General features: G+C 41.4%; 2 protein-coding genes across 3 annotated transcripts; one reads left to right on the forward strand and one right to left on the reverse strand.

Moving 5' to 3' along the window:
• Positions 1–25,124: 25,124 nt before the first annotated feature.
• LOC134530801 (small ribosomal subunit protein mS23) lies at positions 25,125–34,258 on the reverse strand. Of its 2 annotated transcripts, none has more exons than XM_063366011.1 (3): positions 34,097–34,258; positions 27,549–27,710; positions 25,125–25,506 (listed from the first exon to the last, which is right to left on the reverse strand). In XM_063366011.1, exons 1-3 carry the CDS (start codon positions 34,138–34,140, stop codon positions 25,212–25,214), a joined length of 501 nt encoding a protein of 166 aa, XP_063222081.1. In that variant the 5' UTR covers positions 34,141–34,258; the 3' UTR covers positions 25,125–25,211. The 2 variants fall into 2 exon arrangements, with proteins under 2 accessions (XP_063222081.1, XP_063222082.1); XM_063366012.1 differs by having other exon boundaries at positions 25,354–25,506; positions 27,520–27,710; positions 34,097–34,239.
• An 18,433-nt stretch (positions 34,259–52,691) lies between these two features.
• Positions 52,692–66,577, forward strand: LOC134530803 (deoxyhypusine hydroxylase). Its single transcript, XM_063366013.1, has 3 exons — positions 52,692–53,103; positions 60,297–60,620; positions 66,219–66,577. The coding sequence occupies exons 1-3, from the start codon at positions 52,824–52,826 to the stop codon at positions 66,527–66,529; spliced, it is 915 nt and encodes a 304-aa protein (XP_063222083.1). The 5' UTR covers positions 52,692–52,823; the 3' UTR covers positions 66,530–66,577.
• Positions 66,578–72,089: the final 5,512 nt, after the last annotated feature.

A 72,089-nucleotide genomic window follows, 5' to 3' on the forward strand; every position in this document is an offset into this window, starting at 1 on the left:
ATTACACAGTATTGTTCACAGTGTAACAAGCTAACAAAGTATGTTCAGAAATGTATCCGACTACTTCCACGCACTTGGTCACGTGTGTTGTTCTACGTGTCTGCACACGGCTGTCTCTGATCTCTGTAGCGGCATGCGTGGTACGTATTTGTGCAGTATTTTGGCAAACAGTGTTCTTCGTCTAGCCCCATAGCAATACTTTGCTCATTCCAAGGCATTTCCAACTTGTCAATTACTCCATAAATATCAGGAATAGAACCTACATTTATGTTACATATGTATTTTTCTCCAAATGCTGTAAGAAATAAGCCACGTGAGTGACGGTAACTCGTGAATCATCCTGATTCGTGCACATATCTTCATTGTCAACAAGATGGATAAAAAAATGTAAGGGTGTCTTTCAGTACTCGCCAATGATTTGTAAACATCTAACCGCGTTAACGAACAAAAATGTGTTCTCAAGTGGCAAATAAACTTATAATACGAAACTAGGACATTATTTTAACGTGGAATTCTTTAAATATATGCCGAGCGTGATTAATACAAGAAAAGTATTCATTTGAGGAAAAAAATGTAAAAAAAAAAATTTCATTTTTAAAACCTAACTATAATTCTGTTAAAATATATGGCGTTAGTTTGGCACACAAATACGCTTAGTACATCCCTCGATATCTGCGAAAGTTGTTAATTATAAACGGATGAATTACGTGGGCTACCATCTTTTCGAGATTTCTTAGACTTCCGCAGATGGCAACACCGTGTTTAGGGACACATTTCCGTTCCATCCACAACATTACTCCTACCAAATGTAGTATACCGAGAGCTAAGATGTTATCCCATTAAAACAAAATTGACAACACTGCAGCTACTTTTTATTGTAAACAGTAATGCACTAGACACCGAAGGCTAAGACCTACCGTCAAAGAAAATTAAGTTCATATCGATTGGTGCATATTTTTTTAAAAGTATTTTTCTCACCTCGTGAAACATGCTGTATATCCATGGCTTCAGCGCGAAGCACTTGACGGGAAGAGCCCCTGCCACGTGCGGCAACCCCTCGCACACGCCGAGACAGCGGGAGGCATAACACGCAGGGGGAAGACGACCACCTCTCCAGCTTCATGCGCGCCTGGTCGTTACGGGCAGAGATGAGGTCCCGGGAAGCGACCCCGAGGGTTGAAAGGTGCGGAGCGTCGTTTCGCCGGGTTGGCAGGGTCGGGCCGGGGTGGGGAGGGGGTAGAAGCTGCTGGTTTAAATCCCCCGTCGGCCCGGGAGAGCGAAGGAGCAATTCCCGGGGAAGGGACGGGCGCGACGGGCGCAGAGGGAGCCGGGAACACTGCGCAGAGGCTGGAGCTCGTCTGGAGGAGCCCGGGATGATTTGGTTTCGCTGGAGATTTAAGGGGGTGCTCTACATTCGAAATAATTCAGCATTCTTTTCATGTTTATTAATGAATTCGTAATATAACTATCGTGAATGTTTACGAAGAGTTTACATTTGTTTCTAAATTTGTTTGTTATACAAATCTACAGTTTTACTCTGATTTTCATGATATTGTTAACACTTTACCTTAAACAAGAGGAGGATCACTTTTCAACGTGAGTTTTCTAGAAAATTACCCCTTTAAGCTGAATTTTGATACAAATTGAAATAATTTCGCTATTGCATTGTATTTGCTTTCTTCGTTCCCATTTGCAAAGGCTTTAGCATTTAACGATTTTTTTTTTCATTTGAGACGCGTCAGTGGCGTGCCTACGAGGAGGGGCATGTATAATGAGCTGTGTGAGAGTGTTCTGTCTGCAGACTGCCGTAGCGAAGCAAGGGCGCATCAGCTAGTGGTTGGTAGAAAAGTTATCAATTTAATTTTGTTTGTTTAATGGGTTTTAGAATTTTTAAAATGCCAATTTAGTTTCAACCCTGGTATGAACTAGGGGCATGTAGAAGTGTGTGTGTGTTCCCCTTGGAGAAGTTTCAAAAATACCTGTCCCTCAAACTGAGTGAAGTTGGGGTCTGTTGTTCCAACACTGCTGCTGAGGCGTGCCACACACAGGGGGGACACATTTCCGCGAAGACAAGGTCCTATCATGAACATGCGTGAGCTCTGTGAAGACAAGGTCCTATCATGAACATGCGTGAGCTCTGTGAAGATGCTGGGAGCGAGCTCGAGCTGAAGGTGCACTCTGCCGACGACGTGCTGTTGCCCTGTTGGAGCGCATGCCGTCCCTCGCTTGTGCGCGTCACACCGCCCTCTGGTCGCTGTCGGGGAAGCCCCGCTGGACCGCGACCTCTCCCGGACGTCATCACTGCCCGAGCAGGCAAATTATTCCACTTCCCACTGTCAGTTCCATTGCCCGATACGACCCTACACTTCCTTGACTTCACCCTCCATAGTATCCCGACTACTCAAACGACCACCAAACCAGTGGAAAGACCATTTACAACAGCAAGCTACAACGAACATCTTCTTGTAAATTACCTAAACATCTTCACCGTGATCGCTCTCAATTATCATCAAATGGGAATTTTTCAACATAACTGACTACAAAAAACAGACTTTACATAAACCAAGAGAGGTTTTTTTTTACTATTTTTTCCTCTCAAACAATGGCCTGTTATTGTATTAGATTTATTGTATCAGAAAAGACACATAATATCAATATCAAGCACATTGAAGAAGCAAAAAAAAATACCTGGTACTTTGTAATCACATGTATCATTTTCACTGTATGTAAATTGTTTGTATGTATTCTGAAAAGAAAAATGTGAGCGAATCTTTCAGTACTCGCCAGAGATGTGTAACATTTAAACTTGGTAATAAGCACATTCATGTGTTCTCAAGATGAAAATTCACTTATAATACGAAACTCGGGCCTCGGACACGATGTTTAACGTGTAATTCTTTTTTTAAAAAGGCTGAATGTAATAAAAAATACAAAAATTGTGTTTTCAATTACATTTCTTGATTTGAATCCCACGTAGTTCCCGCACCCACCGCTAGAATTCGCTGCCGGAGCAGCTACGTCAACTATCGAATCATTCTATTCTCAGAGCGAAAGGTTGTATAGTGAAATGGTTCCGATAAAGCGAAAAAGACTTCATAAAACACTAAACCCCTGCTTTGGATCCTATTTTCGACAAGGAATTTTATTAAAATACTGCCCAACTTTTTAAAATTCATTTAAAAGTTATTACTATAGTGCTTCCCTTTGGCTTTGTAATCTTTGGTTTACGCATCCACCACAGATTGCAGCATTGTAGTTACAGATTTCCGTTCCATGCGACTTCCCTTCCATTCACGAAAATACTACTTCCCAAATTCGGATACTGATTGCTAAGATGTTTACACATATGCTTTGGTTTTGGCACGACACTGCATTTTTGGGGGGTTTTACCGTTCGCCCTTGGTGTTACGCGAGAGTATTTAAATTTTAAAACACAAGGCTATGCGAGTTTAAAATTCACTGTCCGTGAGGCAAGCCCTGTACGCCACCACGCATACAACGTATTACAGATTTTATTTTTATTTTTAGAAATGGGTAGAGTGGGGGATTATATTTGTATGGGGAAAATTTTATATAAAGATAATATTAATTCGAAACTTCGTAAAGTACACTAAAAAAACATTAGTAATAGGCCATAAGGAGCAAAATGTTAAATCGAGTAATATTCTAAAACTGTTCCACGTATGTTAAAAATATTGGCAAGAAAAAATGAATCCTAAGAATTAAATAATTAATTTAAAAAGGTATAATTAATTAAGTAGACTACCTACTCTTATATAACACAAAATTAGGGCAATATTGGTTTTCTGTTTCTAATATATAATAATAATTTTTTTATATACTGTGACGGAACCATGAATGTACGCGAACCATGCCGCGGGTGAAAGCTAGTTCTGTCGCACGCGTGTGAGCGCTGGAGCGGCGAGCGCCAGGCCACGTGGGCGGACGTGCAGTCTCTCCGTTGCTTGGGATTGCATACTTAGTTATTTTGTTTCAATTGAGGTTTTCTGTAACATTAGTGCTGTTGTCCTGATCACGTGTTAGACGTTCGAGCAATATTTTTTAAATATGTATTTCCCTCGCTGCAAGCTCTCTTTATTTTAAGAACAAATAAAATAAACAGAAACCACTCTGTTAATCCATATAAATTGGGTATATATATATATATATATATATATATATATATATATATAATTGAGTTAGGAATAGCTTTAGTTAAAATAGTTTATTAATGAATTATTTTTTGTTGAATGTATATATTATTATGAATATTTGTATGTTTGTTTTTTGTCGAGTATCGCGCAAAAACTACAAGACCGATTTTGAGGATTTTTTTTGTATATTAAAGCTTATGAATATAATTAAAAGCTTGTGTATATATGATCACGCTACGATGACGGGAGCCGGAGATAAAACAATAAAACAACATATTTTTCACGACCAAGTGCAACCAATATAAGGTGAACTTCCATTTCTACCAACATCCACTTCTACCAATTCAATAATTTATTTATTCGATTACAATCAATAACTGTTTCACGACTGATAATATACTTTTATTACATGATAATTAAAGAAAAAAATTCACCTTGCTATTATTCGCACGGGGACGCGCGCGCGCACACACACACACATTATATATATATATATATATATATATATATATATATATATATATATAACTATAGGCCAGTTGCTGTTCGCACCAAGTCATCCGAATAGCTATAAAAACGGTAAACACAAGTCGTTAAAAGAATTTATGAAAAGTCGATATGCGGAAGGCAAAAAAAAATTCCCCATTAAACCATTGTGCGTAAAATCGTTCATCATGGTTTGCTTTTATGCTTTCGCGGAAGGAATCTCAAACGTTATTCGTGCCGAAACGGGCGCAGAAAGTTTCGGAAGACAAAACAAAAGGAGTGGCTGGTGCGTGCGCTATGCGCTGCGGAATTATTATTGAAACTTTCTCGATAAATCTCGCTGGCTCTCGGAAGGAAAAAAGAAAAAAAAGAAGTAAGCGGTGGAGACAGAGCAGTGTTGCGGACACGAGCACTCCTGCACTAAGTGGCCGGCGATGGCACAGACAGTATTTATTGTCCCGCAAACGCGAAGGAGAAAAAAAAAAGGGGGGGGGGGATTTTTGGAAATACTAGGACGTAAGGTCCATAGGGAGGACTGCCCTTGGTGGAGCGGTCTGGCTGCAGGCTTCAACAACACGTCTTCTAGACAACGGTCATCGGTTACTTCTTTGTACCTTCTACACTATTAATAATGTTCACCTTAAATTCACCTGGTTACCAATTATCCGGGGATCTTCGTAAATTTATAGAAAATCTTTGTAAATTTAGGTACGGGTACTGAGTTCACTTACTTTTAGAGGCACGAAAATTTCGCGGATTCTTTTGCTCGCAAGGTAAACTGCAAACACATGTATACCTCTATAGGCTACATGGTTGGATTACACTTGTTTGGACAGTCCCATCTGCGACTGTGGACCAGTCAGCTACCAGCTAGAAGTAGAGTGACCAAACCACAGCGACACATTAAAAAAAAATAGAAGGTTCTACAGCAAGGAATCAGCCAATATGAACGCACACTGTGGATAGAATATACATAGAACTGTGATTTTTAAACTACGTTAAATGAATACGCGACATTTCCGGGTTAATACTTACTTAATTTGTACATGAATCCACAAGAATTATCTTAGTTTATTAAAAAAATCATCTTTAAAAACTGGTTAAGAGTACTGCAAAAAAACACACATTTCTTCCGTGTGCTTTATCTTTTATATATAGAGCTAATAATTTTTTTGTGAAAAGATGCCAAGACTAGCAGAAAGTTTAAAAACATTGTAGCATCGTCTGTGTTTCGTGATTGGGTAAGATTCTTTCAGGTACACGTCTAATGTTGGTACACCAATCACAATAAATCAGTGCGGAAGCAAACGCGTTCTGAATGGCTCGGTCAAATAAGGTACCGGCTTCTCTCGCAGACGGCCGCCAATCACAAGGAAGAAACAGCTGGTGCGGGTATACCTTAATGCAGTCTAATGGGTGTTCATATACAGAAGTGGCAGAAACTGCATTTCTAAGTAGTCTATATTTAATGCCGGTTCGCACACGTAAGCATGTCTTTCACACGAAATTGAACTGTGTGTTTCATGACTTGTTTTTAACGAAATCGTCAAACAGTTGACTTAAGAACAAACTATTAAAAATAATTAAATAAAAGTTTTAAATAAAATGTTCAGATATTTTTTCTCAAGCAAAATCATTACTTAAAAAAATCTGTGTTAACACTGGAGTTCTAGAAGTCTACTATTCCCTGAGATTTTAGTGTGACATTTTTAATTTTTATAATCAGCTATAAAGAAAACTTACTCATAAAAATGATATAATCGTTGTCTGGACCTTCTCCTTCACAAATCCTGGTTGCGACTCTGCCCTGTCTGTAAAGCCATGTTCCCACGGCGGGTTTGTTTGTCACCTCGCGCCGTTGTTACATTTTTACCGTACAGTCAGAGGAGGGCCCAATTATATTTTCTAATACGTTAGTACATTTACAATTGAAATATTTAGTTCATTTTATTTGTGGTTCAAAAAGGTATTATATATAGAACTGCAGTAAAATAATACTTTAAATTTGCTAACTATGATAAGGAATTTGGAGAAAATCTGACAATTATTCACGTTTCAGGGAGGGACCATTCCGATATGGCCCACTCTCTGGATCCGCCAGTACGTAAAATTTCCGTACATATCCCTCATCCCCTAAAAATGTGCCATGAGTCATCAATAATCAAGAAACCAATTCCTTCAAAATAGATTACCGTTTTGAACACTAGGGGCACACTACAACTTTATTCTGATTGGAAATAATTTCCAACTACGAAATCTTTCACAATAATTCGAACACGATCGATTATAAAAACTTCCATGAAAACGGCCAGCGCTCTGCTAATTCTTCCACAGAACCATTCATACCTGCTGCCATTCATACCAACCAAGAAACTTGTTTTCTTCCAAAAGTAAAACAACTTAGTCAGCATGAGAACTATTTTTCAAACAACATCAGTAATTGAATTAAAGATACCAATAAAATAGAGTAAATATACAATGCTAAACATTAAAGTAACATTATAACTCAAGCTTAAAATTAGTGATAAAACACAAAATCATCAGACACAATTTGAAGTTGCCGCTCTTTTGAGAGGATATATGCTACAATTAAATCTTCATGATATTTCTTAGAATTCAAACAATACAAACATGGGTAAAATGGTTTAAATTCTAATACAAATGTTATGACTGCATATGACTAACAAACTAAATCTATAATGATTTATTTAAATATGTTTTGTACCAACTCATAAACGTAAGATACTAATTTTTCTGCTTGTGCATTGCCATCCTGGGAATTCCGTTATCTCTGCGATGGTACACAACCTCTAAAAACTAAGACAACTTCGAAGTTTAGAACAGTAACGAATGTCAATTGAGTTATAGCTAGAGACCGGAAAAATTCGCGATTTCATTTCGCGATAGGCTAAAATACAAATCGTTATATCTCAGTGCTGCCTGTGCTATTGGTTCACAACTCACATGGATGACTCTGGGCCAATGAGAAACACCCAACCAAAGCTTTATCGAATCACAGGCTGCTACGCTGGAACGTCTCACAATACAGCAGCCAATGAGTGGGTGGCATTTGACCGAGTGTACGTAGAACTATGGAGTTCATCCTAGAGGTCATTGAACCCGCGAATTTTTCCGGTCCCTAGTTATAGCTTATTAAATTTTGAATTTAAAAATGCAATAGCAAATATAAGGTGTTATGCACAACAATGTATACATCTAATGTCATGATTTCCGTATTTGTTTAGCGATTACCGTGCAAGTCTTACCGTACACAACACACATATCTGTATTAAGCCCATATCAAACGATGGAAGTTCCCTTGCAAGGTCTTCCATAGCAGCAGGTATGAATGGTTCTGTGGAAGAATTAGCAGAGCGCTGGCCGTTTTCATGGAAGTTTATGTAATTGGTCGTAGGTGGAAATTTTATCCAATCATAATGAAGTGGTAGTGTACCCCTAGTATTAAATTTGGTAATATATTTTGGAGGGGTGGAGGTTTTCTTTATTATTGATTTGAAATGCGGTGAACATGTGATCTGTTGAAGCAGTTCTAGTATTATGTGATCATTATGAAATACATTCGTGTGTATACAGTACAAAGGTATTAATTATCATAACAAAACCATTCGCACAAGCTAGGCCTACAACAGTTAATATTCCACGTGTGATAATTTCTTCCACAGAAACAACCATACCTGCTGCCACGGAGGCTTGACTAGCAGTTTTGCTGGAAGCTTCTAGCTGAGCCTATATGAAACCTTACATCGTGTGATACAGGCCTTACCGTATACCCCCACAATTACCACACGGGTTGGCAGCACTGGTAGGAATGCGAAATCACGTTATTGTTCGAAGTGGCTCGACCTTCCCCGTGAACAGTTCCATTACCAGGGGCACGTGTGTGTCTTGTTACAATAAATCCTGAAAAAATCAGAAATATATTATTTATTATCATATTATAATGTTATAAAAAAGTTTAAAAAAAACTTTTTCCAGCGACGAAGTTTGAACCACATAAAAAAATCGCCAATACGCTTTACAAGCGCGCGCTCTACCACTGTGCTAAGGAGCCTATAGAGAATGTGTAAAGAGAATATGTACTCTATCATTTTTTTGAAATGCCAGTTTTCTTACTTACTGTATTTTAAAAATTGTGATTAGTTTTCACTATAACTATTTTAGTTCATCAAATGTTTTCCGGGGTAATTTCACTATCATAACGTTTTATTTGGTACACCAATAACTTTGGTATGTCTCCTAATGTTTACGAAAGTGACTATAAAACGGGTTTATGTTACTACACGTGGGTCCGCCATCTTGACAACTTCGGCGTTACCCCAGCTTATGTATGTATCTATGTACGTATGTCTGTATGTATACATACACACACCCAAGTTACCCCAGCCCCCGCATGGTAGACTCTTTTCTGCCCCGACCATCTCTTCACCCACACCATCCTCTGTCTCCTGTGTTCTCCTACACTATTGCGCCCCGCATGTTTGTGCCCAGGGTTTTCCCTGTGTCTATGCCGGTTTTCACCTGGACCCGTCTTAACATAGTTTTAAGATAGCGGCGTTAGTCGTGGTATTAATCGCTGCCATGGCTGGCCAATCCCCGAACGAGCACTCGATGCAAGCGACCCTTTCCCTGCATGGCTAATCCCCAACCCGACTAGGTGTATAAGTATCTCCCTAACCAGGACACCTACTACAAAATGCACTTAGCTTTGGTTAAGTTAAAAAAAAAAAACGCTTGTTGATCGACGGACGACAAGCCTCAGTACGGCCGCTGCACGGACTCGCCCGACCACGCGCCTTTGGAACGATACTTCAAGGCATGTGTTCAGTGACTTCGCCTCATGAGAGCGGCATTTTACTCGCGCACTGCGTTCTTTGCATTTCGTCCTGCAGCTTGGGCCAGCAATGTAAAATGTCTCCATCTTCCTTTGTAGCTCCACCGTTCCTTATTCATTCTGTTCAATTCTTCTCCTCTCTCCTGCACTCCTTTAACTATCTGCTCTTCCCACCTCATCCTTGGTCTTCCTTGGGGCCGTCTTCCTGTTCACTTCAACTCCATCATAAACGATTGCAGGGCTAGATTTTATTTAAAGTGCATCAGCACTCCTTTTGAAACCAGAAATTTTTTTTATCGGGGAAATACTTTAGTTTGGAACTGTGTTCGTGGGTATTGAGGAATGTTTTAACATCCGCTGAAGAAACGAGTGCGCGTTTTGCAGACTCGGGTTGCCTCATACCAGTGGCTTATTCAGAGATGTTACTGCGATGGGGTGTGCCGCAATTGCGGGTCTCGTGGTCTGACTGCCAGATACGGACATCGAACCTCTGGGCCAGCCGAGAATCTCAGGCTACGTATTGTTGCTCAGTACGTCTATATATAACATGCAGGAGTATTATGGGCTAGTTGAGGTGACTCTCACTGTGAGTTTAATTGAATCACTAGGCGTCATTAGCGCAGTAGGGGTTGGGGGTAGGGTGGGAGGGAAATATATTCCCGCCTTAAGTTGTGACATAATATGTTAGTTCTCGATGGAGGCAGTATGATATTATGGGTGATGCAAGGTGAGCTGTTACGAACACAAAGCATAATAATAATAACAATAATTTAACTGTCCAAAAACCTTGATGATAACTTAAGTATCAGTTTTTTTTCCTTTTCAAATACGCTTCCGAATCAATTCCTATGTTCGCCACTGATAGGCGGGGTTGCAGTCAGTGTCAGTGTTCAACCTTGCGCTAAGTTGAGTGCAATTCAAAAAAAAAAACAATTAGGGGAGGGGGGCTGTTTTAGTTATTTTCCAAATACTTACGCCCGACAAAGATAAATGAGCGTGCGATCAGCACGCTCTTTACGAGATCTGAGCTCTTTTCAGCGGGAGAGAAAAATATATTTCTCAACCTTCCACCGAAAGCTCAACTCTCGTCACACGCCAAAAACGTTTCGCTGCGCGTTATCTTCCGGGAGGGTGCGCGAAGCTGTGGAAAGACTTCCGCCCGGCGCTGGTGACGTCACTTCCGCCCCACGAAAATCTGAAAACAAAAACCCTCACTACTTTCACCTATCTCGCGAGGGAAGAGGAAAAAAAAAATATATATATATATTCTTTACTCTTGTTCTTCACTTCCGTCCTTAGGGTAAACTACGTCCCCTTCCTGCCTTGGAGATACGTGACGCGGTGGCTGCATTTAACCCTCCCTCGCTGCGACACGGTGCAATTTGACTTGCCATCTCTCCGCGCGCGGGGATGGGGGGGGGGGGGGGAAAGCAACCTTCGCGCCGTCTGCTTCCCTTATTGCCGACTAGGGAGCGCACGTTTCTTTCCTCCCCCCTCCCCCCCGGCCCGGTGACACCTCCTCACGATAACAACGCTCCGCTCCGCCGACGGACGCCCCCGCCTTGTTCTGATGAGCGCGGAAGTGTTCTCTCCGCCCGCCTCGTGTCTGCTCGGGCGCGGCGAGTTTCTCTCCTACCCTGCTTTGCATAATGAAATTTCCCAGTGCAGCCGTGGGTCGTTTGATTAATAACACCTTCCCCCCCCCCCCCCCCACACACAAAAAAAATATATCTCCCGTATCTTTCTGTCCATCCCGTGTTTCTCCCTCAGGAAGATATAATGCATACGTGTGTAATAAAATGTTTTGTTTGTAAAATACGACGGCACTCGGAGAATTTCCCTCAAAAAAAATTTCGAGCCAAGTTACTTACACTGAACCTAACATGTACTCCATCATTTACGTAAATTCTGTCGAGTTTATTTTGCCGTATCAGATTTTAAGCTTCCAATTACATATGTTAAAGGCTTTAAACAATGCCAAGTCCTTTTTTTTCGGCAAATTTTGCGTGTATCGATGTGATTTATTCAAATCGTGGTTACAAATTTGGTTTAGAAGAAAAATATTCACAAAAATGTCACTTTAGTCGTTCCACAAATCTCGTCTTTAAGCTTACCAAGCTGTTTCTTTGCTCGCTTACTGTGTTTGGACCACTGTCAAATAAGCTCTCTTTTTCAATACAAAAGAAGATATTCAGTCATCGATTTAAATTACGACGTGCTGTCATCTTGTATTGGGGTGCCAGCAGTAAGGAGTTCTCCCTAGGGAGACCAGGAGGTGGGGCGGGAGGCGGCAAAGAGGAGGGGGGAGGGGTGGTAAGGTCGCCGCAATATGCGCAGTGTCGGCTGCAGACATTGGCGGGCGCCGTCACTCGCCTGTCACGTGGTACGACACACCCTCTCGCAGTTTTCTTCCGCCACGTCAGAGCCAGTCCGAGAGAGGGGCGTAGCGAGACTTCACTGCCTCTTGCAGTCGCGCTACCCTTCTTAACCTCCCCTCCCTGCCCCCCCCCCCCCCAAATAAAAATAAAAAAAACCCTGCACCCCAATGTTTACCATTTTCCGGGGGACAGCCGCCTGCAGAGTCCGTGCTTACGTCCGGCGCAGCGTTGCGTTTATGCGTCGTATTGAGCGATCCATAGAACTGGGGCGATTATTCACGAATTCATCAGAGTCGAATATAGATACCCTTCAGTACCAAATGGCTGCTAGGACGCGCGATCGCAGCGCCGTGACGTTCAAATACTCCGTGGGAAACAGGCGAAAAGCGCGAGGTTTAACAACGAGTTGTTTGGTGTGCAATCCCCTTCGTGGTATGAAACTCCCAGTTTCAGGTAGTCGATGGTTAAGACGTATGATGGTCTTCCTACTCAGTACATTTCTGTTGTGAAAGTGCTTTTGGTAAATTCCTCTCGCCTCTCCGTAAACCATGTTCACATCGGACATCTATGCGAATGTTGAGCTGTCAAGCTGTTGTTGGTCGTAAAATCTCTAAATCGCAGCACCGCAAACCGTCAACACTGCGCTAATCGCCAAAGCCAAACGTGAAAACGTACCGAAACTACCCATCCACTGTGTTGTCCACCAGACTGCTGGTTGCTAATGCACCCCGCTCGCCACCTATTTCCGCACGTCCCCTCAGCCAATCAAGTGACGCGTTATGCGCGGGAAATTCAAATTTGTGTGCAACTGTTCCAGCCTCTAGGTATGCGGGGTTTCTTTGCAGCAAATATTTTCATTTTTTTTTTTGCATTTACTTCCACACATTCAATGTTTGCCCCGTTGTACGCGAACATTCTGTATAGTTGCTCTATACGGATCGGATTTAATAATTCTCTACACTGCATTAAATGAGACCGCGCTCACTTATCCTCATCGCACGTATCGGATGTCGGCAATGCCCATGCGAATCGGCAAGCGGGCAAAACATCGATATGGTCCATGCGATTCCGACTAATAAAAGGTACAGGAATTCCGATGCTCCGAATGCAGTGTGCGAACTAGGGTAAATCCAATTCATGCAATTCGTGCCGTGGATGTTTTGGTGACCAGCGTGCGTCTACCTTCAGTCGGAATCACAACAGCCAGCAACCAGTCCGTCACGCTTTCATCAGTCAACACCACACAGCCAGCCAAGCATTTACAACACGACTTCATCCGTACGTCAAAACATTTTCCACAATCAGTACAGCCAACCATACATGTTTTCTTTCTCAGCGGTTTATCGCAAATTTTTTTTAAGCTATTTATGTCATGCAAGAACTCGAATTGTGGGCTGTTAGCAAATCTCGAAAAAATTCACAGTCATAATTGAAATTATTGGACGTGAGTTTCAGGAGACGGAATGCAATGACTTAGTTGAAGTCACTTTTTTCTTTACCTCGCCATCGCCATAATGTCAAGCCCAAAACATTGCGGAAATGGTGCTCCACCGCAGCTGACGATGGTTAGTAAGTATGAATCAGAATCTCCGTCGCTAAACACAGTCGCTACCGTGAAATACCTACATTTGCAGAACTGGGAAAGGAACTAGCGTTGTCCCTCGCAATGCCCGAGACCACGGACGTTTCAGATGTAAACTTCCCATGGTCTTTCCCGGAACCCAAGCGCCTTAAAGAGCGCGCCTTCAGATTAATCCCACCTGAGTAATAACCGCACCGAAATGGACGCCCATTCAGAATAACAGCTCGGCAGGAAAAGTTCCTTTAAAAAAGTTAAGGGAAAGGGATTGCGGGTCGCAGGCGCGATCTCGCTGAGAACCCTGAATAACGAACCTAATCAAGGCGCCACGCAGGTAATTGGACCATTTTAATTCGCGAAGTGTAGGAAGGGGGGGAAGAGAAATGGGAGGGGAGAAGGCCATAAAAAGTGGAACGGCGTGAGCTCGGCACGCCCTGGTACTTGCACGAGACGAGTTGCCCGAAGAATCGGCAACTGCCGCTATTAAAGCCTCCTCGCGGAACAACGTAAACGTAAGGTGATAGCCACGAGAGATTGTTTACACCGCGCTAACACTCTGCGTCCTGCCAGAACGCCAACAATTACTCTCGTGTGGTTCTTCACTACAGAACACGGTTAACGAGGAATTACCGCCACATCAGAAAAATTACGAATGCAATTTGCACGGTTAACATTTCACTACAACTTTAACACTTAACCAATACTTCAGTCTGAACAGAAAGCTAATATGAGTTTTATTTGATCAAAATTTAAAACGAATATTCTTTTTTTTTTTACTAGGATCAGGCAAAAGAACTAAAGACATTCCAACGTTCTTCGAATTATTAATACACAGTTGTTTGTATCCCTTACGTTTAATGAAGGTTAGCAAAATTCAGATACGGATTATTAATAGAACTCGAGTTTATTATTAAGATAATACATAATATTAAAAAATAATTATACTGTTATGTTACTAGGATATTGTCAAAATAAGAATTTTTGCATTCATAAAAACTTACGTCAACAACAATGGGTTTGGACAGTTACATATTCATTCTCAATGTGTATCACTGGCTTTGTGGTTTGTGATTCTAGGTGTTTTAATCACTCTTCTCCCATTGCCCAAATAACACACTGCATTCACAAAATCTAGCCTTTGTTGTTATGTGTAATGTCTTAGCTCTCGGTATACGGCATTTGGTATATTCCTACTAAATTTCGTGAAAAGAACGGAAGTCGCATGGAACGGAAATGTGAAACTACGTTGCTGATATCTGTGACAGAGGGAAACTTTTTATATTATTAACTGTTTAGTGAATTTTTAAAAGAAGGTAATTTTTTAACAAATTTTAATAAAATTCTGTGTCAAAAATCAGGTCCAAAGCCGGAGTGTAGTATTTTTCCACGTCTTTTTCAATATTATCACTTTTTTTAATTTTTTTTAATCATACCGTTTAACCTTTCACTCTGCAAATTGAATAATTCGATAGTCAACGTAACTGCTCCGGCAGCGAATTCTAACGACGGGTTCGAAAACTACGTGTGATTCGCATCAAGAAATGTAGCAGAAAACAACATTTTTCGTGTATTTATCAAGCTCGGCATTATGTTAAAGAATTCTACAATACATTCCGTGTCAAAGATTCGCATTAAAAGTGTATTTGCAACATGCGTGAGAACACGTGAACTTGCTCGTTACCGAGGTTGGATGTTTCCACATCACAAGTGAGTAATGAAAGACTCGCTCACGAAATTTTATTCTTCTTCTTAATTTCAGGAAGGGATATTTCACCTCCCCCTTCACCGCTGAATGTCCTCGTGTTTCCACAGGTTCTGAAGACGCGCATCTCCCCTGGCTTCCCCGGCGACCGAGGCGGTGCAGCGGTCGGACCAGCCGCCGCGGCGAGAAGCACGGCCAGGCGGGGGACACCTCCGCCAGGAATGCGGCCTCGCGGTGCTCCATAAAAGGGGCGCCGCCTGTCGCACGACCTCGGCTGGTTAGGGGGCCGGGGGGGCTGGGGGGGGGGGGGGCCGGAGGTCCATTTCGCATCCGCGTGCGATGACCCGCGGACCAGCAGGGAGCTCTAGCCCGGGGAAATCTCCGCGCCGGTGCAGCGAAGATAACTAACCATCAATGTAGGTACTCGGATTAAATAATCTTAACACATATAATTCATAGTCACCCAAAACTTCTACACTTCAAAGCAACAGTAAATTTAAAAAAAAAAAAAAAAAATCCACAAAAATTGGTTGTCTGTAAAGTCGGTTTACGGACGATAGTTTAACGTGACGTCATAACAAAACATTGATGAAATTATTGCATACTTTATGAATAAAATTGAATCATTTTTATTTTAATAATAAAAGAATACATTCTTGAAATTATACTAGTTATCAGATTTTTAAAATGAAAGAATAATTAACATTTATTGCCGAAATTGTTGTTGTAATAACCAATCAAAACCACATTAACTTTTCACTTCACTTTATAAACAGTCGAGTGGAAGAGAGATAGATGCGGCGCAAGTGTACAATGAGCGTAACGGGACACTTTTTCGTGCGTGCAGCCGGCGTTCATCGATTTATTAGACGTTGTCACGTCAAAACTAACAAATTGTAGAATCGTGCAACGGCCGAGACTTCAAAAATAAATTTACATCTGCACCTCGGAGGCATAAACTTGACCACCGTTTGACATTCTTTTCAGTGGCATACAACACTAAGATCCACGAATTGTCAAAAACGTTAGTTAAGTAAGTAAGTGATGCACTATTTAAAATTCTTCAAATCGTTCTCACGAAAAATATGGTTCTTGTGACATGGTGTGTTATGCCTCCGAGGTGCAGAAATATGCTACGTAGCAGCCCTACATATAAAAGTATCAAAACCTAGCTTTAACAAACGCAGCACTGGAGGTTAGGGACGACATGCCGGCGGACTCTGTGGTCCGATGCCCCGGTCTGGCTTCAGCCTCGGGATCCGCGGTGGGTGTGAGGAGGCCCCGTGGCTGTCCGGGACCGCTTCATGCTGCAACCGTTCTGAGTCAGTGCAGCGACCGGGCTGTTGGAGACAGACGTTGCTTGTTCGGACAACCAAGCTAGTTTGGTCAGCGTGCTTATTGTCACTGTGCACGGCGACGCACGGTGGAGTATTTCGTATGTAAACCTGGCCAAAAGTGGAAAATAAAAATGTTCTCAGAAACGCATTATGAACCATTTTTATCTAAGAGCTCAGCTACCATGACGTCATGTGCGTGCTATTTTATAAACCTTCAACCGTAATACTTTTCGTGCTATCATTTCGAACGGAGATGTTGAGTGCTGCGGCATGTTCCATGCTCGCTCGCTTTCAGGAGGCATATGTCATCAGGATTTTGAGTTAGTTTTTCTTTAACTTTAAGACATGAGGTATGATAAAAGCTAGTACTTTGCTTAAAAATATTTCAATTTTAGTTTGTAATAAAATAATATATTTTTAAGCTATTTTCAAAAAAGCATGTATTAAGTTGTTTTCAAACAAAACTGTTTACGTACATGTGTCGGGTCTTGTCGGGCATGGATTATTTTACTAACATTAAATATAACTTTTCCTCAAAAGGTTCCGGAAGAATATCTTACACCTTTTCGCGCCATTTTCCTTACCATTATTTTAACTTTTACGTTATATATAGTGTTTTTCTCATAAGTTTACGTGTTTTTTCCTTCCCAAAAATATCGTAAAACTATGAAAGCACTAAGCAGATCTTTATATAAACTAATTCGAGAATTTCAACAAGCTTGGCGCCCTCCAGGACCAATTTCATATTTAAATTACTGCAAATTACTTCCGCGTCACTAATTTTAACCCGGTTCTCAGTCACATGACAGCTGGCAAACAAACACCTCCCGGCTGATCTTCCATGCCACAAAACGCTTAGGATAAAAAATTGGTTGTCTGTAAAGTCGGTTTACGGACGATAGTTTGACGTGACGTCATAACAAAATATTGATGAAATGATTGCATACTTTTATGAATAAAAGTGAATCATTTTTATTTTAATAATAAAAGAATAAATACTTGAAATTATACTAGTAATCAGATTATTAAATTCCAAGAATAATTAACATATTTATTGCCGAAATTCTTGTTGTAATAAGCAATGAAAACCACATGTTTTCACTTTACTTTATAAACAGTCGACGAAACAGTTCACGTGTAGATGACTTGTAATTAATTTTAAAAACTGGCGTTTAGCTATACAGTTTAAATATAATTATGAACAAGTTTTCATATGAATAAACTAAAATCAAATATCTAACATAACCTATTATTACTGCACTCGCAGACAGATGCTACTTTATTTAATAATAAAAGAATAAATACTTGAAATTATACTAGTAATCAGATTTTTAAAATGCAAGAATAATTAACCTTTATTGCCAAAATTGTTGTTGTAATAAGCAATGAAAACCACATTAACTTTTCACTTCACTTTATAAACAGTCGACGAAACAGTTCACCTCTATATGACTTGTAATTAATTTTAAAAACTGGTGTTTAGCTATAAAGTTTAAATATAATTATGAACAAGTTTTCATATAAATAAACTGTAATTAAATATCTATCATAAATTATATGAATCACCATAATTCTTTAGTCAGTTGTAACATAACCTATTATTACTGCACTCGCCGTGCCTGGTTCCAGCGACAGCAGATAGATATCGTGTTTCATTCGGTTCGCATCCGTCACCGTAGATAGCTACACAGTAGGGGAATAATATTATTTCATTTTTATAACACGGTTTAATAACAAATACGCATCCAAAATACACCAAACTTATTTATAATGTGTTACAATAATATTTAAAACATTGTGCAAAAGATCCCGGGTGTAATTTGAATTATTATGTGCAACTGTAAAACACCATTGTTCGTTATAAATATGTTCTTTGAGTAAGTATTTTTTTTTTTAATTTTTCTATCTTTTGTATGATAAAATCTACCTATGCATACTTTAAAGAATAAAATTGAATCATTTTTATTGAATCATCACTATTTTGTATTGATACAAGGAGTGAAATGAAATCTACAATTTAATTGAATGATTTACTTTTATTTGCACTCATTAATTCAAATATGTTTATTACTTTTGTAGTGTTGCATGCGCCGTATTTATTTTTACAAGTACAAAAATGAAAGTATAGCGGCGGCGGGGATTCGATCTGTCAACCTTTGGATTGGTAGTCAGCGATGCTAACCGCATGGCCACGAGGCCATATTTGAAATAATAGTTTCAGATGTTATAAATACATATATTTATAAAAATTTTGTTCACGGTAGGGGAATAATATTATTTCGTTTTCATAACACGATTTTACAACTAATACGCATTCCAAATACACCAAACTTATTTATAATGTGTTACAATATTTTTTAAAAAATTGTGCAAGAGATCCCGGGTGTAATTAGAATTATGTGTAACTGTAAAACACCATTGTTTGTTAAAAACGTATTTGAATATTCAACATTACTTTTAAATAACCGTACCAATTGTGCTGAAAATCGGTGGACGATCGTTAAATTACATAATATTAATAATTCAAACGACGAAAATATGAATGAAAAGTCAAATCTATGGTTGTTCCAATCGAGTGGAAGAGATGCCACGCATGTGTACAATAAGCGTAACAGGACGCATCCGTAGTGGGACATCCGTAGTGAGACAATGTGCGTTACGGGACACTTTTTCATGCGTGCAGCCGGCGTTCATCGATTTATTAGACGTTGTCACATCGAAAAATAAAGGTTTACGATTTAGTTTATAATTATGTAAGGGGATGGAGCACTGAAGCTACTGCGCCCTCTCGCGGGAGTCTGTGACGAGCCATTCACACACAACGCAGCATACGTGTCGGCGGTGCAAATGCCAGGAAGAAGTGGTTAGAGATGCCATGACACCGCAAAGGAAGCGGAGTCTGACCAGGCTTAAAGGGGCAAAGCCCCGGTCAACGTCTATGTATTGAGAATAAAGAACTAGAAATTTGATTCAAAAAATCTTATTAGGTTCATCATGAAATTAATAATTTAAATAATGTGTAAATTTCATCTATAACTGTTTTATTTGCAATAATTTAATGTTTTTGAAAATGTACTGTATTACCATCTGTAATAGAGTTAATTTACTTTTACCATAATATTTTTGTTTTAAAACAAACTACGAATTTTAATTTTCAATTGTACATCAGCAGTAAAATTTTAGCACCAAGAAGTACATTAATAAAATGGTTATTTATTGAGAATAAAGAGCAAAAAATTTATTATATCTATTTAAAATAAATTTTCTTTAAATAGCAGTAGGTACTGTTTTATTGAAGTAATTGTATTTGCATTTGTAAATGTGTAGTGTTGGCATATGAAAATATTTTTTGACGTGACGTCTAATAAATCAATGAATGCTGGCTGCACGCACGAAAAAGTGTCCCGTAACGCACATTATCCCACTACGGATGTGTCCTGTTATGCTCATTGTACGCATGTGTGGCATCTCTCTTCCACTCGATTGGAACAACCATTGATTTGACTTTTCAAACATATTTTCGTTGTTTGAATTATTATAATGTAATTTAACGATTGTCCACCGATTTTCAGCACAATCGGTACGGTTATTAATTTCCCGCCTACCACTATAAGAAATAAACATGGCGGACTACAAACGTTTTTCAAACTTCCACAAAACAAATTTTATATATATATACATATACATGTATATACACACATATATATATAAAATCTGAAACAATTGTTTCCAATATGGCCTTGTGGCCGTGCGGTTAGCATCGCTGACTGGTTGACGGATCGAATCCTGGCCACTGCAATACTTTCATTTTTGTACTTGTAAAAATAAATACGTTGCGCGCGACACTACAAAAGTAATAAATATATTTGAATTAATCAATCCAAATAAAAGTAAATTTATCACTTAAATTGTATATTTAATTTCACTCCTTCTTTGTATCCATACAAAATCGTGATAATTCAATAAAAATGATTCAATTTTTTTCATAAAAGTATGCAGAGGTAGATTTTATCATACAAAAGATGGAAAAATTTTAAAAAAATTTCTTCCTAAAAGAATATAATATTTTTAATGCCTAAATGGTTTGGTTGCAAAAACCTATTACGGCTCAGTCTCAGGCCAAATATGATATTTCATTTTCTTCTGGATCAATCATATCATCACTGTTTTGTTATGACGTCACGTTAAACTATCGTCCGTAAACCGACTTAACAGACAACCAATTTTTTAAATTTTTTTGTATCCATCTATAATGGTATTATTTTTAAATATTTTCCCAACTTGTATGTCAGCAAACATACATAGCATTAATAATATGCTAATAACTATATATTTTATTAAGTAGTGTATACAAAATACTAAACACAAACTATTTACTCTTATTTTAGTTTATTTCTGAACAAATCAAACTAAGAACTAATTTTGGCCAGCTTTTTGAGTCAAATACTCCACTGTGCAACTTTTGATAAGGGGTTAACGGGAAGGGGGGGGGGGGGGGGGTTATTCAAAGTAACCCCTTGTAGACTATGCTTGGTTACTATGAGTAGAAGTGCACAATAATCAGCTTCACATCTTTGATTGCACCAGTTCTTTTCTTGACATGTCTTGGACCACCCTGATTTATTTTTTGTTAACGGCTCTTGCCAACAACCAGAACCATATTTGAATCGCTTATTTATGAAAGGGCATAAGTCAACTTTTTTGAAGAAATGAGTTACATACAGGATGCCAATCTGTGGGTGTATACGCATCGTTTAGTTACTAAAAGGCACTAGTCTGATGCATGGAAGTGGGTTTACCGACCGCCAGAAAATTTAGTTTAGTTATGAAAAGGAATTAGTCAGTGGACTTATGTCCTTTCATAACCAAATGATTACAGCTATTAATCAGTGGACTTATGTCCTTTCATAACCATATAATTGCAGCTAGTTACAAAGAGAAAACAAATAGCAGTATACTCTTCCGACCTCTTTGGCAGTATCATGCAGTGTTGCATGCTGGTATATTCTGCTATCATTTGTTTTGTTGTGTACTTTCAGTTACTTTTGGTTTGTTTACTAGTAGAAAATGAGTGAAATGGAGTCTAATAAGACTTGTGTGGAAAATGATTGTAACCATTCCATGAAACGTAAAAAAGGTGTGCGAAATGTGGAAGAATACAAATGTCAAAGAATTAAACGAGCTCGTCTGCAAGGAAAGGAGTATGCAAACTACAGAGGGAATGTTGTGAAAACTAAAAGTACTACCGAGTCGTGCAGGTAACCTAATTCTTCATATTATTTTCTTTTAAGATTTATATTCATTCATCTTTCAGATTTCACTCACGTAAACATAATTCAGTTTGTAGAAATGTATTAGTTAACTACCTATTATTGATAATTTGGAAATATTTAAAATAGCTCGCACGACTCATAAAAAAATTATTTTTATTGTTTTAGATGTGCAAGAAAATGCTATGACAAGATTGACATTGCACAGAGAGGGAAATTACTTGATGCTATACATTCCTTTTCATGCAAGAATGAGCAAGACATCTATCTTCAAGGTTTGCTTGACGCTGTGCCAATTAAACATCGCCGACCAAGGAATAGTGACAAGTCTGGAAAAAGGTCATCCTCCTTCACTTTCCATGTAGTTATTCAAGAACGAAGAGTGAAAGTGTGCAAGAAAGCATTCATTCAGTTATATGGAGTATCTGCCAAGAGGGTAAGGAGACTACAAACATTGTTACTATGTGGACAAACTCCAAAAGACATGCGAGGCCAACAAAACAATAGGAAGTCGGTGCCTGTTGGTGATGTTCAGGCCATCAAAGACCACATATCTTCATTTCCTGTCAAGATAAGCCACCATGCATCCAAAGAATATAAATATCTTGATGCGCAGTTGGATATAAAGAAGATGGATACACTGTTCAAAGAGAAATTTCCTGATTGTAAAGTTAAGTATTCTTTCTATTACAAGATTTTCAGGGAAAATTTCAATCTCCACTTTGGGAGACCACAGATAGACACCTGTGGAGAATGTGAACAACTGAAGGTCAAGATAAAAAATCCTAATCTTAATGAATGTGCTAAGCGAGTTGCCATGGCCGAGCTGGCCATTCATGAAAGAAGGAGTAACAAGTTTTACACAAGCATGAAAGACACGAAACACATTTGCAAAAACAATGATAGTGTGTTAGGGTTAACGTTTGATTATATGCAGAACATTTCACTGCCCTGCATTCCAGTACAAGAGCTTTTTTACTATCGCCAGCTTTCGGTGTTTCCCTTTGCCATACATAACCTGAAAACAGATGAGGCGAGTTTATTTTTATATCACGAAGGGCAGGCAAATAAAGGGCCAAATGAAACATGCTCTTTTCTCCACAAATACATAAGTGACAACGTGCCTCCATGTGTTAAAGAACTGCACCTTTACAGTGATGCTTGCGGAGGGCAGAATAAGAACAATTGCATGGTAAGATTCTTGTTATCACTTACTGACACCAACAGATTTGACATTATTATCCATCGGTTTCCGATACGTGGTCATTCATATCTTGCTTGCGATCGTGATTTTGCACTGGTGAAACGTGTTCTTAAAAAGACTGATAGATACTATGTACCCATGGAGGTCTGCCAACTTATTACATCTGCAGGAGTTCCTGGAAAATTCACAGTCAACATGGTAACATCTGATGACGTGTTGGACTTCAAGAATTGGTGGCCCAGCCATTACAAAAAGACATGCTTATCATTGGAAAGCCAGAGTAAAGCAGTTCCGCGAAGCCAGAAGCAAGACTTTGCTGTATCAAGGTTTGTAGAGTTCCAGTACAACAGTCGCCATAAAGGTACTGTAGTTGCTTCCGAATTCATTGGCGGCCTTGTGTCACATACTTTTGTGCTTCGCCAATCATCCGACAAAAGTTTGAATCCTACTATTCCTGTTCAAAAGGCGTATCCTGCGAAAAATGTGCCAATTAATGCAAAGAAGATTATTGACTTAAAGAAGGTTCTCCGTTTCCAGGTGAACACAGAGACTTCTACGATGAGATTATCCAGTGGCCTACCAAGCAAACAGACTGAGCTACCATGCCATTGTAACAGGCATTGTTACATAATAACATACAAAGTGTGAAGTTATATTAACACCTTTTGTACATGTTTTCAAAACAATGTGTAGTCTTACATCACTGTTGTTTAAAGTGAAATGATGCTTTAGTACATAACTTTTGTGGTGTTGTTTAAAGAGGGTATGCCTGTGATGTTATGCATTATAAGGTCAGTGAAAATGGCGTAAAGTGTTCAATAATATGGTGTACACGTTTACTGAACTATATCTAGGTTGAATTACATCATTGTATTTCGATTGGAATATTTTATTACATAAGTTTTGTTGACTTGCAAGGTTAAGTTATAAAAGGGCCTAAGTCTGTGATATTTAACAATTTTTTTCTCGCAGGTAATGAAACACTTGCAAAGCATGCACTTGTCAATGTAGTGACATTTAGGTACAGAGTAGTAAAAAAATATTAATTTTGATGTATGAAACTTATAACAGATATGATATAGTTTTTTGCATATTCCCACAACTTTTAGTGAATTGACTTATGCCTTTCCATAAATAAGCGATTCATTTACAGTTATCGTATATTAAATTTGATATTCAATATAGTTCTCTTCGAGCATATTTCTATCATATGCTTATTAACTTAGGTAGGTAGTGAGAGGAGTATGCGTATTTATGAAAACAGGATTAAGAGTACTTAACAGGTTTCTAAAACTCTAAACCCTAATCTAGCTCTTGGTTGAGGCCTTTCAAACCATAGGATGACTAAGGCCATAGATTATTGTCTTTTAGTTAATATAACCAATCACCAAGAATAGGGTTTCCCAAGGAATACAGACTTAATAAATATGAGTAAATGACAAAGTTGGATATGATAAAGGGAACTGAAATTCTAGTTTCTGAAAATTTTGATATAATTTATTACAGCTTTTAAAATTAGGATCTAGTACACAAAACAAACTAAGGCAAATAAGTGTAAACACATATACACGTGCAATCCTGACCAAAGGATGACAAGCATCTGTCCATTGACCACACTCAACTGCTTTGAGCATGCACGGGGCAGAGAGTCACACCCTGGTATGAAAAGCATATACAAAATCACACTCTACTTATGAGATCATGAACTTTTTTGCCCGCTGTTTGCTTTCAAATTTTCTTTTGTTGGTGGGAAAGATAATTTTTTTAGGACTTTGCGAGTAGGGGGGAAGATATACCATCCTCCCCCAATTTCACCCCCTGTGTACAACCCTTGCTTGTAAGTGATCAATTCTTGTGAAATTAACTGAGTTGGCCAAGTGAAATGAATTACACTAAAATCAAAATTTATAAAAATGATAAAATTAATCATTTCAAGACGTACAGCTCCAAGACAGGAAGTTGGACTGAGGTGGCACATTCCAAAAGACCCTGGCTCGAATCCTTTTTGGTAATCCTGATTCCAGGATTCCATCGATTTTCAAAATCACTCCACGCATATGCTGGGTTGATTCCATACTATAGGCCAATTCTCGCCAGTTTGAACTGCAATGTTGAGTGTGTGTGTCTCAATATGACCAGAATAAAGTTATAAAAAACAAAAATTGAAAAGTAAAACTGTAATCTTCAACAAACATAATACAAACAAAACTGCATAATTATTTACACAACACAATGTATTAAAAGTTTAGTTACTTGAAAATATCTTTGATATCTACGGACAGTTTCCCTTGAACGTCAGTCTTGTCGTGTTCCTGCGTGACTTCAGTGAGTTTCTCTTGACTGACTGTTGAAACCCTGCTCCTCACAAACGTCTGACTCTCAGTTTGAAACACTGCAAGAGACTCTTCAAAAAGGTTTTCTTCAGGAATCTTCCCTTCCTCCTTGAGCCTATTGTAGACACTGATGAACCTCTGTGTGGTTGTTTGTGAAACATGATCCGCTAGGTTGACTGCCTTCAAATTCTTCTGCGTTTTGTGAAATTTCCTGAAGAAAGAAAAGCAAACTTTCTTTTAACAATAATTGCACATATCAGTCTAGAGAAAATTAAGAACTTTAATAACAGTAATACAGTAGTACAATGCTTAAAACTACTTGCCCCTCACCATCAAGTTTCATTAACTTAAAATCATAGTATTGCAGTGATGAAAACTAATAAAATTATACAATAGTCATACCCAATGTCAACATGTTGTATTTCGGTTTCATGACAAAATTCTCAAGCTTTCGGTCATGTTTGTTGTGATTTTTTTGGTATCTATATAACAACGAACAATATTTGATATTCAAAAGTATAAAATATTTACAGTAATATTATTATTAATATAGACAAAACTAAAATTTTTAAACTGATCATGCCTTGCTTGTTTAGCTACAAGAGAATCACGAAAAAAATTTATGTTTTACATTTCTTTACTCACATAAATATCTACAAACAGCTTTCAATATTTTCTATTGTTATTAAGTTATAATCTTAAAGCCCAGAGTCAATGTTATTTTTTTATATACTTCACTTAATAAATCTACCTCATGGTTGTAATGAAGTGTTTTGTATCGCAACCAGTTCAATCCATATTCAGAAATTTCACAAAAGTGAAAAACATCTCAGCTAGGCATTTTTATTTAAATACAGTATTAGTTAGGAGTTGTTTGAAAGAACTGAGGTCCAATATAATTTTTTTTATTTTTTTTGCTTGTATAGTCCTTATTTTATTAATTCAATATATTGTTTGGATTAAACTGGTTTGAATGTAAATTTTAAATTTTTTTCTTCAGAAAAATGTATTATATTTTTTAATTTTTAGTTTCCAGTTTGCTAACATTAAAAAATTATTTTCTAATTGAAATATGTAACCCGATTATTCTATAGTATGTTCATAAAAGTGTAATAAATGAAATAAAAATGTAGCATGTATAATATTATTTTAATTATAATATTTTTAAAAAAATATTGTATCATAATAAACAGTTTCAAATCATTATAAGTAACTTTTCTTATTCACCACCGAGATTAAATAAAAAAAAAGTTATATTAAAACTTGGATTAAGCTGCATTTGATGTAAAATGCACTTTTGAATCCATTTTTCAACAGGATTGAGCTGGGTTGGTTCAAAGCCAACATAGGATTGTTTTTTTTAAACACATTTGACTGAGATGGTTTTCATACTTAACACCTCTAATACTCCAAAACCAAATAGATTTATTTTTCAAATGACTTAAGGTATTATACTGTGGAATTTACAGTAGACTTCACAACATAATAATAGAAAACGGTTTCTTTTAATTATCTGCAGTAGCTTTTTTTATTATTAGTTATTAGATAATAAATATTTCAGACAGAAATACAAATACTGATTTGTTGCTTTTTGTTTTTAAGAGCTATACTATTTTGGATGAAACCTAAAACTACAGAAAAAAATTTCAATAGCAATCTTATTGGTAGCAGACACTTCCATTCATCCCATCACTAGAAAAGAATGAAGTAATTTTTCATGATCTATGATTTTATAAATCTAAGTACTATACAAGTAAACTCAAAGAACAAACTAGATAAACCATTGCAGTTATGTCCAAGTATTAAACAGATTTATTCTAAGACTGCACAAAATTTGTTTGTTTGTTTGGTCAGGTGGTTAGGGTTCCTGTCTGATGATCTAAAGGTCACAGGTTCAATTACCGGCCAAAATATAGTTATTATTCACAATTAGCTATAAAAATCTGATTGTTCAATAAAACATCAGTCGTAACATCTAACTTGAACAGCGTACTGACCTATATTGAAGAAAGAGAGATCGCTTGCACAGTCATCACTTAAGGCAAAGGAAAGTATTACTCTAATTCATAAACTTACAATGATTTTGCTTACTTTTTTTTTACCTGACTGCAAAGTCACATAAATTGTTGTTGAAATGAATATTAAGTAAACTAAATAAAAATTATTCCTACACTTAATGGTACTTAAGGGACTCGTAAGTTAGAGCATAGTACTTAGGCCAAACCAATGTTGTGAGATGATGTAAGATCGTACACTCTTATCTCATCCTCGGGGTACAAAATGTTCCTGATGGGTATGTTTGGGGCTGGCCTGTCGAATCTTGGCTCATATGTGGGTGGAAATGCTTTGTAGAGGTTGTACCACAAGGGCTTATCCACCTCCTTCATTGCCCCAGACCGCAAGAGTCCCGTCACCCTGAAACAGAACAGTGAAGTGCCCAATCTGCACTATCAACATGAGTAGGTACACAAATTCTTCACTTAGCACGACTAATGCGTTCTTAAATATTTTCGTGTTATTTGAAACTGCATATTCTGAAGCATTAGTTTCCATAAATAGCAAGGCTAATTTATTTAATGAGTTCCAAAATGTGTACGGAAATATTCTTTACGTAACATAAATGTGTAGAATAACACTCAACGATAACCGATATTACTATCCGGATATTTATATTTTAATTTTTTAAAAATTCAAGTGCCTATTCACATATTACAGCTTGTTTCACACCAATCCTGCAGGCCCGTGATTTTTTTTCACTGCACCATCCATTTAACAACTTTTCCATGTGAATCATCTGTTCATTTCTGTTCTGATATCTAATGTCAAATATATTCCTGCTTATATAACTAACAAAATCAGGCTTATATAAATGTTTAATAGAGTCCTTATTTAGTATGATTGTGGGCACAGTTGACTTGTTTAAAACTTAAGTGCAGCCAACAAAAGTGTGGCCTTATGACATCCTGCACGCCATAATACTTATAGTTTTGTCTCAAATAGGTACTTGAATATGATGCATTACGCACTCACTTGGAAGCCATGATTCCAATATGATTCCAACTGCAGGTGCTTGCACAAATACAATTACCGGCAGACGAATGGGCAGAAGTTGCTTTGTGTTTGTACGTGCAAGTTCCCTGCCACTGGCCAGACTGAAGTTCATCACAGCCCGGTCTGTGGCCGGGCAACACGGTACGACTCAGCGGCATATGCACGGATGTAAAAACATTTTGTCCTTTACATTCTATAATCATAACTGAACTTCCAGTAGCTGATTTTTGTAGACCTGCGCGTGCATCTTCCCCCTCGTATAACTAACTGTATGCCATGGTACATCTGTTGTTTACTAAGCTGAAGCACACTTCGTGGCATCATGCCCAACCTTTTTTTTTGCCTGTGATGATTTTGTGCTAACTGAAATCACACAATTTGAAGAAGTGCTAAGTGAGGGATTGGTGTACTGAAAAAACAAAAATTCAGTATTCTGAGCATGGCCAACAAAAACATGTTGGAACAAACAACTCAATGTATGCATCCAAACAAAAATTAATTGATGAAAATGACAAATTTAATCTGAATGAGAAGCTTATCTAACAGAGGCTCTTGAGAAATAAAGCAAATTATAGCCAAAGTGAAAGGTTTGTTAATGTAAGGTCAGCTGCAACAATAATAGTAAATACATATTTAATTTTTAAAAATTACGTATTATTTATGTAACTGACTTGATATTGATATAACAAACTTACACTTTGGTTAAAAAATTTGCCTTATTTCCCAGAAGCAGAAACTCATATAAGACAGCATTACTGTATACAGGATCATTATTTAGTACAGAGTTTTGATGATCCACAGGGAATTTCAAAGCACAATTTTTGGGGCTGATCAAGGGGCATCGGAAGTGAAAACAAGATTTTTTTATACAGAAAAGCAGTAACACTGCTCTTTCCCCAGTTTCTTTCAAGTCAGTTAGAAATTTAAAAAAATTAATACTCAAAAATCCCATTTTCATAATTTACTTTCTCAAAAAGAGGCCCAAACTCTACTTTAATTATTTTTATTTATGGTTATTACAGTATGATCCTATAATGTGAATGTAACTTATAACATTTAAGGGGCCCGCTTACCTTGGCACATATACAGTATGCAGAGCTTCAGAAGAAACCACACAACTGGAAAACTGCTGTGTAAAATTCATGCAGCGCTGCTTTCCCCGGAAAATAAAAAATAAAATTCAGAAAATACTTTTTTTGAAAATAGATGTGACCCTGTATTTACCCTGAAAAGAACCTTGATAAACTCCTACTTGTTTCTGAGAGATCAAAGTTAATAGCTTACATTACAATAACTGTGCATTGTCGTGGCCACCGCCATTTTTTGCTTTCCCATATGGGTCTGTGTGTTTGTTTTGGAGAACTTAGTCAAATCATGAGAATGGTTGATTAGGTTAGGATAGCTACCTTAAAAATACTTTAAAACATTGTCTATGGTTGATTAGGTTAGTATAGCTGCATTAAAAAGTGTAAAATATTTTTAATGGTTGCTTATGAATTAATAATTTAAGATGCAGCTATCCTGACCTAATCAACCTTTCACACGATTTCACAGTACTTTCAATGTAGCTTAACTATTCTCTAATTTCCTGGTCACTTAAATACATGAAAGACAATACGAACATCTTTTATGCACGTTTTTACCCGCTGCTAAAATTACTCGTGCGAGCTGCGAACTTCCGTAACCTTTAGTGAACTTCAAAACAGTTTAGACCTCGGAATGGAATTGTGTAAACTGGTTGCTATACTAGGTTGAAATTCTTAAACAACCATTAAAAATATTTTACAGTATTATTAATGTAGCTCTTCTAATCTAACCAACTGTCCAGAATATTTTAAAATATTTTTAATGGAGCTAACCTAGTCTAAACGACCAATCACATGATGTAATAAATTTTCAATATTATACTGAACATGCACAAATGTGGCCTGTTGTGAATATTAGGTTTGCAGATCCTGTGATTCACTATATATATGTAATTACATTTTAAAAATGGCAACGGCTGCGTCAATGCATAGGTGTTGTAACGTAAGCTATAAACTGTGATTTCTCAGAAACCAGTAGCAATTTACAGACGCTGTTTTCAGGGTAGATTGAGTAACTAACGCCTTTTGGGTTTGAAAAAAGTAATTTCGGAATTTTACTAATAATTTCCAGGAGAGAAACGACGTAAGAATATTAACAATTGGGGGGGGGGGGGGGAGGTCTTTTTACTAAAAACATTTAAGAATAAAGAAAGTGGATAGGTAGTTTTGTTTCCGTGTTTAGTTTTAAATAGATTTCAAAGAAATTGAAAACGTTAGCGACTTTCAGAAATTTTCTATATAGTTTTTCATTTAATAGATAGACCCCAAAACGATTGTAATCTCAAAAGTTAAAATACACACACACACACACACACACACATATATATATCACCATTTTGTGGCTGCAATAACTCACAATTTTTCACATCACTTCCAAACTGTTACATAAACTCTAGAAGTGGAAAAACTCAGTAGAGTTCGTTAATGGGCAATATCCAACCAAGGAGATAGAGATGGGGAAGGTTTAAAAAAAAAACAACATAAAAATTGCTGTAACTCTTATAATATGGAAAATATCACATAAATTTGAACGTATTATAACTCGTAGGAGTAATACCAACATATTTTGTCTGAATATGTTTTTGATACAACCAACCATAACTGCAAGGGGTAAAAAATAAGGGTTGGAGGACAAAAAAAATCATAACTCCCTTTGTAGGCACATCAAATTTGTACCAATTGTGTATTAATCTTACAATTTTTATCTAAAACTTTTGTCTGAACCATTTTTTGGTTAGACGAACCATTGTTGCAGAGGGTTGAAAAAATAAGGGGTATAATTTAAAAAAATTAACTACTTCCTTAGTAGGTACACTATCAAATCCTTTCAAATTGTTTGTAAATCTTATAATTTTTATCTAAAACTTTTGTCTGAAATTTTTTTTTGATAAGCAATAAGATGCGCGATTGCTGCAAAGAGTTGAAAAAAATATAGGAGTAAAACTTTTCAAAAATTCATAATTTACATAACAATGTACACTGTTAAATCTGTTCTGTTTTATTGTAAAATCTTAATTTATTGTCTACACCTTTTGTCTGAAATAATTTTTTATACGACGAACCATTACTGCATGAGGTAAAATAAACAAGGGTTGGCGGAGAAAAAAAATTATAACTCCCTTTGTAGGCACAACATCGAACTTGTTAGGATATTTTGTAAAACTTATAATGTTTATCTAAAACTTTTGTATGAAACAATTTTTGATTTGAGAACCATTGCTGCAAGGGAATAAAAAAATTAAGAGTAGTGTTTTTAAAATTCATACCTACCTTAGTACGTAATATATCAAGTCTGTTAAAATTGTTGGTAAATATTATAATTTTTATCTAAAACTATTGTCTGAAACAAATTTTAATAAGACAAACCATTGCTGCAAAAGGTTTAAAAAAAAATTCATAAAATCTATTCCTTTTACACTATTAATTCATTCCTTTTTATTGTAAAATCTAAATATATTACCTACAACTTATGTACAAAATTATTTTTATATGACCAACTATTACTGCAAGGGATGGAAAATAACAGGGGTCGAAAAACAAAAAAATTCATACTCCTTTAAAAAAATACTATTAAATCTGTTTGAATAGTTTTTAAACCGTAAAAATATTATTTAAAACTTTCTTCAGAAATAATTTTTTATCCCAACAACCATAACTGCAAGGGGTGGAAAAAATAAGGGTTGGAAGTAAAAGTAACATTTATAACTCCCTTAGTAAGTACAAAATCATATCCGTTCATCTTGTTTGTAAATCTTATATTTTTTATCTAAATCTTTTGTAAAACAATTTTTGATAATACAAACAATTATTGCAAGGGGTTGAAAAATCCTGGGGTTGAAATGTGAAAATAAATTAAACTTAGCTACCGGTATACTATTGAATCCATTCTTATTTTTGTTTAACTGTCTAAATAGTGACTATTATTGTTAAAATAAATTATTGTTTACCCAACCTTTACTGCAAGGGGTGGAAATAACAAGGTTTGAAAGTAAAAAAAATAATCATTACTTTTTTAAATACATAGATATACTATCAAATCCATTATAATTTATTGTATGAATACTAAACTTCATCTAAAAATTTGTCTAAAACAATTTTTTATAAAACAAATTATTACCATAAAATGATGGGTTGAAATTTTAAAAAATTCAAAACCTTCTTAGTATAAAATTTTTTTGAAATTATCTTAAAACTTGGTGCAAATCAATTTTTATACTACCACGTTATTAGTGCAAGGGATGAAAAATAGTGTTTGTAAGACCAAACAATAAATAATATACCTTAATTGGCATATCATATGACATTTCTTTAAGTTATTCAATGCTGGATACATTGAGTTAAAAATATTCGTAATATTTTTCCTGCATGGAAAATGAGAAAATATTTAATCGATCATTTTGTAATATGAAGAACATAAGTAAATATAATATGTTCATTGTGTTTTAAAATGTTCCAGAAGTTTAAAGAAGTTTCCAACATATTTCCAGAATAAATAGGTCCTACTACAAAATCTACCTACATCTGTAGGGTGTACCGAAAGGGATTATTTTTAAAACTGTTTTTTAGGAGTGAAAACAGCGTAATAATTTTCAGAATAATTTTTAAAAATTTAACACCAAGTAAATATTCTTAAAACCACCCAAGGGGCTTGATCTACACCAATACCTTCATTTCTCTGTCATCCAATGTTATGGATCCCACTCAAATTTCATAACTGTCCTATGCACAAGAGGATTGTGCGCGAGTTCAGAGCCTCACGCTTAGAAGCGATACCGTGCTATAAGCACCAGCCAGCATCATACTCATCATCCCATCTCACTAATAACCCTCCTGAATAGGCAGGGCCCCTTAAACTGCAAGACATACACACAAATCCAATTTCTTTCTATGAAATAAATAAAACTTTCAAAGGTACAGACTACTTAGGTAATTTTATTTTACAGTGCCATTTTGCACAATAAACATTTTCCAACAAGGTCCAGAAATGTTGAAAAGTAATGTGTTAAAAACTAAAAGAAAAACATTTCAATTATATAAAGTAATAATCTAGAAGGGCACACCCGAAAAACTGCACATTAAATTCGAAAAGGCATTTGTTATTACTTACAAATATTTTAAACATTCGCTCTGTAAAACAACAGAGCTGTACTTGTATTATTTAATTACTCAAACTGAATATTCAACTTGTGAAAAGTTTTTGCATGTGGTTTGAAATGTAAGTAGTCGTAAGTATTTTGTAAATAAGAGTTGTATAAATATTATTTTTATATATAGCAGTAATGATAGTTGTTTGATTTTATTAATGTTTTTCTGCACTAAACATTTTCACACGTGGTGTTGATTCTTGCAACAAAAAAAGAGGTTATTAGGTTAGGGCAGCTACATTAATTACACGAATTCAGAACATAATAAATATAATTAATGTTTCTAACTTAACCAAAAATTCACACTTTTTAAGGTATTTAAAAATTGTAACGACCGTAACCAAATATTAGGACGAATTAACATAATTTTAAGTAAGGCTAACCTAACCATAGCATTAAAATAGTAAACTACCGATACATTTCTTAAAATTGCGATGATGATACGTTTGAAACTATAACTATGAACATAATACAATAATATAAGTCGGACTGCCCAAATCATAATGCATATATAATTTACCTGGAGAAAATTGTTCCAATTTTCTCCAACCTGCTCGACGCCATTATACTATATTTTTATTAGATTATTCGCCTTTTTATGTAAATAAAAATAACACACACTGAAATAAACAAATTACAGGTTGGGAACAACAGTGTTGTACAAGAACAATATAGCAAACTCAGGCCATTTAACATGGCGAGTGCTGACGACACATGACTGCAGCGAACCTAGTGGCTTGTCCTGCAGAACGCCCGCGAAATTCAGATTTCCGTGTATTATAATGGGCGATTTCGGGACATTATTTCACTCGTCTTTTGAAAACTTGTTGTCATCGCGAAATGAATTTACCATCCTTGTATTTGTATTAAAACAGTGTTTCATAACCAGAACACAATTTTTACAATCTACAAAGATTTGACACCGACCGCCAATGCTCCTCTATGTCATATAGACCGCTATGCCTCATCAACGTCTCGCGAAGGCGTGTGCACCGAACACGCTCGTGTGCGCACCGGAGTGTAGAAAGTGCAATGGGGTGAACGCCAGGTAACAAGTGCTATGTCGGCGGAAGGATCCGGCCGGGTGTGGCATATCCCTCCGCCGAACTACAATGTCGTCGGCTGGTCGACTAGTTCCTGAAATGATACTATTTTGCCGGCTACTCAGGGTTCGGTAGAGGGGGGTTCAGGCCGCGTGGCCAAGCGACTTAATCTCCAGAATTAAAATTAACACAACTCGAATAAAGTTTCCTTGTTCTTTATGCACAGTAAGATAAACCCTTTACATGGGGCTGCCGCGTTTCCGCCTGTGACTATTTCTATAGGGCGATGCCTGGTTCCGCGCACTTATATTGTACTGCAAAATACGGGACGTCCCGCCCGTGACGAGTATTACCCACGCAGCAAAGACTTGAATTCGCTATGACTCGTGCAATAAGATGACTGTCTGACTGGACAACACAATGTCCGGGAGGAAACGTAAAGCACAGTACACGCGATGGTGAATATCCAGTTTACAAAAATATTCTGTGACTCGCAAAACTTCAGAAAAGCACACACATGAGAAAAATGACAAGATGAAACACGCGACTGAATGACAAGGTGACAAACTCGACTGAATGACAAGGCGACTGCAAAAACTGAAATCCCTTCTGCTCGGCAAAGTCTGGGACTACAGCAAGACACCGCGCCCGTTCCAATCTCACCATCCCGGAGCGACGTCGCAGACACGTCCGCTGTCGCTCGCGTCCAGCTGCCGACTGACTTCCCACTAGCGCGGGGCGGCTCACTTCCGTGACCGCTGCCTCTCGTGTCTGACTGACGACCGCTCTCCTCTCCCGCCTGGCACGCCCGAGCGCCCGCGTCTCTCCCCTCTCCGAGAGCCCGCGGAACACGCTCGAGGTCACAGGCCGATGCCACGGCCTTGGCGCCCGGTGAACAAATAAAAACTTATAATACATAAAACTTCAAATAATAAAATAAACTATTTACAATAAAAGAATGTTAATGAATATTTACAATAATTAGTCACGTCCGGTCCTTATGTATTTTACAGTTGATTTCCCCTGGCGCGCGAATCTGTCTCCCCCCCCCCCCCTGGTCTAGACACACAGTACAATCGGCGCACACGCAACACAGGGCAGGAAAAGGCGTTGGCGTGGCATAACGGGCTGTGAGAGCTGGGTTGACACTTGCGTCGATGTCAACAACAAATGTTTATGTATTTTTTCCACAGGAACATATTAGATTTTATTTTCATTTTTTAATATTTCATTTTATTCAAAATTATGTTTCACCATGCGCATTGTCCCGAACCTGGCCGGTTCAGTTTCCCGCGAAAATCACACGTTTCCGTAGGAGGCCTGGCAGGGGAGGGGGGTCGCGCGCGGTGAGAGCGGCAGTATCCTTCCGGAGCTCACAGAGGCCGGCAGCCTCTGCGCAACACGGGACCAGCATTTCTTATTCTTTCACTGATATATAGTTTTCAATAGTTGTATAATTCCGCAAACCTTTTATTTCAGTCCCGTGGTCGGCCTCGACTTACCGAGTGGTATGTAACCTAATTATTCAGTGCTCCAGGACGAGCGTTCGATGTACAACGTAAGTATTATGTGCGAACTACGAGATGGTACATCGGCGATTTACGCGATATCCTAGCCAATCGGCTAATTAGTTTCAGCCCGCACGGGGCAGCCAGTAGGCAACACGTAACAATCAATCTTACTAACACGTCAATTTCTGGGACAGTCCTAAGATTCATGTAGCATTGCCGGAGTTACGGGCCTACGTGTTTTTAGCCCAGTGTATTACGTAATTATAGTTGTGAAGTGTAATCTTGTTCAGGATTCTAGTGTGTTATGTTAGGGTTTGTTTTTGTAATCACCGCATTGTGTCCAAAGTGAATGACTTTACCGGGTAGTAAAATCGTGAGCCGCCACTGTGTGAGTGGCCGCGCATGTGACGATTCGATTCGGGACAACCGTTACGGCCAGGACGGGCAGTACTATGTATAGGGCTGTGCCGGAATAAATTAATCAGAAATCAGCCGGTATTTTCTTGTTCTTTTCAGGCGTCCCGAGTGGCCAAAACTGCTCGGGGGGCCCTACTGTGTCGAACCACTGCCTCTAGCCACAAGGCCGAACCTACCCTGAGATTCCGAACAATACTTCAGTCATTTAAATTCACATAGAGTTAGTGGGGTTCGCGTCAGATTTATTAACAACAAGATCTGAAAAACGATGTCATTTCAAACATAAAAGACAAACTAAAGGACACAGATGAGACAGCATTTAACAATTAAATTTACACTATATCGTTTACTTCGTAAATATTCCGCAAAAAAATTAAAAACCGGTAATTTCCTAAGGAAGAGTTCATCTGAAAAAAAAAATTAAAAATATACAATAAAATTGGTTGTCTGTAAAGTTGGTTTACGGACGATAGTTTAACATGACAACGTCATAACAAAACATTGATGAAATGATTGCATACTTTTATGAATAAAACTGAATCATTTTTATTGAATTATCACTATTTTGTATGGATATAAAGGAGTGAAATGAAATCTACAATTTAATTGATAAATTTACTTTTATTTTCATTCATTAATTCAAATCTGTTTATTACTTTAACGAAGAGATTATTTTAACTATAACTTGACGCCGACCGCCAATGCTCCTCTATGTCGCATAGACCGCTATGCCTCATCAACGTCTCACGAAAGCGTGTGCACCGAACGCGCTTGGGTGCGCACCGGAGTGTAGAAAGTGCAACGGGGCGAACGCCATTTAACAAGTGCCACGTCGGCGGAAGGATCTGGCTGGGTGTGGCATATCCCTCCGCCGAACTACAACAAAGGTTTATGTATTTTTTCTACAGGAACTTATTAGACTTTGTTTACATTATTTAACACTTTATTTTCTTCAAAAGTATGTTTCACCGTGCGCGTTGTCTCGAACCTGGCCGATTCAGTTTCCCGCGAAAATCACACGTTTTCCGCGGGAGGGTGGCGGGGATGGGGGTCGCGCGCGGGAGAGCGGCAGTATCCTTCCGGAGCTCACCGAGGATTGCAGCCTCCGCACGACACGGGAACAGCATTTATTTTCACTGATATGTAGTTTTCAATAGTTGTATGGTTCCGTAAAACTTTTCTTTCAGTTCCGTGGTCGGCCTCGACTTACCGAGTGGTATGTAACCTAATTATTCAGTGCTCCAGGACGAGCGTTCGATGTGATACGTTAGTAATCTTGCTCAGGATTCTAGTGTGTTATGTTAGGGTTTGTTTTTGTAATCACCGTATCGTGTCCAAAGTGAATGTCCTTACCGGGTAGTAAAATCGTGAGCCGTCACTGAATGAGTGGTAGCGCGTGTAACGATTCGTTTCGGGACAACAGTTACGGCCAGGACGGGCAGCACTATGTATAGGGCTGTGCCGTAATAAATTAATAAGAAATTAACTGGTATTTTCTTGTTCTTTTAAGGTGTCCCGAGTGGCCAAAACAGCTCGGGGGGCCCTACCGTGTCGAACCACTACCTCTAGCCACTGGATTGGTTTGGGCAAGATGGCAGTGAGGTTGGATGTGTGGTGCTTTCGGCTGTGTTAAATAGGACGTTTATAGTTAAAATTTTCTGTGAAAGCGTATGATGGAGTTTTAAACTGAGTTCGGTGTTTTTCTAGTCAACACAAGTTCGGGAAAGGGGGGGGGGGGGTTGGATAGGGAGAGCTTGAAATTCGGAGTGAAGCTCGGTAGCAAGGACACGTGGCTGAGAGGTTGTTGTAAGGATGGGAGGGAAGGTTAGATGTAAGGGATGTCAAAAGGTGTGGAAAAGGGGGATGAGGGGGTGCAGTGTGATGGGTGCCACGGGTGGTTTCACGGAAAGTGCGGCAGGGTTATGGCAGGTCTGGAGAGCCTGGTGGACATAGTGTGGTGGTGTAAAAAATGTAATGGGGAGAGGGGGAAAGCCGACAAGGGAATGTTGGTTGAAAAGGGGGAAGACCTGTGCACGGGTTTGTGGGGGTCGGAGGAGAAAGGGGATTCTATTCAGAGACAGGAGATAATGAGGTTAGGAGGAGCAGTGAAGCCTGGATGGAGGGAGATGCAGGAGTGGATAATAGAAATGCTAAATGGAAGGATTGTGGAAGGAGGAGGTAATAAATCTTGTCAAGAGTGTGACAGATCGAAAAGGGAATTGGAAAGGGACCTAGCTGGGAGGGAGAGGAAAATGGAGGGACTTGTAAATGAAAACAGGAGGGAAGTGGAGGGCTCGATGAGGACAGGTTGGGAAAAGTATGAGAATAAATTGGGCCAGCTAGGCCAACTGGTAAATTCGCTGAGGGTGGAAGTAAGGAATTTGAAGGAGGTGGTAGAAGAAGGAAAACTGAAAAGACTGAATGCGGAAAGAGATAGAGACAGGGAAAGAGAGTGGCGTTGGGATCTAGAGGAAAAACTGAGGTCCCTTGAGGAGCAGAGGAAAACACAAGGGGGGGGGGGTACAGGACCTGGGACAGGAAGAGGGTGTGGCAGGGGACAAATGATGGGAAACCAGAAGTGTTGATGAGGGACAGGGAGGAGGGAGTGGTGGGTAGAAATACTGGTGGGAAAGACAAATGGGTGAGAGGAGACAACTGGGCTGATGTGGTGAGAATTTGGGGCCTAGAAGCAGGTGGGAATGCTTCTGAGGGGCTGGAAGAGGGCGGGAAAGGATTTGTTACATTAGAGATGGAAAGGAAAAGGGGTGAAGAGGTGGACCTAGTGAGGAGGAAGAAATTGTTGAGGAGAAGCGAGATTGCAGGAGTAAAGGAGGAAAAAGGAGAGCGGAAGAAAATTTTCATGATTGGGGACTCAATAATGAAGGGGGGTTAGGGGGAATGGGGAGGAGGTGTACAGAACATTTAGGGGTGGAAGGAGATTGGGAGACTTGATAGAGGTGGTAAGGAGCATGAAGAGGGAAGTAAATGTGAGGTCAGTGATAATACAGGGTGGAACTGATGATGCAATTTATGAGGATGGAGTAGAGCATGTGAAGGAGGGATTGGAAAACCTTGTGAGGGAAATAAGAAGGAAATGGGGCCAGGAGACGTACCTGGTAGTACATGGGGTTCTCCCAAGAAAAGGAGTCCTGGAAGGACGGATAGAGACAGCCAACAGGGTGATGAAGGGAGTTTGTGACAAGATGGGAGCAAGATATGTAAACGTGAGAACTCACCTAGGGGTGGGAGATGTCAGCGAGGATGGCATCCATCTTAGTCAGAGAGGGCAAGGAAAGCTAGCCAGGTACCTGGAGGTGGAGGTCGTAAAAATGTGTAGGGTAGTGGTAGGAGGGGGGGACCATTCGGGAAACGGAGAAATGGGAGGAAGGAAAGGGAGCGGATAGGGTAAGGGGAGAGATTAGGACTGCCAATGGAAGGGGTGGAAAGGGTGGAGGGAGAGAGGTGGAGTGGAGGTATCAGAAGAGAGGAAGTGAAAGAAGGAAGGAAACAGGTGAGACTGGCAGTGATAAACTGTAGAAGTGTCTTTAGAAAGTTGGATGGGTTCTGGAGTGTCGTGGAAGCATATGGGGTGGACATTGCCATAGCAGGAAAAAAAAAGGCTGGACGAGGAAATAGTGGATGGAGAACTGCAGGGGGAAAACTACGAAATATTTAGAAGGGACAGAAACAGGGCAGGAGGAGGGATTATTATATGTGTACGTGAGGGACTATTAGGAAAGATTGAATGGGTTGGGGAAAGTGTGGAAATAATGGAATTGAAGATAAAAGGGAAAGGGAAAGACTTCATGCTGCTGGCAGTGTACAGACCCCCAGAGCAAGGGGAGGCAGTTATACAAGGGTTAAAGGACAGGCTGACATTGTTGAGGGAGGATAGGTGGCTGATAGTGGCGGGGGACATAAACATGCCAGGGGTGGTGTGGGAGCAAGGACCGGAGGAAATGGGGGTGAGGGAGTTAAGATGGGCAACCCAATTGGTAAATAGTGGACTGGAGCAGGTGGTGGGGGAGAACACCAGGATGAGGAATGGTGGAGGACAAGGGGAATCTGGGAACCTACTAGATGTGGTGCTGGTGAGGCCTGTGAAGGTAGTAGTAGGCACTACGGTGATGGAGGGCATCAGTGACCACAAAATCCCGGTGGTGGAGAGAGATATGGGATGGAGGGAGGTGAAGGAAAGTAGGGAGGAAGTGGTAAGACAGTGGAGCAAGGCGGACAGAGAGGGGGCGGAGGCATTCCTTAAAATGGAGTTCTGTAGGTGGGAAGGGATTGCAGAACTAGAAGGGAAGTGGGAGGCTTTGAGGGGCATATTGGAGCGAATGGTGGAGTGCTTCATACCCCAAAGGAGGGTAGGAAAAGGAGGTGACCCGCCCTACTATGGACGGGAGGTAAAGGTGTTAAAGAGAAAGTGCAGGAGGCTCCACGCAAGAGCCAAGAAGCATGGTGGGGAGAGGCTAAATGCAGAAATGAAGGAGCTGGCGAAGGAACTGGGAAAGAAAACAAGGGAAGCAAGGGATGCCTACATAGAAAGGATGATGGAGAAAGGGGGGCGGGGAAACTGGGCAGATCTGTACCAATATGTTAGGAGAGTAAAGGAAGAGAAGGGACTACTGGTATTAAAGGGGAGAGAAGAGCAATAGTGTGTGAGTGACCTGGAAATGGCTCGTTTGTTGCATGAGCAGTACTAATCAGTTTTTGTAAATGGGGGAGTATGGTGTGGAGCACAAGGGGAGAAGTCAGGGAGAGAGAGAGAGAGAGTTGGAAATACAGAGGGATGATGTATTAAGGGAGTTGAGGAGACTATATGTGAGGAAGGCGGTTGGGCCAGATGGGATAGGAAACAGGCACCTCAAGCTGGGAGGGAAGGTGATCGGGAAGTATTTGCAAGTACTGTATGCGCAGTCACTGGAGGAGGGACAGTTGCCGAAGCAGTGGAAAGAAGCAGTGGTGGTGCCCATCTATAAAGGGAGTGGGAATAAGGCACACCCGGCAAACTATAGGCCGGTCAGCTTGACGTCGAACGTAGGCAAGGTAATGGAGAGGCTAGTAGTGAGGCACATAGTAAAAAGAGTGGAGGAAAGGGACTGGATGGATGAGAGGCAGCACGGCTTCCGGAGGGGTAACTCCTGTGAAACGCAGATGGCGGGGCTGCTGGAGGACTTGGTGGAGGCAGTGAATGAGGGAAAGCAGGTAGACGCTATTTTTATAGACTATGAGAAAGTGTTTGACAGGGTACCGCACAGGAGGGTGATGGAATAGGTGGACGGGTTGATAGAGGACAGGAGGGTGGTAAATTGGACAGGGGACTTCTTGAGGGACAGGATCCAGCGAGTGAGAGTGGGTAAGGAATGGTCAGAAGAGGGAAATGTGATGTCAGGGGTACCACAAGGCAGTGTCATGGGACCCCTGCTCTTCCTGATCATGATGAATGATGTAGTGGATGTGTTGAAAAGTAGGCTGTGGTTGTTTGCGGACGATTGTATGCTCTATGAAACTGTGGGGGAAGGGGCGCACCTGGCAGAGGACTTGGAGAGACTGGAGTGCTGGTCGAGGGAAAATGAAATGGGGTTAAACGTAGGTAAAACGAAGGTGGTGAGGTTCACGAGGAAGAGAAGGGTGGAGGGAAATGTGTACTGCTGGAATGGACAGGTGATCCAGGAAGCTGAAGAGTATAATAACCTGGGAGTGATCCTGCAGAGCGACTTGGGGTGGGGAAAGCAGGTCAAGAAGGTGGTGAAGAAGGGCAGAATGGGGTTAGGGCTGCTTAGCAGGACACTGAAAGGGACAGGTAGGAATGTAAAGGAAAAGGCGTACGTGACATTGGTACGGCCAGTGTTGGAGTATGCTGCGGCGGTGTGGGACTCCTATGTGGAGAAGGAAATTGAGGAATTGGAGAGGGTGCAGCGCAAGGCAGCGAGATGGGTGACGAATATGTGGAGGAGAAGGGAAGGCGAAGGCAGGATGGGGGAAACACACATACCATCGGTGATGATGAAGGAGCTGGGGTGGGACACGCTGCAAGAAAGGAGGAAGGTGGAAAGGCTGGTGAGAATGCATAAGGTAATTCGTGGGGGGAGGGGGGGCTGGGGAAAGCTGGGAGCTAGGTTGAACAGAGGGTTGTATCGAGGAAGGAGGGCTCATGAGTGGAAGATTCAGAGGGAATGGAGACGGACAGAGAGAGGAAGACAGGTATTCCTTGTGAGGATGGGGCGAGAGTGGAACGAGCTTGAGGGGAGGACACTGGATCTTTGAGGAGGGAAGGACTTACGAAGGAGCCTCCAGAGGGGGGAGGAGTGATGGTAGTGACGCCGACCGCCAATGCTCCTCTGTCGCATAGACCGCTATGCCTCATCAACGTCTCGCAAAAGCGTGTGCACCGAACGCGCCCGTGCGCGCAGCAAAGTGCAGTTCGTGCGACGAGGCGAACGCCATACAACGAGTGCTACACCGGCGCAAGGATCCGGCCGGGTGTGGCATATCCTTCCGCCGCACTACAACAAATTGTTATAATTATGTTTTTCCACAGGATTTTATTAAACATTATTTTTTATTAATTAATAATTAAGTCTTTGCAAAATCATGTTTCAATGTGCGATTTGTCCCGAACCTGGCCGGTTCAGTTTCCCGCGAAATTCACACGTTTCCGCGGGAGGGCTGGCGGGGGAGGGGGGTCGCGCGCGGCGACACCGCTAGTGTCCTTCGAGAGCTCAACCAGGCCGGCAGCCTGCGCGCAACGCGGAACCTTCAACCTTTGCATTCACCGACATGTAGTTTTCCATAGTGTAATTTCTTTTCAACCTTTTGTACAGTTCCGCGGTCGGCCTAAATTTACCATGAGGTACTTAACTTAATTCAATCAGTGCTCCGAGATGAGTGTTTACGTCATACGTAAGTACTGTGGGGAGAGTATGTGTTTTTACGTCGGCGCTTCACGCCCAACCTAGCCTACAGGCTACTTAGTTTTGGCCCGCACGGGGCAGCCAGCAGGCGACACGTGCCATCCAACTTAATAACGATTCAGTCCCTGGGACACACCTAGACACCACGTAGAGTCGCCGGAGACACGGGCCTACGTGTTGCTAGCCCAGTTTATCAAGTGTAATGTGTTAGCGGAATAGTTGTTCGCCTAAGTGTAATTCGTCATGTCAGGGCTTATGTATCACCGTCGTACTGCAGTGCGCCACCAAACTTAATAACGATTCAGTCCCTGGGACACACCTAGTCACCACGTAGAGTCGCCGGAGACACGGGCCTACGTGTTGCTAGCCCAGTTTATCCAGAGCTAGGTATTAGTGTAGTGTATTGTGCTTCAAAATATCGTGTGCCATGTCAGAGTGTCTTTTGTAACTTTCGCGTCACGTATACGAGTCTGCCCCTCACGCGCATAAGAATCGTGAGCCGCCACTGAGGAAGTGAGCTGCGCGTGTGACTAGTCGCGTCGGGCAAACCGTTACGGCCAGAACGGGCAGCACCATGTATTGGGCTGTGCTGTATTAAATTCACCAACTATCTGAAGAGGTTTTGTGTTATTATTCAGGCGTCCCGAGTGGCCTCAACAGCTCGGGGGGCCCTACTGCGTTGACCCCTACCTCTAGCCACAAGGCCGAACCTTCCCTGAGATCACGAACTGAACAAAATCACGTCTAAATACTCAGAGGTAGCGGGGACGGCGTCAAATTGGCGCCCGATTAGTGTGGCTTTAATTTTCTAAAAATTAATTTCCAAATTTTGTTTCAAATTTTTCAAATTTTTTCTCAAATTTTTCAAATTTTATACTTCAAATTAGTGTACCAGTAAGGGCTCGCGTAGGAAGTCGGGAATCGCGCGGAAACGGACGCGACGCGCAGACAGCCAAAGGAGCGGGCACCTGGCGATAGGCGCGCGTCAAGTTACACGCCAGACGCGCATCAAGTTACGCGTCAGGCGAGATAACGGCTGTGGGAGCGGAAGTCCGCGCGCCTCGCACACGGATCAGGTGGCGCAGCTGCGCAGCTGCTACGCGCCGAACAGGAGCACGAACATGAGCCGTGACGGAGCGGTAAAGATAGACATGGAAGGGGTATGCCACGCATGCCTTCTGCCAGGGTTGCCAATAAATCATGCCGCGGCAGGGGTTTTCGCCACCTGTACCTGCGACACAGATAGGAAGCACAAAACAGACTTTGACGACAGAAAATCAGGGCCGACGTCTACAATTCAGTGCGGCGCGAGGGGATGTCATCGGCGGCCCGATGAGGTGGCGTTCTGCCACCAGTGCGGCACCGTGAGGCACCGCTCGTGCACCGAGGCCCGGGAGTTCCTTAACTTCCGGAATGGGCTATTCATGTGCCGCGCGTGCGAGCTCGCGCTGGACAGACCGTCAGCGACGCCGGCGGCCCCTGTCGCACCGCGCCCCGGCGGCACCCTCAAGCTGCCGGAGTTCGGAGGGCAGGAGCACGAGGACCCCGCAAAGTTCCTGCGGACATGCCGAGACAGGCTGGCACGATACGCGGTGCCTACAGATGAGTGGACGGAGAAGGCGTGCGATCAGCTGAGGGGGTGTGCCCTTGACTGGTGGACCACAGCCGGAGAATACGGCATGGAGTGGGGTGACTTCGCCAACGGACTGGAGGAGCGTTTCAACGACGCCCGTGCCCGGGCCCGGTGTCAACAGTCACTGTTCTGCCGGCCTCAGGAGGCGGGGGAGAGCGCGGAGGCCTTCATCAGGTCTAAGGCGCGGCTCCACCGACGGCTGGCGGAAGGGGAGGACGACAGCAGCATGCTAGGGGTAGTCGTCCAGCTGATGCTGCCCGAACTGCGGCCATTCCTTAGGGCCGCCACCGACAAGGGACTGGAGACGTTCGTGCGGTTGGCGAACGAGGTGGAGCGCGACGTGCAAGCTGTCCGTCGCAGCCACGAGCCGCCCACCCGACGGCCAGGTGCGTCGCCACCGATGTTGGCGGCCCCCGAGGTCTCCAGGGCTCTGGTACCGTACGTGGAGCCAGTGCCGAGGCAACAGGGGGAGCAGCCGTCCCGACGTACCGCACCCAGGGAGAACACCGGGGCACCAAACCAGGGGGCTCCGCGCTGCAAGTACTGCCGTGAGGAGCGGTACCACTGGCACGACGTCTGTCCCACGCGGGCAGCTGTCTGGCAAGCCCGTGGGGCGGGCGGCCTTACGTCGGGAAACGCCCGCTAGGGGGTAGTGCCATGGCTGGCCACTGTCCCTGGAACCCTAGCCCGGCCTCCACTGTCACCCCGGCGCGCCCCGTCAGGACGGACGGGCGCGGCGCACTCGACTCGTCAGCAGCCTGCACCGGGTCGTCGGCGAGCCGCACCGGACACCAGGTGGCCCCGGCGACACCGGCAGCACCTGCGGTGTCCGCTGACACACCGGCACGCCCCGTCAGGACGGACGGGCGCGGCGCACCCGACTCGTCAGCGGCCTGCACCAGGTCGTCGGCGAGCCGCACCGGACACCAGGTGGCCCCGGCGACACCGGCAGCACCTGCGGTGTCCGCTGACACACCGGCACGCCCCGTCAGGACGGACGGGCGCGGCGCACCCGACTCGTCAGCGGCCTGCACCAGGTCGTCGGCGAGCCGCACCGGACACCAGGTGGCCCCGGCGACACCGGCAGCACCTGCGGTGTCCGCTGACACACCGGCACGCCCCGTCAGGACGGACGGGCGCGGCGCACCCGACTCGTCAGCGGCCTGCACCGGGTCGTCGGCGAGCCGCACCGGACACCAGGTGGCCCCGGCGACACCGGCAGCACCTGCGGTGTCCGCTGACACACCGGCACGCCCCGTCAGGACGGACGGGCGCGGCGCACCCGACTCGTCAGCGGCCTGCACCGGGTCGTCGGCGAGCCGCACCGGACACCAGGTGGCCCCGGCGACACCAGCAGCACCTGCGGTGTCCGCTGACACACCGGCACGCCCCGTCAGGACGGACGGGCGCGGCGCACCCGACTCGTCAGCGGCCTGCACCGGGTCGTCGGCGAGCCGCACCGGACACCAGGTGGCCCCGGCGACACCGGCAGCACCTGCGGTGTCCGCTGATACACCGGCACGCCCCGTCAGGACGGACGGGCGCGGCGCACCCGACTCGTCAGCGGCCTGCACCGGGTCGTCGGCGAGCAGTACCGGACACCAGGTGACCCCGGCGACACCGGCAGCACCTGCGGACCGCCTGACGGCAGCGGCAGCGCCCCGGGAGCAGTGTGGTGAGTTGTTCCAATTAGGGCAGAAGGGACCTGGGGCGGGGCATTTACTCCGGATTCCCGTCAGGATGGATGGACAGCCGGTGCATGCTCTTGTCGACACGGCCGCCAGCCACACGTATGTGTCGGCTCAATGCTCGAGCGTACGGGACATTGTCTCAGATGTGGAGGAGGTACAGTTAGCGACGCAGGGGGCGACAGCGCGTATTGTTGGCCGCTCGAACATCACCCTCTCCATCAGGGACCATGTTAGTCACACAACAGCACTAGTAGTAGAGGGACTACGGGAGATGCTGATCCTAGGTCTGCCTTGGCTGGCGCAGGAGGACGCCACTGTGGAAGTCAGGGAGGGGAGGTTGCACGTTGGCCACCACGAGCGGCGCACAGTTTACAGCCTGGGCTATCGGCCACCCGCCGAGCAGGGGACACCCATCACGCTCGCGGACTTGAGGAACGGTGTGCCCGCTGCCCATGTAGAGCTCATAAACAATGTCTTGTCTCAACAGCCACAGGTGTTTGCGGCCACAGATATGCTCCGCCGTACCACAACCACGGAACACACCATCCCCACCCGACCTCACCAACCCCAGTTCGTAAAACCATACGGGTTCGGACCCACTGAAAGGCACGTCATCCAGACCCAGATCACGGAAATGTTACGCGATGGAGTCATCGAACCCAGTGAGTCGCCATACAACTGCCAGATTGTCATGGCGAACAAGAAAGATGGCTCCATGCGTTTTTGTGTGAATTTCAAACCAGTCAATTCAGTAACCATACCCGCCCCACCACCGCTCATCAACATAACAGACGCTTTGGCGGGGCTGGGCGACGCCCGCATCTTCACGTCCCTGGACCTCAAGTCCGGGTACTGGCAGGTGCTGGTACGTCCAGAGGACCGCCCGAAGACCGCGTTCACTGCCCCTGACGGCCGGCGTTTCCAGTTCTGTGCCATGCCGTTCGGGCTGATGGACGCCCCCGCGACCTTCCAGGCCATGATGGTGCGTGTGTTAGACGGGTACGCGGGCGAGTTCGCCGCCGCGTACCTGGATGACGTCATCATCTGGTCACGGTCGTGGGAGGACCACGCCCGGCACCTCGGCCTGGTCCTTGAGCGGCTGGCCAGACACGGCCTCACGTGTGCCCCCCAGAAATGCCACGTGGGCGCGGCTGAACTGGAGTTCCTAGGGCACATGGTGGACGCGGAGGGTTGCCGCCCTCTGCCAAAGCACCTGAACCTTATTGAGTCCAAACCCGCCCCTCGAACCCGCAAGCAGCTGCAGAAGTTGATGGGCCTTCTCAACTGGCTGCGCTCGTTCATTCCGCATTTTGCCAGCGTCACCGCCCCGATGACGGACTTGCTGTCACCCAAGCTCCGGTTTCAGTGGACCAGCGAAGCGGACGCCGCCCTGGATGCGGTGAAACGGCAGTTCCGCGAGTGCCACCAGCTCGCCCGTCTGCAGCCTGACCTTCCCCTGTTCCTTCAGACAGACGCCAGTCAGGAGGGGATGGGGGCCGTCCTATACCAGGTGGGGGACAAAGGCGTGCGCCGGGTGGTGGAGTACGCCAGCGCCAAGTTCGGCCAGCCCGAACTGCGGTACCATGTGAACGAGCAGGAGTGCATGGCCGTCGTTTGGGCTATGCGCCGCTACCGCCACCACCTGGAGGGCCGCCGGTTCACGCTGCGGACGGACAGCCAGTGTCTCCGCTGGCTGGACTCCGCCCAGGGCCGCAAGTCGAAGTTCACGAGGTGGGCTTTGATGCTCCAGAACTTCGACTTCGCGGTCGAGCACGTCCCTGGACGGGACAACCAGTTCGCCGACGAGTTGTCGCGCCATCCCGACCCACACAACACGTTTCAGGATGACCAGGACTGGGAGGGGCTGTTGCCGCCAGGGGGAGTCGCGCCGCCGGTCACTCCAGGGGAGGCGCCCGCAACTTTATTCCACATCCCAAGGGCCCCCGATCATCCCGCCGTCTTGCCTGTGGAGACCCTGAGCGGATTAGTGGAATTCGTGAAACAGGCCCAGCGGACAGACGACCCCACACAGGCCGAGGTGCGGTCATGTGGGGAGCAGGTTCACCCCTACCACAGGTGCGTGGACGGGGTGTTGGAGACCCGGGTACCAGGGGACATGGACGCCTGGCGCCTTCATGTGCCGCTCGGTGCCCGCGAGCAGGTCATGGGCTTCCACCACACGCACGAGCTGGCGGGACACCCAGGTGCGCACCAAACCCAGTTAGACATCCGTAAGACCTTCCATTGGCCGGGGGTGACGCGGGACGTACGGGACCTGGTGCGGCGCTGCCAGCAGTGCCAGCAGAGGAAGACGAGGCGGTCTGACGGGGTGGAGCAGCAGCGCCCCCGACGGCCCCGCGACCCGTTTCACACCCTGGCCCTGGACATAATGGGGCCCTACCCGCGGACCACCCGGGGAAGGAGGTTCTTGGTCGTCATCACAGACATTTTCACCCGGTGGGTCGAGGCCTTCCCGGTGTCCAACGTGCGTGCCGGAACCATAGCCGCCCTGCTGGACCACGAGATATTCCCGCGGTATGGTTTCGCGCGCGTGCTGTTGACGGACAACGGCTGTCAGTTCAGCGGGAGGCGCTGGAGAGCTGACTGTCGCCGTTGGGGTCTCGACCACCACACCACCCCCATTTACCATCCCCAGGCCAACCCCACTGAGAGGCGGAACCAGGAGGTCAAGGCGCAGCTGCGGCTGAGGTTGGGGGACGACCACTCCAAATGGGATGTCCACCTGCCGAAGCTGTTGTATTGCCTCCGGCGCCGCACCAACGCTGTCACCGGTCATTCCCCTGCCGAGCTTCTGTACGGGAAGAACTTGGCTTTGCCCGGGGAAAGCAGGGTGGCCGATGTCGCCATGGGCACGGTGGCGCGCCCCAATCATGAGGAGGGGAGGGAGCACGCCAGACAACGGCAGGCCCAATTCCTGGCGGCCCACACGCCCATGACTAGTCACCCCCCAACCCCCATCCAGCCAGGTCAGCTGGTATATGTCAGGCAGCACCACTTGTCGTCCGGGGCACGTAACTTTTGTGCGGGGTTGGCGCCCCGATGGTCGGAGCCGCGGGAGGTCCTGTGGAGGACGGGCCCCTCATCCTATGCGGTCCGGACGCCAAGGGGGCGGCCCGCTAAAGTGCACCGGGACGACCTGCGCGTAGTCGCGCACGGGGTCAGAGTTGGCCCAACGACCCCCTCTTCACCATCCCCCACACTCCAGGAAGCCACAGATACGCCGCGGGAAGGAGCAGCACCTGAACCCACCACCCGGGGGGACATGCACACGGGCGACACAGACGTGGGTAGCCCTGATCAGGCACATGAGTGCAACCAACCCGACCTCCGGGACACCCCGAGCAGGTCCCCGGTGCCGCTGGCCACAGTTCCGCACGTCCCCGAGGAGGTGGGGAATCCGTTGGTCTGGTTTCCTGACGAGGAGGGGGAGGAGGTCTGTGAGGAGGAGGACGACGAGCCACTGTGGCCGCTGGACCTCAGCCTGGCGGACGCCACGTTCCGGGTATCCGTGGACGAGCCCGAGGAGGGGGAGGAGGAGCCGGACAGTAGGGATAGGCGCCCCACCCGCAGACGTCGGGCCCCGGTCAGGACGTACTGCGCGGACGACGGCGAGCTGGTAGAGTTCGCTCCTGTCCCCGCCGTGGAGGCGAGCTGCCCGACCACCCAACCAGACACGAGGGGACCTACCACACTCTGCACAGTGGAGACCCCTACCAGCACAGTCCCCACCACACGACCACAGAGGGCCCGCCGACCCCCGGCCTACCTGGCGGATTACGAGTGGTCCAGGTCCCCGTCGAGCTACTCCACCCGGGCGCGGCCCGTAAGGGGCGATCCAGGTGTGCCAACACTCGTGGCCGGACCCCTATCATTCCCCCCGCCCACGTCATCCATTCCACCACCCTGCCACACCCCGACCACACTGACCCCCCCACCCACTTGTCACCATATTGAGCTAGAAGAGGCGCACGTCGCTGCCCAGTCCCAGGGGGGGAAAGGACACGGGTCAGGGCGTAACCCCTTATCATTCATTGAGTGGGAGAGGTATTCAGGGCAGAATGTTTACATCACAACACACCACCACTCCGCCGCGTAGTGTAGGGCTCGCAGTGCGGCGAACGTCAGTGAAGTGCTCAGCGTGTGAAGCGAGGCGTTGATGCACATAGCGGTCTCAGAGAAGGGGGGGCATTTGACGCCGACCGCCAATGCTCCTCTGTCGCATAGACCGCTATGCCTCATCAACGTCTCGCAAAAGCGTGTGCACCGAACGCGCCCGTGCGCGCAGCAAAGTGCAGTTCGTGCGACGAGGCGAACGCCATACAACGAGTGCTACACCGGCGCAAGGATCCGGCCGGGTGTGGCATATCCTTCCGCCGCACTACAACAAATTGTTATAATTATGTTTTTCCACAGGATTTTATTAAACATTATTTTTTATTAATTAATAATTAAGTCTTTGCAAAATCATGTTTCAATGTGCGATTTGTCCCGAACCTGGCCGGTTCAGTTTCCCGCGAAATTCACACGTTTCCGCGGGAGGGCTGGCGGGGGAGGGGGGTCGCGCGCGGCGACACCGCTAGTGTCCTTCGAGAGCTCAACCAGGCCGGCAGCCTGCGCGCAACGCGGAACCTTCAACCTTTGCATTCACCGACATGTAGTTTTCCATAGTGTAATTTCTTTTCAACCTTTTGTACAGTTCCGCGGTCGGCCTAAATTTACCATGAGGTACTTAACTTAATTCAATCAGTGCTCCGAGATGAGTGTTTTCGTCATACGTAAGTACTGTGGGGAGAGTATGTGTTTTTACGTCGGCGCTTCACGCCCAACCTAGCCTACAGGCTACTTAGTTTTGGCCCGCACGGGGCAGCCAGCAGGCGACACGTGCCATCCAACTTAATAACGATTCAGTCCCTGGGACACACCTAGACACCACGTAGAGTCGCCGGAGACACGGGCCTACGTGTTGCTAGCCCAGTTTATCAAGTGTAATGTGTTAGCGGAATAGTTGTTCGCCTAAGTGTAATTCGTCATGTCAGGGCTTATGTATCACCGTCGTACTGCAGTGCGCCACCAAACTTAATAACGATTCAGTCCCTGGGACACACCTAGTCACCACGTAGAGTCGCCGGAGACACGGGCCTACGTGTTGCTAGCCCAGTTTATCCAGAGCTAGGTATTAGTGTAGTGTATTGTGCTTCAAAATATCGTGTGCCATGTCAGAGTGTCTTTTGTAACTTTCGCGTCACGTATACGAGTCTGCCCCTCACGCGCATAAGAATCGTGAGCCGCCACTGAGGAAGTGAGCTGCGCGTGTGACTAGTCGCGTCGGGCAAACCGTTACGGCCAGAACGGGCAGCACCATGTATTGGGCTGTGCTGTATTAAATTCACGAACTATCTGAAGAAGTTTTGTGTTATTATTCAGGCGTCCCGAGTGGCCTCAACAGCTCGGGGGGCCCTACTGCGTTGACCCCTACCTCTAGCCACAAGGCCGAACCTTCCCTGAGATCACGAACTGAACAAAATCACGTCTAAATACTCAGAGGTAGCGGGGACGGCGTCAGTAGTTAGGGGGTGGGAACTCCTTGCCACAGGGCAGATGCCCAATTGCAGGTGTAAATTATCATTATTATTATTATTAATCTAAAAAACGACTTCGAACAGTTTGCAACATCGTAAATGTTGCAACCAAACATTTAACAAATTTTCCAGCCATAATAAATAACAACTATTGAAGAAAACTTTTTTAAAAACTTGAAATAAAAATCGCTAAAATAACATTGTCCCAAATGCGCTTACGCTATTGGAGCAGGATATGTCAATAGAATGCGCTGCACAATGTGTCACCCTTTTTTTTGGCGACTTTCCTATATTGCTCTTCTACAATATTTGGTTGCTATTGTTAATGTTTACCGATTCTTTATCTATGATGAGGTTACGTCAAATGAGATTTTACTGCTTGCAGTTATCTATAATTTAATATTAAAGGTTATTGTGGAAGGTAACGGACAAATTATGTGCGGTTTTTCAGTAGAAAAAATAAAGGCAATAGGTAAAGTTCTAAACAATCCGAATCGACCATTAAAAGAACGATTTAGAGCATTATTCACTTTAAAGAACATAGGAGGGGATGCTTCTATTGAATGTATAAGGCAGTGCTTCAATGACTCGTCTGTACTGTTGAAACACGAGCTGGCATACTGCTTGGGACAGATGCAAGACAAAAGCGCCGTACCGATATTGAAGTCCGTGTTGGAGAACAGGGAGCAAGAGCCTATGGTTAGGCACGAGGCAGGTATGTCCGTTCTTCCTATACTAGTTCAGTGTGATTAAAATTATTTATGTGTTAACACCAACGGTCTGTTGGTGTTATGGGTTGTGGCGTTATGTTACGTCAGAAAAGCTTGCAAAGAAATTCAATGAGATGGCATGAGTGTAAACGATGTATTTTCAACAGAAATATAATGTACATTGAAACGCAGTGTTCACTATTTGGGTGTATTTGCAGCTTACTTCTCTTTTTCCAGGGAATATCTCCCTCTTCCCTTCCTCCATGCGGGGTAATAGCCTAAGTCAATTCGCTTGTACGTCGCAAACACCTCCCAATTTTTTTTCATCCCACTAATGAATTGGTACATTTAGAGCTGATACATAGGGACTTTACTGTTCATTTTTATTGTAAATAACAGTCTTAGAGCTATATACTGTACAGTATATAGGACGAGGGCCTTCAAAGTCTTCTGTAACTACCAAGAAGAGGAGCGCATCCGAAACAAAAGGGTTAAAGTTCCGTATCACATATCCAAGTTTATACCTTGATCCTGTGATACACTATGCTTGCTGTTTTAATTTAGTACGTCGAAAGTTCCTGGTTATAATAAAACCTGTGATGTAACAGTGAAATATGATCGTAAGTTAAATTTTTCACAAGACCTACCCGAAATTTGTTATATTGTGATATTTGAGATTTTGTTTGGCCAGGACCTTTCAGGTGTTCTAAATTAAAACAGCAAGCATCATGTACCACAAGATCATGCCATCAGGATCAAGGGATAAACATGGATACATGATATGGAACAATTACTGAGCATTGCAATTTTAAAAGTAGTTAACCAGGTAAATCATAATACTTAGGTGTGATTCTCCCTCCCAAAAATAACTACCAAAAATGTTTTATAGTACTACAGATATTGATTCTCCCTGCGAAAGGTATTTTTAAATTAATACTAAATTCTGATATGGGTCATTCCATGTCAAGCCAACCAAAAATTTGTAATTTTCAACCTGACCAATTTAGATTTTTATGAAACTTACAGGAATCATTCTCCATAATTATGCAATTAAGAAAATTTTTTCAATACTTTTTATCTAATTGCATTTTTGTGTAATTAATTTTCAAAGTTCTGATAAATCATCATTTTGTAGCTCACCTATACATTGTCAATCTCAAATATCTCAAGTTGTATAAGACTTAGAGAGCTGTTAGACACCTCATTTTAAAGAGCAACTTACAAGGTTTAATTTGTTGTGCTACTTGCTTATGTTGTGTGTAAAAAAAAAAATTTTTTTAACTATCAAAAAAATGTTTTGAAAAAATTTTCAGATAGGTAGTGTATTTAAAAATTTAAGAGAAAATTGTGTTTGTTGAGAGATTATATAAAAAAAAATCCTGAAAATTTAGAGTTGGATCACAGTGGGATCAGGAGTTATACAGTAAAAACTAATAGGTTATGTTAAAGTAATACTGGATTATAATTCTTGATTTGGTCTTTTTACAGGTAAATAAGAGTAGATTCTGAGTTGTAAATCCAATTATATACATAAAAATAATATATGTTCAAACTAAAGAATGAAAGATAAGCATTAGGGTGTTGATGCCATCTCAATTTTTTTTTTTTTTTTTTTTTTTTAAAAAAACTGTGCACTTTCAATGAAAGCCTTGTCAGAGTTGTTTATTCATGTTACTGCAGGAGTGTATGGCTTATCCTCACTCTTTCAATTTTAGCTCAGTTTCCCATTTGCTCTTAGTGAGCTGTCAGTGAACTTGGGAGTCATGTTATATGAATGTGTAATTTTATAAAGTTATTATTATTTTGTGGAAGTGAAATGTGTCAATTAATTAACATATTTAGACTTTAGCACTGAAAATAGAATCATTTAAAACAAAAAAGTACTGTTAGTTAAATTTCAAACCTAGGTAGTTAATTAGTAAAAGGACGTATTATTATTTAGCCCATATTTATTAATTTTGATTATTTATATAATTCTGAAATTAGTTATTAACCATTTTAATAGTTCATTATTTACCTAATACTGTATGATTTTAATACAAAATGGATGAATATGGTATTTCAAACATTGGTCGGTTTATTGTTATAATCTATTTAGGAACCTTCGTCATGTTTATTATAAGAAAAACTTAAGATGTGTACTTAAATACAAATATTTTGAGTCGTAATTCCAGTTTACATAAGGGTGACAAAATAAGTGATGGGTGTCGTAAAGCTGTACTAAAACGTCCAGAGATTTTAACCAAAACAGAAGACTGTGTTTCTGATAACTCTGAACTACAAGATGTTTTGTATGTTTCTGAGGAAGTAATTCAAAATACATTGTAAATTCCAGAGAAATTAAAGGCAATTGATGTTCTGAATAAAAGTCTGAATGATATAGAAGAAACTCCTATTTAAAAAAAAAGTTTATATCAAAAACATATCCAGAAGAGAAATTAAAAAAAAAAAAAAAAAAAACTTGTTGTCTGTAAAGTCGATTTACGGACGATAGTTTAACGTGACATCATAACAAAACATTGATGAAATGATTGATCAAGAAGAAAATGAAATATCATATTCGGCCTGAGACTGAGCAGTAATAGGTTATTGCAACCAAACCATTTAGGCATTAAAAATATTTATTCTGCGAGGAAGAAATTTTTTAAAAATTTTTCTATCGTTTGTATGATAAAATCTACCTCTGCATACTTTTATGAATAAAACTGAATCATTTTTATTGAATTATGACATTTTGTATGGATACAAAGAAGGAGTGAAATGAAATCTACAATTTAATTAATAAATTTACTTTTATTTGTATTATTTAATTCAAATATATTTATTACTTTTGAAGTGTCGTGCCCACCGTATTAATTTTTACAAGTACAAAAAAAAATATCAGCCGCCAGGATTTGATCCGTCAACCTATCGATTGGTAGTCAGCGTTGCTAACCGCACAGCCACGAGGCCATATTGGAAACAATTGTTTCAGATGTTATAAATTAATAACATTCTACGCACAATATTTTTTTGAATTTCTTTTAACTAGCATATTATCTGTTGGACTCGAAATATTTACACGCTTGTGGGCTCATAACTATAATATGGTGTGTGATTTAGTTGATCAAATAATAACTCATGACAAATAATTACCAATGTCAAACTAAAGCATGAAAAGTATACCAGCAATAAATATTTAGTTAGACAGCTAAAACAATACTCATACAACACAGTTTAAATATACTGATTTACACTAGTAATTAAAATAATACGTACTTGTAAGAACTCCATTTCCTTGCGAATATACTCCCGTGGCGCGGTGCACAACAATAACCTCGAGTACGCCGCCACGTGCCGGCCGAGTTCTCTGTGCCGTCCGCAACGTACCAGAGAGATGCCACGCATGCGTAAACAGGACACATCCATAGTGGGACATCCGTAGTGGGACATCCGTAGTGGGACAATTTTTTGTGCGTGCAGCCAGCGTTCATCGATTTATTAGACGTCACGTCAAAAAAAAACTTGACAAGCTTTTTAACCTAAGTATTTAATTTAAGTCCAGGTAGCCTTGACTCTGTAAAAGATTATGACAGTGAAATAACTGAACAATTAAAAGAAAAGTACAATGCTATTTTAGACAGAAATATTAAAATGTAGATTTTAACACTTCCAAGAAGTTGGACTCTAAAAAAAAATTGAAATTTAATTTGGATTCTCAAACTATAGCAAGAAAAGCAAAGAAAGCTTTTGGCTGAAATAGGTGTAATGTAATCCTCAAGTCCAAGGCCTGGCAGAACATTAGACTCAATAACAGTTGCTTTAGTTAATGAATCTATGAAAATTATGAAGTGAGTCGTCAAATGCCTGATAAAAATGTCTTTGTTTCTATGGTAAATGTATACATGTTCAGAAGTTCTTAATTCTGTGTAGTTTAAGAGAATCATATGTCCTATTTAAGGAGCTTTTCCCTTACCATAAAATTGGATTCACAAAATTTTGTGAGCTTCGCCCTAACCATTGTGTTCTTCCGGAGTTCAGTGGGACACACACTCTTTGTGTATGTACCACACATTAAAATGTCAAATTAATGGTGACCCAGTGCAAACTATGCAAACTACCTGAATTGGCCAATGGCGAACTCTTGATTAAAACATATAAAGATGTAATAAACAATATAATTTGCAAATCCCCAACTGCTAAATGTTATTTCTCAGATTGTTTTATTTTCCCAGAAAGTAATGTTTTGAAGACTTTAAGTTTGAAGAAGCTTTTGAGTTAAATAGTATTGGAAATGTTACTTTCAAACAGTGGATGCCAATTGATAATAAATGTGTCCGGGAAAATTGTTACAAAATCCACAGAAGAATTTTTAGATTATTTTTTAGAGTTTGCCAAAACTTTGGAGACACTCTTTCATTGCAGTTCAACAGTCTTCCTACTTACAACATTTGAAAGAAACCCTTCCTGAAAACTGATGCATTTTTCTTTGCGATTTTGCAGAATATTATTCATTTGAACTACAAGATGCTGCCAGGGCTTCCACTGGAACAATGCTCAAGCAACAATTCATTCATTTGTCATATACTATGTCAATGAGGAAAATAAGAATTTGGAGCATCTATGTTTAGTTATTATTTCTGACTGTATGGTGCATGATACAGTTGCTGTCCATTTATTTCAAAGGCTCATGATTGATTTTCTTAAAGGGGAACTGTCCAATAAAATCAAAAAATCATTTATTTTTCAGATGGAGCAGCATCACAGTCAAAAAATAAATCAAACTTTCTTAATCTATGTAATCATGAGACAGATTTTGACATGAAGGCCGAATGGAAATTCTTTGCATTATCACATGGAAAAATGCATGTGATGGTGTTGGAGGAACCGTAAAAAGATAGCTGCATTGGCCAGTTTGCGAATGCTCCATAATGAACAGATAATGACTCCTTGCCAACTGTATGACTGGGCTAATGTAAACATAATGTTTGTACCTATATACTACTAATGAAGAGCATGATACAGAAGAAAGAATCTTGAAGATTAGACTTGAAACAGGAAAAACAATAAAAGGCAAACAAACATTTCACTGTTACATTCCACAAAATGAAACTAGGATCCTGGTTAAAAAATATTCTTTTTCAGAAGAATCAAGTATAGAAATAGTTTCATCTGAAAAACACTGTTGAAGATCTGGACATTAATGATATTGTTGGCTTTGTTTTATGTCAATACTCAGAGAAGTGGTGGTGAGGTTGTGTGCTAGCAGCAGAAGAGGATCATGTGAGAATGAGCTTCTTGGAATCACATGGCCCTTCTCTATCATTCAAATACCCCCAATTTTCAAATATATTAATGTTCATAAAAGGGAGGTGTTGATCCTACAACTACAGGAATATTTTTTTTGATTAAGACATGATTAAACCAACAAGGCCAATAAGAAATTATCTATTAAATTAAAAAAATAATTATGGTAGGTAAGTTTTATTTTTTAACAAATATGTTTTAAAATGCTTACTAAAGATGTTTTTTTTTATTTTACAAGGTAAAACATAAAGGCTTATCTTTCCTCCTTTTACGTTTTTGATATTCTAAATAAGTGGATTTACAACTCAGAACTACTCTTATTTACCTGTAAAAACACCAAATCAAGAATTATAATCCAGTATTACTTGAATATAACGTCTTAGATTTTACTATAACTCTTGATCCCATTGAGATCCCACTTTAAAATTTCCAGGATTCCATTTACATAATATCTCAAAAAACATTTGTGATTTTTTCACAAATTTTAAAAAACACTTATCTCAAAAAAATTTTCATAAAGAGTTTTTGAAAAATTTTTACCCAACATAAGCAAGTAGCATACCAAATTAAACCTTGCTGGTGGGTGCTGCTTAGACTCTAGTAGGTTCCCGAACCACTAGTGGCGCCCTCTAGTGCTGGGTGCCAATCCGTTCTGATCCTTGTCGTCCTCTCATTCCTGGGGCCTACTCGCTTGGTGCAAGTGACTAACTCGTTGAGCGGGTCCCAGTGGTAGTGAGTATGCTGAGGGCTCGGTCGTGCCGTGGTCGGGGGGGAAGTCCAACTTGCTCCAGTCGCTACTCACTGGGTCACCTGCTTGGTCTTAGTGGGTGTCTCCGAGGGCACACATCCACAAGTGTATGAATTCCCCAAGCCGAGCACTCTCAGATTTGCTTGGTACACTTACTCATGCAGGATTCCAGCTTGAGATATTTGAGACTGAAAATGTATAGGCGAGCCACAAAATAATGGTTTTTTAAAAACTTTGAAAATTAATTAGCCTACACAAAAATGTGATGAGATAAAAATGTTTTCAAAATAATTTCTAATTTTACTATTATGGAGAATGATTCCTGTAAGTTTCATTAAAATCTAAAATGGTTGGTATGACCCAATACTTTGTAGTGCAAATGGCAGTGAAGTCTTGCAAAGAATGCACACTGATTGGCCTTGTGTCAAAGCTTGCATTGGCATGTCTGTTTATTATTTTCGTTGCTGGATGTTTGTCACATGCTTTACAAAAATTTTTTGTCAATGTTTCCGGAGTCATACAAGTATTTTATTATTTTTTATTAAGTACATCATTTTATTGTAACTCGTTAAATTAAATTGCCTTTATCTTTGAATTCATCCAGTATTTTACAGTTTCGTTTGCTAGGAGAGATGAGTATGAAGAGTAACATCTAACTTATCTTAATGAGATGAATATAAAATTTATAAACTTGTCTATATTTTGTGTATATTTCACATATATTTACATATTTTAGTTACAGTACTTACTTGAAGATACGTAGTCTGAAATGGTTTTTGCAAATTAAACACATTTGTTTTCAATTGTTGAGTTTAATAACTGCAGCAAGGCGAGGTCAGGTCATGATATGAACTGGCTGACTGAGTTCGCCTTCATGTGGACGTATAGTGAGGTAGTGTGTAGAACAACTTGCTTGCATCTACGGTACAACTCTAGGTTTAGTGACCTTGCAATGGCACTTGTTTACGCGTGTTGCTTTAGTTTATTTAAAGACCTTAGTTGTGAGGGAGAGGCTGAAATGATTGTTGATTGACCAATGTCTTGCCACTATTTTTTTATTTATTAGAGATAAAGTTTGGATTCAAGTGCCAAGAGGTCTGTCCCTTAATACACAGTCTTAATCATTTGCGTGCACGGAAATGCAACAGTCGCGTGATGTTCCAGCTGAAGCGCTGGGTGCAATTGGCTCCCCCGACCTGCTCGGGTTCTTGGAGGCGTTCCTGGACGATCCGGTCGTGGAAGTGAAGGAGACTTGTCAGCTTGCCGCGGAGCGCCTCAGGTGGCTGGCCGACCCAGGCCGCAGCTCGGAGAGGCTGTCCCTGAACCCGTACTCGTCCGTGGACCCGGCCCCTCCCGCAGTGGAGGCTGACGTGGGCGCCTTGAAGGCAGTGCTGCTGGACAACGGCAAGCCCCTGTTCGAGAGATACCGCGCCATGTTTGCCCTCAGGAACCTCCACACGGAGGCCAGCGTCCTCGCGCTGGCAGAAGGTCAGGTCCTGTTGCAGGTGTCGCAAGAGCTGTCTTGTCACAGAGCACACTTACCTTTAGAAGTACAGATGATGATTCGTGGAAAAAAAGATGTTCTAGGTCTACTAATGACTGTGACCTCTATACTGTTTTGGTTGAAAGAAAATACTTGTGACAGTATGTATGTAGTTATTTTCAGTACTATCTGTACCATAGGAGCTGGATTCTCATCGGAAGCGAATATGCTTCTTTTGCCGGACAGAGCCAATAGGGAAATAAATTTTGCTACTATACAAACATTTTAAGGCTAAAAAATAGTCCAATTTTCTCGTGATAAATCATCATCCCTAATAAGTCATTCTTGTGTAACATTGTTTCGTATTGAGTAATAATTTTTTTTTAACCCAACAGTATGGACCTCTTTTGAGATAGCTTATGTATGTCCAGATGTCACAGTTTTATCTTGTAAATGGGATAAAAATTGTGATGTTCACAAAATACATTGACCCAACACAGGAAATATTGTTTGAAAGAGAGTAATAAACTATCCTTGTTTAGTTGACAGTTACATGAAGTTAATAATTACTTTAATCTTTGTTGATGACTAGAACAAGCAGAACATAGTTTGTAAAGTATGGCTAATAAGTTGGTGTGCAAAATGCTTGCTGCAAAAATGATCATACCACAAAAGGGGATGGAAGTGTTAAGTTCAAGAACTGTCTTTCATAGGAACCTGCTTTATTGTATGAGGTGATGGAGTATAAAATGTATGCAAGTAAAATTGTTAGTTTTAATGTCCATGTTTGACATGTGTAACATTACTAAAATGGTGTAATATTTTTCTTTGCTTCAAGTTATGACTCAGCAAGGTGGCCTTACTCACAACATGCTATTGTTTACTTGTCACACCTTATTGTTAAAATGTGAATAGTTTATTAATAAAAATTTTCTTGTGATTATCTGGTCTGTTGCTGTATGCTAGGCAGATTTGCAATAGTTTGTTTTACATATTTTTACAGAGATTGGTTCTTTAATTTTTATATATCACACTGTTTGATAATCAAATAACATTGGATTTTCTTGGTAACATATACGTGTAACACAACCATGTTGGGTAATACTGCTAGGTTAAGGCACTGCCTGAATTTTTGCATAATGACATTTCAATGACCTTAATCAAATGTTGACTAAAATTTTACTAGATTATTTTATCAAAATCAATTCCTCGAATTTCACATGCCATCAGTGGCGTAGCGTGGGTGGGGCGGAGGGGGCGGCCCGCCCCGGGCGGCAGCCCGCGGGGGCGGGTCGCCGGTGAAGCGGGTTGAGATCTGATCTATGATTCATTCATTACATGTGTCAGACACACTATAATGTTACATTTTTATCTACAATTTTGCGCACCAACTATTTTTTAATATTTATTTAAAAGAAAAACTGCGAAATCACTGACAGAGCTCTTTATAACGTTTGTTTGTTTACATCGAACGGCAACATCGCATCACGGCGCGCCGCCCGGCGCGCGCGAGCTGAGTTGAGCGGCACTCCTTATTATGTTAATTACTCATACAAAATCTTTTGTTTCACACGTCGGCCCGTGTCGATACCTCTCTTTCGCACTCATTGAATTACGCATTGTACTGTAAAGTTTGACCTTAACCCAGGGCAAACCAAACTATTTCCACAAACCGGGACACAGTAAAACTCCTATATTGCCCCGTACCACGAGCGCAGGTAAACCCAAAAAAATATTAAAACCCAAATTAATAGCAGGCTTAAAAAATACTAATAAGGTTGCTAACAGTGAGAGGAGGCAGCAAGTTAAAAAGACGCAAAATTTATATGACAACATTTAATATATATATATATATATATATATATATATATATATATGTGTGTGTATATATATATATATATATATATATATATATATATATATATATATATATATATATATATATATATATATATATATATATATATCATAAAATCGTTTCATCACAAATCGGCGCATCCATCATAAAATACATACCATATTACTACTTATAAAAAAATAGCTATATAATAATACTAAAAAAATACTTTAACAATTCCCCCCAAAAATTATAATTTGATCATATACTTCGGAGCTCCGAAAATTAAATATAATTACCAAAAAGGCATTAAAATACATAAGAACATATTAATACAAATACAAATATAGATACGCACCGGGCGTATCACCGCTGTAAATACCAATTAACATAGGCGAAATCTAGCAAAAAAAACACACACTAACATGCAAATAAAACTCTGCGCTTTAAAAACCCTCTTAGTGGAAAGTAGAGACCGTTTCGTGCAAGAAGCAATTGACTTTGCTAAGACTCTCTGCGAAAAACTCGGAATCGAACTCAAAACGAGAAGAATTCGCAGGAAAAAACGCATGCATGGCGATGAATCTTCTGAAGATGCAGCTTTGTCTCACGAACAGGAAATCCGTCGAGAGATTATCGCATCATTCGACAAGATCATTCAAGAAATGACGACTCGATTCCAGCAAATTCAAGAAATATCGGACAAGTTCGGATTTTTGATGCCAGCGAAACTTTTGGACAGCAAGTTCGAGTGTGATCTTTCCCATGTATTAGAAGACATCGACAAGGACGAGTTTCAGATGGAGCGGAAGCGTCTTCAGCAGTTTGTTGTTGTTGCCTGTTCTGAATCAGAGGAAGATATAAGTGGTAAAGGACCACTGGAGCTCCTCCAGTTCATTCAAAAACTGAATCTCGTAATTTCGGTTTCAAATATAGTCATCTTGATTCGAATATATTTGACTTTGGCGATTAGTGTTGCAAGTTGTGAGAGAAAATTTTCGAAGTTGAAGCTAATAAAAAATTACCTCATATCTACTATGAGCTCCGCTAGACTATCAAACTTGGCTATATTGTCGATTGAACAAGAATTGGCTGCTAATATTGATTTTGACAAAGTTATTTCTGACTTCGCTGCTCATAAGGCCCGTAGAATCCGCTTGTAAAACCGCTCATCCTATTTTAACTTCAATAAAAGGTACCTCATTGCATGTGAAATTTAATTTTAATTAAGCACCTATAGAATGGGGGCGGCAAAATAGGTCTCCCGCCCCAGGCGCCGAGATGGCACGCTACGCCACTGCATGCCATCACCAAAAAGTCAGTACCACAGCATTTTTTTTTGTCCTTCGAGGTATTTATTACTCGAATGTATACGAAGATAAACATTTCAGACATGTTCTAAATTATTTAGCAATGTGATTTTTCAGTCATCATTTTATTGGCATTAATATGTTTATGGCAATTTAGTGCTATCCGAAAATTATCGAAATAAATTTTCTTAATCATTTTTTAAGTTTTCTATTTGATAAAAAGAAGTAACTCACAAAACTTAAATATGTTACTTTAAAAACATATTTCAATGGTAAATAAATCACTTTGAAGCAGTGTTTATCTTCTAGGACACTAGAAAAAATTAATATATAAACTTCTGAAGGGAAAAATCTTATCAAATATAACTTACTTACTAGAATTTAACAGCTTTTAATTTTCATTTAAACCATTCATGTAAGTGCAATCATACATGCTTTTTGAATGGAATTGTATAAACGTACTGTATATTTATTTTGTGATAGGCCTTTATTTTAAATTACTAAATGGCTGTATATGAATAGTTGGTAATCACTTTGCTCAGAACATATTAACCCATAAATAAAATCACAAGTTATTAGTAAAAAGTATAATTTTTTTAGGCAGGATACTTGTAAACTGGGCACTGCACTAATTAATACATAAAGAACAATCTTATTTATATATTTATTTATTTATTTATTTTATTTTGTTATTCTGTGGATCTCACATGGAGTTGAGTGCTCTGGGTTATAGGACAAGTCAATTTGTGTGTGTGTGTGTGTGTGCGCACGTGCGTACATGTGTGTGTTTTTGCACACACAAATATGAATACAATATAATACAGAGTACATCTCACATTTAAAATGGCATAAACTTAAGTAAGTTTTCAGATTCCAAATATCGTAAAAGGTCTTTAATCAGTTATTTTATGGTTCAGCATATTCCGTAATGTGGAACCAATCGAGCAGCTCATGTGCAGATTGTGCAGATTTTTTCGGTGTAGTTCCAAAGTGACAATGGTCGCCAGGTCTTATTACTACGTGGTTTTTTTTTTTTTTTTTTTTTTTTTACTCAAGAGTTTATCATTGTTGCTGGTTTTCATTTGAGGTCAGTGTAAACTATTTTGTGGTGTCCACATTTTGGACAGTCAGAAAAAGTCAGGGAGTGGAAATGGATCAGGGAAAGTCAAGGAATTTACTTTAAAACTTGGAAAAGTCGTGGAAATTCTTCAGTGATGTAATTTGAGGGGGAAAAGTCATGCTCTGGTATGTCATCACCTAGACTCTGAACACTTTTTCCAGGTGGTGTTTTCATGCATAGTCGTACATACTGTTAAACCAGCGTATGCAAGGTTCTGTTTGAAATAGTGCAGCTGCAGGGATGGTGGAGGTTGGATTGTCTTTATCTCATTCAGTAAATTGCAAAATAGGTAAATTATTGTAAAACATTTCTCTGCAAAATTTGTAATTTCGGTCATGGAAAAGTCAGGGGGATTTTTCTAAAGATTTGTATGGACACACTGTGTTTTCTAGCAGGTTAAATTTCACATTTTCATAAATTAGTAAAATAATGATGTGGCATGGCTGTAGTCCTGAATCAGCTGGATCAAAGACTTTCACCTTGTAATTTAGTCTTAAAACTCATAAAAATTTCATTTACAGAGCATGCTGAAAAATATAGGTAACCCTTTCTTAATTCTGCGTACTGACAACACTGAAATTGGTCTACTTAACCGTCATAGATTCCATGTTTCTTTCTTCTTTTTTTCTTTTTTTTTCTATTCTTGTTTGTCACTATGCTCCATTAGCCATCACTTTATTACAGTCATTGTCCAGTGTTGACTTTTGCTAATTTTGGTGAAACTTCTCAAGAATGTGTCAATAGTGAAAGTATTTACTGTGGACATATGTGCAGATGTTTTTTTTCTTAGTGATAGTTAAACATTTTTTAACTAATTCAGGGAAAAAAATACTACACATAGATCATAATCAACATAGGGAATCAAAAACAAAATCCACCATCACATGTAGTTAATTGTAGTGTAAGGATTCATTTGAAGGGAGGTTTAAATGTCCTGTTCTAGACCATTGAAATAGAATGCTGTTGCAGTCACAGTATGTATGTTTAACTGATCATGGAAGTCTGAAAATTTACAATTTTTCATTTGAGGTATAATTTCTAGTTTGTTGCCACTGGCGAACATGTCATCTCAGAAGATAATAAAAAAAATCAATTTTAACTGCTAAATATCATAAATTTGATAAGCAGCAATATTTAACTTTTTTTTCTTTAGTTTTTTTTTTAAATTTTTTTATTGATACCGCATAAAGACAATAAAAACTGAAAACTTTGAAATTCATTACAGATATATTTGAAATTCTCTGTATACTCACCAAAATAGTGACATTTTAGTTGTAGGAGTGAATGGACTAGTGTGTGGCGTACCGGTGCAATAACATGCCATGCTTGCCTGCAGGTTTGTGCACAGGCAGCGCACTCTTCCGCCACGAGGTGGCGTTCGTTCTGGGCCAGCTGCAGAGTGCGGCGAGTGTGCCCCACCTGGTGCGCACCTTAGAGGACCGCTCGGAGAACGAGATGGTGCGGCACGAGGCAGCGGAGGCCTTGGGGGCCGTGGCCTCTCCCGAGTGCCTTGAGGTGCTGGGACGCTACCTGCGCGACGAGGCGCGCGTGGTGCGCGAGAGCTGCGAGGTGGCCCTCGACATGTGCGAGTACGAGAACAGCCTCGAGTTCCAGTACGCCGACACCCTGGTCCAGATGGCCTGCTAACCGTCGCTGCTTTCTGCTGTCGTGTAAATAAAGTGTGTGTTCACTCCACCTTGTTTCCTTTTTACCTCAACTCTGCTCAAGTATCCTATTTAAAATAACTAGCTTGTGTAAACATGATTGAATCAGTCTTTGGAAAAAAAAAAAAATTACTGCCCCTTAACTGATACTGAAAAACTATGTTCAAACTATTTTTTCAAACTATATTTACAGTGGCTGAGCTCTCTCCAGCATGACTAAGGCGTGATAGGCTTCGGCCTGAGACGCACTTAGGTCCCTCCCTAACCCGGACCCCTCCCAAACACACTTAGTTTTTAATGAGGTTAGGAAAAAAATAAATAAATCTTACTCCTATCAAGCGCCCAACCCTCGCATGGTAGACTCTTTCTACTCTGACCAATTCTTCTTCCTGAACCATCCTGCTTGTAATTAATGCATGAAATTTTGCATCCCGCATGAAAGTGCCCAGGATTTTCCCTCGGTCTATGGAGGTTTTACCTGTGCCCAACTTATCTAGTTATAGTCCAGTATTATGAAGGGGAGTTAGTCATGGCGCCAATTGCAGCCATGGCTGGCCAATCCCCGAACAAGCACACGATGCATGCTCCCTTGTCTGCATGGCTTAAACCCAGCATGAATAGGCGTAAAGGCTTCGGCCTGGGACGCACCTAGAGTCTTCCCTAACCCAGACCCTCCCAAACAAAATACACTTAGTTTTAGTTAGATTAGGAAAAAAAAAATAAAAAAAAAAATCCTACTCCTAGAGGTGGGTTGTTACAGCAATTTTCGGTATCTGTTCCAACCTGATACTGATACAGTAATGTACCTAGTTACAAGTCTCTGATACTTTTGTATCAGAGCCGTAGCGGTCCCAGGAAGCGACCAGGTATCAGCATTCTCGTTACAGGGTACACATCCTCCGTGCCGTCATCACCAGCGTAAAAAGGTATCGGTGTTTCTAATACATTATTCATCACGCCCGGTAATTCTCTACCGCTGTTACTCTCATGCCCGCCTGATACTGCCAGTATCAATCAGTTCAACATTCACTGCAGTTCGTCCTGGCCGTGTATTAATTACCACCATGTACATTGTTGCGGGCTGTCATGCTTTGTAGTTAGTATCTTTATAGTGAAATAAGGAATGGATAAGTGCAGGAAAAAGACTTCATTTGTGTGGAATTTTTTTACGGAAAATAATGAGTTTGCTAATTGTAATTTGTGTAAACAAAACTGAGTTATAAATCATCATCGACTAATCTGAAGAAACATTTGAAACTTAAACATCAGGGCCGCGTCTAGGGGGGGTCAAAAGGGGCATTTGCCCCGGGCCTCACATTCAAGGGGGCCTCAAATTTTATCAAAAAAATATATCATTATTTAAAGTGAATTCCCATTTTATATCTGGCGTAATAATAACTTGTCTTTAAATTAGATACCTATTTATTTAGTTTTGTAAAGCACGATTTCACAATAAAACCACACTGTGCTGTAACTTGTATGGTTTTATTTATAACTACTGAGTAAGTCACCGACATCGACGCCGGTCCATGAACCTCCTCAAACACTAGAACCATGTGATTGTGATGGTAAGTTGGCTTTGACTTTACCACTTTCAAGCTCTGATAAAGTTAAAGAAAACACAGAAGTAACTAAAATAGATAATTGTAATCTCATTAACACAACTCCAGAAATTCCCATAACTTTTAGAAACTGTGCTAGGACTGAAAGAAGTGTAGAGTTTGATAGTGCAGTGTTAATATAAGAAATCCAGCAAGATCCTGCGGCATGGCCTGGTAATATCACTGACGAAATGATTAGTTATTGTGTTGATAAGGGGCCGGACTTTTTTTTTTAGTAATGATGGAGACTACACAGCTTCTGCTAGGCAATATCCAAAATGTATTCGTAAACTAACATCATCTGCATTTGTGAGAGTTCTTGAAAATGGAGAGCGACAGGAGAGAAAATGGTTATTGTACTCTAAATTTACGGGAAATGTGTTTTGCTTTGCGTGCAAACTTTTAAGTAATTGTAAACTATCAAAATTTGTAAATGGCTTTTCTAATTGGAAGAAAACAGAAGAAAAATTGAGGGAGCATGAAAACAGTATTGAACACAAAGCATGTTCTTTAAAATGGGTTTCAAGAAAAAATAAGAAAATGTCAATTTCATCACATTTAGATGCACAAGTGACTGAGACAAATTACTGGAAGAATGTTCTTGTTAGAGTAGTGGCAGTTGTAAAATTTTTGTGCAGTCATGGTCTTCCTTTTCGTGGTGATAATCAGATGCTTGGATCAAATCGTAATGGTAATTACCTAGGAATTTGATCCTTTTTTACAGGAACATTTAAGGATACATGGGAACAAAGTAAAAGGTCATGTATCGTATCTTTCTTTTGATATATGTGAAGAATTCATTGAGCTAATGGGAAACTAAGTTCGGAAACACATGCTAAATGAGATTAGACAGGCCAAATATTATTCACTGATAGTTGATTCTACACCTGATGTTTCCCATACAGATCAGTTATCTTTTGTATTTAGATACTGCCTTAACGGTAAAATTTTGGAAAGGTTTTTGTGTTTAATTCCAATTTACAGCCACAGAGGAAGAAATTTAAGTGAAGTTGTAACCTGTATTCTAAAAGACAACACCATTGATATCCAGGATTGCCGAGGTCAGAGCTATGATAAGTAGCCAACATGTCAGGAAAATATGAGGGCCTACAAGCGCACATTAAATCAATAAACAGCTCTGTGCTGTATGTTCCATGTGCAGCACATTCAGTAAACTTAGTAGGAAAAAGCAGCGTTGGTGAATGTATTCATGCAACAAAACTGTTTCTGTTTTTAGAAAATTTGTACTCATTTTTCGCTGCTTCCACTCACAGGTGGTCAGTTCTTGAAGGAGTTATTTCGGAAAGCACAGGAAATAGCGGAAAGCCAAAAATCACTGTCAAGAGCTTGTCGGAAACAAGGTGGTCATGCAGAGAAGATGTATTGAAAACTCTCGTCATTCATTATGATGAGATTTTCTGTGCATTTAATGATATGTTCAACGACAAAAATGAAACGCAAGTCACAAGGATGGAAGTGAACTCCCTCATGAAGAAAATGCAATATTTATAATTTGCTTTTATGGCCGTATTTTGGTACGACATAATGGAAATATTCGGTGCAGTAACCAAGCATCTACAGAAGCCTGGACTCGATGTCATAACTGGTCATCAACTGATGAATTCTTTGAAAGATGTTTCCGATTTGCGAAATGATTTTGATGAAATTGAAGTTAAAGCAACACAACTAAGCAACCATGTGTTACAAACTTTTGTAGATAGGTACTAGATCTTCCAAAAATAAAAAGTTTTTGGATGGAAAAGACGAACTTTCAACTGTTGTAACATCCCGCGAGAATTTCAGAATATTCACATTTCTATGCATTGCTGATATGCTCCGCATGAACTGGAGAAGAGAGCTGCTTCCTACAAAGATATTGCCTCAACATGTGGGTTTCTATGTAACTTAACTACAGCAAGTGAAGATGAACTCAAATCTAGTGCTACCGAGTTGGTCAGAAAATACAGAAAGGATCTACAGCCTGTTATTACAAATGAATTATTACACTTATCACCATTTCTCAGAGAGCAACAAGTTGAAGACAGTGTTACATCATTCACTCCACAAAAAGTTTTGCAGCACTTATATAACAGTGATATAATTGATGTATTTCCAAATGTAGCAATAGCACTTCGCTTGTATTTGACACTACCAATCACAAACTGTGAAAGTGAAAGATCATTTTCAAAACTGTCAGTTCTGAAGAATCAATTCCGATCTACCAAGTCACAAGAGAGATTAAACTCGTTAGCGGTGATTTATACAGAACATGATCTTGTGAACAGCATTTCATTTGATGGACTCATTTACTTGTTTGCTGCTAAAAAGGCAAGGAAGAAGTTTATTGCAAAGTGAGTTAATAAATATGTAATTTTGATTGGTCGGGACCTGCAACTCATAAAATTGTGTAAATATTTGAGAACGATTTAAGACTTTCGTAAATGGGGGTGGGTGTTGGCTATGAAATACACGCACTGCGCACTGAGCGTACTTTGATGTGGGACAATAACCAAACGACTCGTAACAATTTCGCTTTGCGCCTCTCCTTCAACGCCTTCCCCTGCGCTTCCTCCCCTACATTATTTCCCTTCTTTATCCCTTATTCGTCGTTCCTGATCCCTCCCCTTTCACAAGCTCCGCCCAAGTAACCGTCATCTGCGATCGGGTTCTGCGCGCATTGGCCGTGGTGTTCCAGGCGAATTCTGAACTGATACTAAAGTACTTGATACTTTTCAAGTGTACTCGTTTGCCGTTCCTGATACAGGCGCGTATCAGTTACAAAGTATCAGGTTGATACTTTTCGACCCACCTCTACCTACTCCTACCTCCTCTGGTAGGCAGCGACCTCTCTGGGGGGACTGCTCGTACCTCTCCCTGCTCTTGGGCAGCGATCCCGGCTCGGGGACCACACCCGCTCTTCCCCTCTGTCCCTCCCGAAGCCTGGGACAAGTCAAATATGAATAAAAAAAACATATTCTTAGCTAATTTGCGGTATCAAATCATTAACTGATCCTTAAGCTAGGGGCTACAACTGTCCAACATATGAAATATATTCAATTTGTATGAAATCAAGTGAATGGACCAAAGAAGCCCCAAGCAGGGGCTACTTAGGTCCAAAACTTTAAAAATACTAAATAATGATAAAAAGGAAAATATATCTTCTAAACAATACAGTTTGTATCTTCATTTCATGTTGCCGTCGCCCGGGTTCTCATGTTCGAGATCCGGCGTAGTTCCTAGCGGGAAGGCTGATTTTTTACGGAAAAACGTGTCTGGGAGGGCGCCAGGCTAACACGGTGGTTAACCACGAGGTGGGTCAGTGGGTATGAAGGCCCCTGCGTGGCCCACTAGGAACGGCGGTGGTGGTCGTGATGTTAGGGATCCCTGGTTACTGATGCACTACTGGCCCTATACAGCATAGCACGCTGATCACTAACTGGATTGGGGAGGTTCACAAATAACGTACACGGGTCTGGTTTGCACTGTCGTAAACACGTTGCGCACAGAGTGTGCGGAGTGGACGTTTAATTAACGTTGGCAATTACACTTGCAGTTACAGTTACACTATTTTCCCTACACAATAAAACTATGTTTACACTGGGCGCTCTGATGCGCCGTCACTGAGATTAAGCCCTCATGCCAGTCGAGGTTGAGGGGGAGAGTTTGGAGTCGGCCAATCCCGTAAATTGCGAATGGCGACGCTCAGGCCCACCTGTGTGGACTGCGGCTTGCTATTAAATTAGTTAAAAGTCTTTAACTAGATGTGGCCGGTGCCTGTGCACTTCGGATATTAACGAAATGTCTGTGATGGCGGGAGTCGGCCCGCGCCGTATGCTGCACTGCCCCGCGTAAAGCGTGGTGTGGGGAGTTTACGTTTAATCGGCTGGGATAGGCCCTACATCGTAAAAGGACCGGGCACACAAGGGGAGTTATTACAAAAAG

The sequence above is a fragment of the Bacillus rossius genome, chromosome 3 (assembly GCF_032445375.1).
Source record: "Bacillus rossius redtenbacheri isolate Brsri chromosome 3, Brsri_v3, whole genome shotgun sequence".
Taxonomy (NCBI): domain Eukaryota; kingdom Metazoa; phylum Arthropoda; class Insecta; order Phasmatodea; family Bacillidae; genus Bacillus; species Bacillus rossius.

Coding starts and splice junctions, on each gene's coding strand:
- LOC134530803 (XM_063366013.1), top strand. CDS start 52,824: ATGTGCGGTTTTTCAGTAGAAAAAATAAAGGCAATAGGTAAAGTTCTA. Junction 53,104..60,296: donor TATGGTTAGGCACGAGGCAG/GTATGTCCGTTC, acceptor GTGATGTTCCAG/CTGAAGCGCTGGGTGCAATT. Junction 60,621..66,218: donor CGTCCTCGCGCTGGCAGAAG/GTCAGGTCCTGT, acceptor GCTTGCCTGCAG/GTTTGTGCACAGGCAGCGCA.
- LOC134530801 (XM_063366011.1), bottom strand. CDS start 34,140: ATGGCGTCGAGCAGGTTGGAGAAAATTGGAACAATTTTCTCCAG. Junction 27,711..34,096: donor ATTGGAACAATTTTCTCCAG/GTAAATTATATA, acceptor GTTCTGTTTCAG/GGTGACGGGACTCTTGCGGT. Junction 25,507..27,548: donor CCCGAGGATGAGATAAGAGT/GTACGATCTTAC, acceptor TTCTTTCTTCAG/GAAATTTCACAAAACGCAGA.